The sequence below is a fragment of the Mesoplodon bidens genome, assembly GCF_964165515.1.
Source record: "Mesoplodon bidens genome assembly, chromosome: 7".
Lineage (NCBI taxonomy): Eukaryota > Metazoa > Chordata > Mammalia > Artiodactyla > Ziphiidae > Mesoplodon > Mesoplodon bidens.
The window spans coordinates 13,646,933-13,710,188 of NC_138164.1; the positions used below are offsets into that span (position 1 = coordinate 13,646,933).

General features: G+C 48.7%; 6 protein-coding genes, 1 long non-coding RNA gene and 1 pseudogene across 12 annotated transcripts; 3 read left to right on the top strand and 5 right to left on the bottom strand.

The window, feature by feature from the left end:
• Nucleotides 1-2,068: 2,068 nt before the first annotated feature.
• On the top strand, nt 2,069-8,528 carry SLC37A4 (solute carrier family 37 member 4). Of its 4 annotated transcripts, none has more exons than XM_081240931.1 (9): nt 2,069-2,130; nt 3,361-3,702; nt 4,558-4,790; nt 5,103-5,346; nt 5,840-5,998; nt 6,244-6,329; nt 6,843-6,956; nt 7,573-7,711; nt 7,822-8,528. In XM_081240931.1, exons 2-9 carry the CDS (start codon nt 3,555-3,557, stop codon nt 7,986-7,988), a joined length of 1,290 nt encoding a protein of 429 aa, XP_081097057.1. In that variant the 5' UTR covers nt 2,069-2,130; nt 3,361-3,554; the 3' UTR covers nt 7,989-8,528. The 4 variants fall into 4 exon arrangements, with proteins under 4 accessions (XP_081097057.1, XP_081097059.1, XP_081097056.1 ...); XM_081240930.1 differs by lacking the exon at nt 2,069-2,130 and adding an exon at nt 2,284-2,749; XM_081240932.1 differs by lacking the exon at nt 2,069-2,130 and adding an exon at nt 2,765-2,812.
• An 893-nt stretch (nt 8,529-9,421) lies between these two features.
• TRAPPC4 (trafficking protein particle complex subunit 4) lies at nt 9,422-12,575 on the bottom strand. The gene is made up of 5 exons (XM_081238500.1): nt 12,105-12,575; nt 11,767-11,941; nt 11,041-11,144; nt 10,287-10,413; nt 9,422-9,781 (listed from the first exon to the last, which is right to left on the bottom strand). The coding sequence occupies exons 1-5, from the start codon at nt 12,277-12,279 to the stop codon at nt 9,703-9,705; spliced, it is 660 nt and encodes a 219-aa protein (XP_081094626.1). The 5' UTR covers nt 12,280-12,575; the 3' UTR covers nt 9,422-9,702.
• Nucleotides 12,576-12,668: 93 nt separating this feature from the next.
• Nucleotides 12,669-14,489, top strand: RPS25 (ribosomal protein S25). Its single transcript, XM_081238506.1, has 5 exons — nt 12,669-12,773; nt 13,017-13,112; nt 13,675-13,858; nt 14,249-14,347; nt 14,440-14,489. The coding sequence occupies exons 1-4, from the start codon at nt 12,771-12,773 to the stop codon at nt 14,341-14,343; spliced, it is 378 nt and encodes a 125-aa protein (XP_081094632.1). The 5' UTR covers nt 12,669-12,770; the 3' UTR covers nt 14,344-14,347; nt 14,440-14,489.
• CENATAC (centrosomal AT-AC splicing factor) lies at nt 14,455-23,136 on the bottom strand. Of its 2 annotated transcripts, XM_081238498.1 has the most exons (11): nt 23,001-23,136; nt 22,695-22,858; nt 22,174-22,272; nt 18,493-18,559; nt 18,351-18,413; nt 17,940-18,004; nt 17,682-17,787; nt 16,612-16,642; nt 14,952-15,041; nt 14,747-14,879; nt 14,455-14,663 (listed from the first exon to the last, which is right to left on the bottom strand). In XM_081238498.1, the coding sequence occupies exons 1-11, from the start codon at nt 23,118-23,120 to the stop codon at nt 14,600-14,602; spliced, it is 1,002 nt and encodes a 333-aa protein (XP_081094624.1). In that variant the 5' UTR covers nt 23,121-23,136; the 3' UTR covers nt 14,455-14,599. The 2 variants fall into 2 exon arrangements, with proteins under 2 accessions (XP_081094624.1, XP_081094625.1); XM_081238499.1 differs by lacking the exon at nt 14,455-14,663 and having other exon boundaries at nt 14,758-14,879; nt 16,612-16,704.
• On the bottom strand, nt 19,373-22,153 carry LOC308620042 (enhancer of rudimentary homolog; annotated as a pseudogene). The gene is made up of 2 exons: nt 22,149-22,153; nt 19,373-19,875 (listed from the first exon to the last, which is right to left on the bottom strand). The product of its transcript is annotated as an enhancer of rudimentary homolog (transcript).
• Nucleotides 23,137-23,271: 135 nt separating the features above from the next.
• LOC308619576 lies at nt 23,272-31,716 on the top strand. Its single transcript, XR_014016209.1, has 4 exons — nt 23,272-23,352; nt 25,201-25,263; nt 26,118-26,178; nt 31,586-31,716. It is a non-coding gene; the product is annotated as an uncharacterized lncRNA (long non-coding RNA).
• Nucleotides 31,717-32,188: 472 nt separating this feature from the next.
• FOXR1 (forkhead box R1) lies at nt 32,189-42,366 on the bottom strand (the record flags this gene model as incomplete). The annotated part of the gene is made up of 9 exons (XM_081240650.1): nt 32,189-32,266; nt 32,734-32,972; nt 33,827-34,053; nt 34,295-34,542; nt 34,644-34,718; nt 35,603-35,687; nt 40,766-40,954; nt 41,035-41,166; nt 42,316-42,366. 9 exons carry the CDS (start codon nt 42,364-42,366, stop codon nt 32,238-32,240), a joined length of 1,275 nt encoding a protein of 424 aa, XP_081096776.1. The 3' UTR covers nt 32,189-32,237.
• A 5,411-nt stretch (nt 42,367-47,777) lies between these two features.
• Nucleotides 47,778-49,876, bottom strand: UPK2 (uroplakin 2; the record flags this gene model as incomplete). Its single annotated transcript, XM_081239863.1, has 5 exons — nt 47,778-47,914; nt 48,557-48,627; nt 48,887-49,025; nt 49,213-49,347; nt 49,801-49,876. 5 exons carry the CDS (start codon nt 49,874-49,876, stop codon nt 47,778-47,780), a joined length of 558 nt encoding a protein of 185 aa, XP_081095989.1.
• Nucleotides 49,877-63,256: the final 13,380 nt, after the last annotated feature.

The following is a 63,256-nucleotide window of genomic DNA, read 5'->3' on the forward strand; positions in this document are numbered from 1 at the left end:
GGCTTAAGTCCTCAGCAAGTCTACTGAATAAAACGCAATTCTTAACATTTGTGTTGTGCATTTTTTTTCAGTTGACATACCTAGTCTTTTGCCAACATTAATTCAGATTGCTATTGGTAGCAGAAATGTCCATGATGACTAGTTCTACTATAACAAAGTAAAATAAAAGAATTTTTTCTTTTGGCCACACCGTGCGGCTTGTGGGATTCCCCGACCAGGGATCGAACCCGGGCCACAGCAGTGAAAGCAGAGTCCTAACCACTGGACTGCCAGGGAATTTCCAATTAAGGAATAGTTATCATGAACACATCACAGTATCAGATAAACTTTTTATAACAGAAAAGTATGAAGGAACAAAAAAAGATTAAACAGTTACCACAAACAAAGAAAGTGTCTCCCCCATAACTCTATTTGAAGGGGCAGAAAGTGCGATTAGAGGTTTATTGACGCTAATATGAAAGGAAATTGAGTATTGTATTTATTTCTTATTTTATACAACTCTTACTCTTTATAACAATGTTTATAGTCACACCCATAGAAGTATGACCCATGGCATCTGAAAGCAAACACTCTACAATTATTTAAAAGGGCCTTTTAAAAAGTACAATACTGGGTTTCCCTGGTGGCGCAGTGGTTAAGAATCCGCCTGCCAAGGCAAGGAACAGGGGTTCGAGCTCTGGTCCGAGAAGATCCCACATGCCGTGGACCAACTAAGCCCGTGCGCCACAACTACTGAGTCTGCGCTCTAGAGCCCGAGAGCCACTACAGAAGCCCGCGTACCTAGAGCTTGTGCTCCGCAACAAGAGAAGCCACCGCAATAAGAAGCCCGCACACCACAGCGAAGAGTAGCCCCCGCTCACCGCAACCAGAGAAAGCCCGCACGCAGCAAGGAAGACCCAACACAGCCAAAAATAAAATAAATAAAATAAAAATAAATAAATTTACTAAAAAAAAATTCAACCGAGAAAATTCTAAAAAGCTTATTGGCTTTATTTAACAATTTATGAATCAGGACACGTCCAATCTAGCAGCTAGAAAGGCGCTCTGAGGAGCTGTACAAAATGAAAGCCTTTTATAGATAGCAGGGAACAGGAACAAGGAATTAAACTAGGCAAAAAGCAGTTTGGCTATTACCAGGTTACTTCGCTTTAGGGAATGGCAGGGAGGTCTATAGGTAGATGACATAACTAGATAACTAGTGCTGAGCAGGCGATTCCTTTTTTATTTTCTTTTTTTGGCGGCACCACATGGCATGTGGGATACTAGTTCCCCAACCAGGATCGAACCCAGGCCCCCTGCCTTGGGAGCACAGAGTCTTATCCACTGGACCGCCAGGGAAGTCCCAGGTGATTCCTGATTGACTTATTTAAGATTCCAATCCTGAGAGAGCCACAACTGTAATTAAGTCTCCCTTTGGTGATGTGGGGCTTAGCATAAGCAACTCCATTTTGGACCTGTTGGGTTTTTAACATCACTCTAAAAGAGCTTTACTCTCAAATTTGAAGCACTTATTTCAGCAATTCTCTGATGGACTCTGTGAAAGCAATTATCTAAATTTTCGAACTCGTATCTGAATCTTCTATTGAATCCTCACAACCACCCTATGAAGTTGGTAAGCAACTGGGGCTCATAGAGATTATTAATTACCCAGGGTCATGCTGTCTGAAGCAGTGCGTCCGGGATTCGAATTTAAGTTTTACTCGGGGCCCATACTTTAAACACTCCGGCTATTTTGTTTTAACTCTGTCCGCAATAGTCTGACCACAGATAAATGTACAAATCGTGCTTACTGAGGACTGCATTAATTTCTTACAGAAAATACTGTGTTCTTTACAAGATGTTTCCCAGACCGTGAACAACTCGGGAACAGTAATTGGTAGCTGGAGGAACTCACTAATTTGGTTTGTCGAATGCCATCAGTTAAGAAGGGAACGTACGACTCCAGCCCCTAAGGGGCGCTGTCTTCGCCCAACGACCAGCGTGACCCGCAGTCTTATACGAAAACGTTTGTGGGTGGCCTCGGCTCTCGGGACTGGAAGACGCAGGCGGAGTCCCCGCCCCACTCTGGGCGCAGGCGCATGCGCCCTCCGGGCCCCGCCCCATGCCACTCCAGCTCCCACCGACGTTCAGGTAGGGGGCAGTGTGCGGGGGAGGGGCGTCGCCTGGGGGCGGGGCTGGAGCGGGAGTCTCAAGTGTTGCGGCTCCTTTGTTGGAGGCCCAACTTCCAATCCAACCGGGAGCAGTTTCTGCGGCTGCCGGTTCAGGGGTGGAGGCAATTGCTGGGTCCGGGAGCAGCACGCTCCCTCTCCTTTCTGTCGCACGAGTCCTGGGGTCTCCGCACCTCTCCAATCCCTGCACTCGGGCCCCCGTCCATTCCCAGCCGGAGTCGGGTGTCCTGGGTAGCTTGAGGACACGGGGCTGGGCAGGTGCCGAGAGCCCGCCGCCTCGCTCCCTCCTCCCCCTTCTTGCCGCTTGGCCCCACCCCGCCTGACCGAGCCACTCGGCGCCGGAAGCGAGGGACCTCCGGGGCCTACGTGTGGCACCCTGCTCCGCTTGCGCCCACGCCTTCTGCTCCAATTGCTTTCCCAACCGAGCGGCAAAGCCGGGGGCGTGTTGCCGGGGCCCTGGGAAGCGGGGCGCATGGGCACTGTGCCTGGAGTCCGTCGCTGCGCCTTCCCGCCCACGGGGCGTCCGGTCACGGTCCCTGAAGCCCCAGCCTGCCAGACCGGAGCCCATACTGACGTCAAGGGTAAAGGCGACGAGAGGCATCTGAGTGGCACAACCAGGACCCCTGCCCCTAGTGGGGCTTTCGGTGTGCAACCGTGGGTCCTGAGCAGGGAACTTCCTTCCCCCGCCCCTTGCTTACAGTTCTGCAACTGTCAATAAACAGTTACACCCTACCGTGTGCTAAGCATCAGGAGTTACAGGGCTTGAGGTCAGCTCTGGAAGACTTGAAAGTGAGGTTGTTGGGGGTGGGTGTCTGAGTGTGTGTGTACGTGTGCGTGTGCGTGTGTGTAGAAACTAACCCAGCACCTAGTGCAGTGCCTCTCAACCAGTAAGCCCTAATAAACCTTCGCCGAATGAATGAGAAGGTAGGTGGATGAGGGAGCCGGGCTAGAGAGGGCAGCTCTACTCATCCCAACCCTGCCTCCCCTGAGCGCAAGCCGACAAAAATAATTAGGTTAAGCCTTAAATCACAGCTGGTTTCACGGGCAGGCGGAGAGGGAAGAGCCGGGAATGGCAGCAATCCTGGGGACACAGGGTGCTGGCCTGGCTCACGGACACTGCCTCCCTCTCGGACGCCCTCCAGGCCCCCACAGCTTGGGCGTCAGTAACCTCCTGTTTTCTTGTCTCCCTCAGGACACCGGGTTCCCTAGGAACCGCCCCAGGCTTAATGATTGTCCAGAAGGTGCCTATAAAGGGAGCCTGGGAGGCTGGGTGGAGGAGGGAGCAGAAAAAGCCCAACTCAGCAGATCTGAGCACTTGAGAGCCTCAATCAGGAGCCGTGGTCAGAGGCTCTGTGTCCCGGCCAGTAGGGCCTGCTCTTTCCCACCATGGCGGCCCGAGGCTATGGCTATTACCGCACTGTGATCTTCTCGGCCATGTTTGGAGGCTACAGCCTGTACTACTTCAACCGCAAGACCTTCTCTTTTGTCATGCCGTCGCTGGTGGAGGAGGTCCCTCTGGACAAGGATGACTTGGGTGAGCCCTGGCAGGGCAGGGGCGGGGTGGGCCCAGGAACACAGGACCAGCAGGACAAGTTGGGTGTTTGTGCAGTGTGGTGGGTACAGGCATGTAGTGTGTGTGGAGTGTCTGCACAGCAGATGCCAGGGGACAGTGCACGTGCCGGATGAGGAGGCTCTGAGATCCATGTCTGTGGGCACAGGTAAAGGACTGTGGGTATGGTCTAAGCATGTCTGAGGGCTGCTTATCTGGGGTGTGTGTGTGTGTGTGCACGCCTGCCTGTGACTAACGTGTCCCCAGAGGCACTGTGTTAGGGGGATTCTGAGCATGATTTCTGCATCTGTGTGGGTGCAGGCTAAGACCACAGGGTGAGTGCTGGCCACTGACATTGTGAGCACTAGGAACTGGGGAGTTGGTGCAATGACTCCATGTGGCCTAGCAGGCTACCCTTCAGGAGGAATAAGATCCCTGACTCCAATTCTAAGCCTTTTGTGCCATGTTCTGAGGTGGGGCAACAGAACTGCCAGAGACCCTGGGTTGGCATCCACGGTGAGGGAGAAATCAAGCATATGAGAATCCCATGGAGGAGGGCTGTCCTGCCCCATGACAGCTGCTGCTGGAACTCTCCAAGAGGCTGAAAAGTCATGGGTCAGCCTGGGGCTAGTGCTGATGAGAGGCGGGAGGAGTAGCCTGGCCCCATGAATGAATGTCAGGATTCCAACACAGGCCCCTCCTATTCCTCTTGGAAGGAACCAGTCTCACCCTGCCAGGCACCTCTACACACCTGACCCCATGCCTTCCTCCACCCTCCTGTGCCTCTGCCCTGGCCCCTAACCCCCCAGGTGTCCTGCTCCCTGCTCCCCTCCCCTGCAGGGCTCATCACCAGCAGCCAGTCGGCAGCCTACGCCATCAGCAAGTTTGTGAGCGGGGTGCTGTCTGACCAGATGAGTGCTCGCTGGCTCTTCTCTTCCGGGCTTCTCCTGGTTGGCCTGGTCAATGTAGTCTTTTCCTGGAGCTCCGCAGTACCTGTCTTTGCTGCTCTCTGGTTCCTCAATGGCCTGGCACAGGGGCTGGGCTGGCCCCCATGTGGCAAGGTCCTGCGGAAGGTGAGTGTCTGCTTCCAAGGAGCTGGTTCAGATTGGCAGAGGACACCTAAAGAGCATGTGGGCACTGGCACCTCCACCCCCAGCCAGAGCAGGTTCCTCAGGAGTTCCAGTCCAGCTCCTGTTGCTTGTCAAGATATTTTAGGAGGCTGAACGTGGTGGGATCAGGTGGCAGATGAGGGAGTTGGCCCTGCCAAGTAGAAGAGCCCTCTCCCTCATCCCTGTAATGTGAGCTTCTGGGTCTGCCCCACCTGACCCTCACCTTCAACATGGACTGTAGGCTGAGCATCTACTCTGTCCCCCTCTGCCCCACAGTGGTTTGAGCCATCTCAGTTTGGCACTTGGTGGGCCGTCCTATCAACCAGCATGAACCTGGCTGGAGGGCTGGGCCCCATCCTGGCAACCATCCTCGCCCAGAGCTATAGCTGGCGCAGCACGCTGGCCCTGTCTGGGGCACTGTGTGTGGTTGTCTCCTTCCTCTGTCTCCTGCTCATCCACAATGAACCTGCTGATGTTGGACTCCGCAACCTGGACCCCACCCCCTCCAAGGGCAAGAAGGGTGAGTACACACTAACGCCGACCCCTAGGGAGCCTTCATTCATCATTCACCTGGCAGACTTTCATGGAGGACTGGCTGTATGCCTGGCCCTGTACTAGCTAATGGATGTCGGGATGGTGATGGAGAGTGGGTGGGAGTAAATAAAACTCCATCCTGAGAGGCAGTTAAGTACCAGACAAGTGGCAGAGCCAACAAATGCTATGACTCATGTTATAGCCTAGTCCTTCCTTACAAGAGTGCCAGAGTTCCCTGTGTGGACAGCATCCTAAGCCTAAGTGGCTTGGGTGCCTTCCTCCATCCCCACTGGTCCTCAGGTTCGCTTTCATTCGTTGAGACTTGCAGTGGAGAGGAGAGGGCAGAACAGTGGGGGTGGGAGACCTTCCTGCTGATCCCTGGCTATGTGGACGGACTCTGCCCCTATGGCTAGCTAATGAGTGGTGGGGGCAGGGCAGCCTGAGCAGAGTCCTGAGGCCTGGCCTACTCCCACCCCCAGGCTCCCTGAAGGAGGAGAGTACCTTACAGCAGCTGCTGCTGACCCCCTACCTGTGGGTGCTCTCCACTGGCTACCTTGTGGTGTTTGGAGTAAAGACGTGCTGTACTGACTGGGGCCAGTTCTTCCTTATCCAGGAGAGAGGACAGTCAGCCCTCGTGGGTGAGACGAGTGTTGGGATGGGGCAGGCCTAGGGAGCAGGAGCCAATGCAGGGGATGGGAAAGTCAGACCCGCTTCCCTTTATCCTTTCTTCTTTCCCTGAGGCCGGGCAGTACTCAGGCAGCTGTGGCCAGTCACCCTTGGGGACCTTGTACCTCTCTGGGTTTAAGTCAGTCTGGGACAACCCCAAGCTGTAACACCCCTCCACCCTTCCTTTCCCTCTTCCCACCACAACTCCCCACTGCAGGTAGCTCCTACATGAGTGCCCTGGAGGTTGGGGGCCTTGTAGGCAGCATCGCAGCTGGCTACCTGTCAGACCGGGCCATGGCCAAGGTGAGTGGGCAGAAGGGACGGGAAGGAGGAGGGTCCCTTTAAATCTTCCCAGCATGACTGGGACAGGCACCAGAGAGGTAGGAGCCCTGGGGCACAGGCAGCTTGGCGTATGCTGGTTTAGGCTGGGTGAGGTGGGAATGATTCCAGGCTCCTCTTCTTTGCTGGGGATGTGGAGATGAGGCTCTCGGGGGAAAGGGTTTTAACCGATGTCAAGGAGAGCCAGAATTTCTCTCCACCTAGCTTCTCCACAGCCCCAGGGAAACGGGTTGGGGAAGGACTGGATGCAGCCTGCCCCGACGTGTCCCCAAGCCTGCCCCACGTGGAGGAAGAGATGTTGTGGAGTTTGGCCTCAGAACATAACAAGCAGGTCCCAGGGCTTCCCAGAGCTGCCTTGGGCCAAGAACTGCAATGGGATTGCCAAAGACCTGTCAGCAGAGGTCTGCTGTGTCAGCGTCCAGGGGTGAGGGTTCTCTGCTGCTCCTGGGGCCTGATGTTGCTCGACTGTGTCCACAGGCACGGTTGTCCATGTACGGGAACCCCCGCCATGGCTTGCTGCTGTTCATGATGGCTGGCATGACAGTGTCCATGTACCTCTTCCGGGTAACTGTGACCAGTGAATCCCCCAAGGTAAATAAGCAGGGACTGGCCCACGTCAGGGACAAGGATGAGAAAGCAAGGGCCACTGACTGTCTCCCTCTCCCTGGGCTTTCTCTGCTTCTGATGCCCTTTTCAGTTGTTTGTACCTCCATTCCCCTCCTCTGTGCTCTGATGCCCCTCCTTGACTCTGGGCCTGGTTTCTTCTCCTCTCTCTGCTCCTCTAGGATGTTGCTTTCTGGACTCTGGCTCTTCACCCTCTCGCTGAGCTCACAGGCTTTACAGAGCATGAGGTGCCCTATCTCTATCTCTGGTTTTCCTCTTGGTGTGTCTCACCTGTGTCCTACCGCCTCTGCCTTGCCCTTAGCCAGTCCAGCTTGCACAAATCCTAAGAGACAGCAACTCACCTGGAGGGACGGCTCCTGAACCTCCCTCCCCTACCTGCACAGGCCTGTGTTGGCTGAATGTGGCCCCCACTCCTCTAGCTCTGCAGTCAGCTGTGCTGGGAAGTGGTGTGTGTGGGAGTCACTTACTGTCTGCTTTTACTACAGTTATTTGTTCCTGGGGCCAAGCATTCCTCTATCCTCTGGCAGGGGTAGGTAGGTAGGCTTTCTCAGACTTTAAATGCTACCCTGCACTGCCCTTGCAGCTCTGGATCCTGGTGTTGGGAGCTGTGTTTGGTTTCTCCTCTTATGGTCCCATTGCCTTGTTCGGAGTTATAGCCAATGAGAGTGCCCCTCCCAACTTGTGTGGCACCTCCCATGCCATTGTGGGACTCATGGCCAATGGTAAGTGATACCCCCACTGATGCCTCGCACACAAGCCAGCTAGGGGCTGGAACAAGCCCCACTGGCTCTATCCTCACAATGACTCAGGCTCTTCCCCTCCCCCTTGACAGTGGGCGGCTTTCTGGCTGGGTTGCCCTTCAGCACCATTGCGAAGCATTACAGCTGGAGCACAGCCTTCTGGGTGGCTGAAGTGATCTGTGCAGCCAGCACAGGTGCCTTCTTCCTTCTACGAAACATCCGCACCAAAATGGGCCAAGTGCCCAAGAAGGCTGAGTGAAGACAGCGCAGGCTCTGGAGCATCCTGTCCCACTTGTGGCCTCTCCCCTCCATGGGCGTGGGGGAGGGGAGGGAGGGGACTATCTGACAAGCACCTTTGACTTTCCCTTTCTGCTCCTTTTCCCTCATCCAAGTGGCGCTGGAAGTTATCAGTGGCTAATGAGGTCCCAGCTTCCCATCTGATCTCTATTTAAAAGACCACCTTTGTTCTTGGACTCCATTAGCTCCTATTTCCTGGCTTTAAAGAGGAAACCCCTGCACTCAGGGAGTCTCCTGTATCCTTCTGCCACTCTTGGGCCCTGCCCTGTCCCCATCCCACCCCATCCTCACCTGAGGTGAGGCTCCTCCTGCAGCAGCAGGGCAGCAATGGCCCAGGACTTCTGCCCTGAGGCCTCTCAGCAGGGGGCAACTGCTCCTGCCAATACCTTGGACTCCAGGGGAAGAGGGTCACTCTCACCAATACCCAGGGCACAGTAGGGGGGTATGGATGGGAGAGTAGAAAGACTTGTTATAGAAAATTAAAACTAGATTTGATACTAAACCCTGTCAGTGAGTCATTCTTTCAAAAAGGGTAGTACAGGGACTTCTCTAGTGGCGCAGTGGTTAAGACTCCATGTTCCCAATGCAGGGGGCCCGGGTTCAATCCCTGGCCAAGGAACTAGATCCCACATGCATGCTGCAACTAGAAGTTTGCATGCCACAACTAAGGAGCCCGCCTGCTGCAACTAAGACCCAGCGCAACCAAATAGAGAAATAAATAAATAAAAAGGGGCGGTAATACAAGCCAGAGATAGCTTTTTTTGGGAAATACTCCCTTAATACCTGCTTTTTCCACCCCAGAAGAGAGAGACTTCGTTCCCCTGGAAGGGAAAGCTGAAGTGTAGATGGACTCCTTTAAGCTCATGTCTCTACCGCCTTCAACTTCATACTGCATAATTCCGTGAACACTTTGAAGATGAAACTACTGGGTGCCAGGCAGGTTAAGTAATTTGATGGAGGGAGATAACAGTGTAGTCAGAAAGCCTGGGTTCAAACTCAGTCTGCTGGTAACTAGCTTTGAGACTTTGAGGCAGAGAGTTTGTACATTGCTTGCTGAAGCCCATCTGTAATAGAAACAGAATGTACCCCCTAAGGTAAGGGAGAGGATTGAGATAAAGCAGTAAAACGTGGCTGTAAGCACTTGATAAATATTCCATCATCATTTTCACTATCGTCATCACCACCATACCCACCACCTAGGAAGTCAGTAGCAATTCTGGAACTAGGACCAAGGCTCCTGATTCAAAGTCCCATGTTCATTCATTCACTTAATGAACATATATTTGTTTTCTTTTCTACTAGAACATAGTATCTCATTTTCCCAGAATTCCTTTATCATTCCTGTCTCCCCTCCTGAGGGTTTTTCCCCAAACCATCAATTAGGATAGCAAACACTGAGATCAAAGGAATGTTTATTATAGCATTTATGGGCCTACCTCCTCCATAAATAATCTGTACAGAGTTGGGAAGTAGGACCGTGATAGATACAGGAGGAAAGAGAGCATGGTATTAAGGCTCGGGCATCAGTACATGTCATCAGGCTCAGCAACCTCCCATTTTCAAGTGCACTAACAAATGCCGCTGCGTTCGCCATCGGAGTGGAAACAGCAGGACCCCCGTTGCAGGATCTCTCAAGAATATGCGGGGATTGGGGAGGGGTCCACTGCAGGTTCAGCCTAAGACCCAGGTCCAAAAGTTCCAGCCTTCTCTGCCACCTCCAGGGCTAACTTCAGGTTCTGGTCAAACAGCTCACACCTAGGCCAGACCCAGGAAGCAAACATAAGGACAAAGTGTGAGGCCTGGCTCTCTCCCCACCTTGGGTGCAGAGGCAGAGGCAGTGGAAACTCTGCTGGAAGAAAGACATAAACCCCAAAGGAAGTCTTTGGTTTCTCCAAAAAATAAATAAGTAAAAGGCTAGTTACTTTTGTTTCCTTTAAAAATAACTCTAGGGCTTCCCTGGTGGCGCAGTGGTTGAGAGTCCGCCTGCCGATGCAGGGGACACGGGTTCGTGCCCCGGTCCGGGAAGATCCCACGTGCCGCGGAGCGACTGGGCCCGTGAGCCATGGCCGCTGAGTCTGCGCATCCGGGGCCTGTGCTCCGCAACGGGAGAGGCTACGGCAGTGAGGGGCCCGCGTACCGCAAAATAAATAAATAAATAAATAAATAACTCTATTACACTTCAAAATGACACTGGGGAAAAGCACACAGGGAGGGGGAACAAGGAGGCTTTGACCAGAATCTGGGAAGTGGGACCACATACCTGATGGGCATTTCCAGGGAGTAAAATGGATTCTTCAGGGCAAAGTCTGAGTAAATCTCATAAATCTTGCGGAGAAGAGAATCTACCCCAGCCTGCCTAGGGTCCGCCAGCAGCACAAACTTTATCCCTGGAGAGGGACCCGTACTGATTACCAAGGGCAGGGGATGCAGCAAATAGTGCCGCCCTGTGTTTGCACAGCACTTTCATATGCCCACTCAAAGGTTATCCTTATTGCCACATAAAGCACGAAAAGCAAGAGTTTGAATCTACAGGTGAGAGCAGAGAAGTGAAATGACTTTGTTGCATCACCCAGCTGACTGGAGTGACCAGGCTTTGGGTTCTAGCTCTGTCGCCCCTCAGCAGAAAGTGCCGGGGCAAGGAACAAAGTCAGGCAGTTTCCAATGATCTGCCTTCAGGGAGTGATGCAATGACACTCACGATCCAAAGGTCATTTCCATTTCACATTCAAATTTCATTTTGGAACAGCACACCTTCCAAAACGTGTGCAACATGAGATAACGCTAAGGTGAGTTTATCTGTGGACAGGATAAACAAGGCTGAGCACGCTCAGCGGCATGGACAAAACGGGCGTCAGATTAAATATTGGCTTTAGATTCACAAAACAAGTAACTGTCTGTGCAGTTGTCCCAGAAAAGGCTCACCAACACTCCCTTGCTTACCAAACCCAACTTGGGTCAATCCCTTCTCCCAACCTGCCCCATCACATCCCCCTGACCTGTCTAGAGGTGCGTACCTGTCAATGTCTGGAAGCAGTGCAGTTTGAATGTGTCTGTCTCCAGCATCTCAATGCCTGAGCTGCCCTGTTCAGGAGACAGCTGGGAGCCGATTGCGAACAGCCTATGTGCAAAGGAGGCAAAGTTGGGAATGCACCTCATTGCTGTAAGGGAGAAGTGCTTCTCGAACTTTTCCGCTGAAATGACCCTTATCTTCTGAAGAGTTCAAGTTACAGCTTGAGATAGTCAGAAGCAGCTATATGAACTGCCTGGCGGCAGTATCAAAATTTCTTAAAAATTCATTCGAATTCTGCATGTATTTTACATTCATACTTTGCTACAAAACATTGTACATTGAAAACTTTGGGTGACATTAACATTCTGGGACTATGTGCCACGTTTACCCACCCCGTGACTACGCATATCCAGCACATCTCATACCATAATTGACAGCAAGAAAAGATCTTAAAGATCATTTAGCTCAACTGCCTTACTTTAAAGATGAAGAAACTTAAGACTCAGAAAAGAGAAGGTGACTTAAGCAAACAAAATCACACCACTGCCAGCATTACCTACAGCCTAGCCATACTGGATCAATTCTTTTCATGACACAAGAACTGACGATTTAGAAGGAGAAAGGTAAGCACCGCCGCTCAGGAAGTCTCTGAGCGCAGAACCACATTAATCCAGCCAGTCTATGAGCCAAGCGCAGACCGACAAAATCTAGGAAGGGTTGTGAGACTTACGAGTGGAACATGGAGGCCAGCATGAGCTTCTCATTGGAGGTGAGGCGAGGCCGGCCGAATCGAATGGACACCGGGTAGTTAGAAGGGTTGCCCAGGTACTCCAGCACCTCTTTCCCATCGGCCGTGTACTTGCCGCTCACATCCACACCATTGATGGCCAGCACTGCGTGGCCCACTGCAGAGCCGAGGCTAAGCGTCAACGAAGCCTCAGCTTGGGGATCCCGCCAAGGGGACAATGGACCCGGCCCCAACTCCTCACCCCCTCCGCCCCCCGCCCAGAGACACCTGCCCACAACGGCGGCACCGGGACCCGCCCTCCGGGCCCGAGCCTAACCCACCCCGGATGCCGTCGCGCTGGCCGAAGGCAACCAGCACACGCTCGTCATGCAGTTTGAGCAGCAGATCAAGCGGGTAACTGAAAGTTTTCTCAGCCTCGGCCCGTGGCGCGTAGCTGTCCAACTGGTAAATGAGGCCTCCAGCTTTGTTCACCACAAACACACTGAAAATCGCCATTGCTGCCGCTGCGACTGCGGGCTCCGCCCCGGAACCGCAGCACAGGACCTGCCCCCGGCGCCCCGGCCGCGCGTCCCCTCTCGACCACGGAGCGCGGCCCGCTGCGGCGCTTGCGCACTTGGAGCACGCCTGGCTGGCAGTAACGCTAGGAAGTTAGCTGTCGGGATCTAGAAAATTGTTTTCCGTCCCTTTTCCCAGGTTTTTAGTGTCAGGAAACAGCAACGTGTGACTGCCTCACAACTAGCCGCAAAGCGCAAAAAGTAGGGGCAGCCTCGAGTGCCTCCAGCTGCAGGGTGAACTCGCACTGTCCGCAGCCAGTCCCAGGCCCGAGTCAGGCCTGCGCCTCCGGACTTCCTCCGCGCGGTCCCGCCCCTTGCCCCGGAAGCACTGGCTGCAGGCGGAGGTTTCTGGGTTTCTTCGCTAGACGCACTTCCTTTTTGTCCGACATCTTAGCGAGGCGAGGTGGTATCAGTTGCTCTCCTGGCTTCGCCATGGTGAGCTCTGTTCGGGGTGAGCCGGCGTGGTTCTGGGAGCCGGCGATGCCGGCGCGCATTTGGGGCGGCATCGGAGGAGGGCTCCCAGAACTGCCGGGCCGCGTGTCGAGGCGGGCGGGCTATTGCTTCCCCCATGTGCTCCGGCAGTGGAGTCTGGGCGGGGGTCGGGGGGGTGGGGCGCAGGGGTACGGGGAGCGTGGGGCTGCCTTGAGACCTGGCCGCATTCCCGCTTTTCTTCTGTAGCCGCCCAAGGATGACAAGAAGAAGAAAGATGCCGGAAAGTCGGCCAAGAAAGACAAAGACCCAGTGAACAAATCTGGGGGCAAGGCCAAAAAGAAGGTAGGAGTGAATCGCTTGAACGTTGAGGGAGGCTGCGGGCACCCGTCCCTTATCGATATATTAAGTGACATCTAGCAGATGGCCTGTAAGGTTGTGGGGTCTAGAGTCAGGTTATTACAGCTTATGCTTTTATCACCATTTTGTCTTTTCATCATTTGGAGAATGGGGTGATATATGATGTTTGGAAGTTAAACAGATGTGTACAGAGCATTTATTTTTGATACGCAGCACATAGTGTTATTTTAATTGGTTCCGTGGGGCTCAGTCGGTATCCGAAAGTTTCAGTAATAGGTTTTTCCCCCGCAACCAGATGTGTCTTTGATGCTTTTAACGACAACCAGGGTCTCTCTTTACTTTGAATTCTGGCTTTCTAATTATTTGAATCTTAATTTGCAGAGTTTCTACAAATTCTGCATTTCATAGATCTCTGCAGGCCAAGGAATAGAGCCACTCTCTCAGTGTAGCCGTACAACCAAGTAACAATTCTTTGAGGCAGGTTGTTGCAGAGGAGGGAAAAACTGGAGCACTGATTTTTTTATTTTTCTTTTTTTTTGGTGAGCAGAAGTGGTCCAAAGGCAAAGTTCGGGACAAGCTCAATAACCTAGTCTTGTTTGACAAAGCAACATATGACAAACTCTGTAAAGAAGTTCCCAACTATAAGCTTATAACTCCAGCTGTTGTCTCTGAGAGACTGAAGATTCGTGGCTCCCTGGCCAGGGCAGCCCTGCAGGAGCTGCTTAGTAAAGGTGAGAGGGGTGTGTTGTACTGATTTGTATGATTTTTCACCTTAAATTGGCCTGACCGTGCTAGCCATCTTAAATGCAATAGGTGGTTGTTAGTAATGTAATTCTAACATGTTACCTAGGTTATTGGTTAGTGCCCAATAATGGCAACAGTGATTTTCAAGTTATAGTAAAGTGCTGTGAAGGTGGCCATCCCAAGAGCAGGTGGTGAGTCCCTTGTTTTAAAAGGGTTAAGTCAAATTAGATTATAACCAAGAAATGTAGGCATGCCTTCTAAACTCATGCTTAAATTCAGCATTTCTCTTTTGGGATGGGATATAAAACAAATACTTCTAGTGTCTTATTAAGTATTTCATAGTACTATTGTGTGAAAATTTTATGCTTTCTTTCTAGGACTTATTAAACTGGTTTCAAAGCACAGAGCTCAAGTAATTTACACCAGAAATACCAAGGGTGGAGATGCTCCAGCTGCAGGTGAAGATGCATGAACAGGTGAGCAAGAACCCAGGGGTTCATGGTGTAGGAAGTATGCATCCCTTCACAAGCCTCTATAGTTCTGATTCTTGAATTTTTTTTTTTTACAGGTCCCACCAGCTGTATATTTTGAAAAATAAAACTTTATTAAATCAAATAAGTGGGCATGTCTTGTTTCCTAAGGAAGGCAGTTACAAAGGGTAATAGTAGGTATCGGCTTGTTGATTTGGCTTTGAGCATTATGGTGGTTGAAAATGTATTAGGAAACCATTAACTTTTCTTTTTATGTGACTGCTGTTTGTTTCTTGCTGCGGCTTCAGTTTTGAATTGATGCCTGAAAGGAAATGAAGGGTTAGCAGGACGAAGGGTGAGATCTCCAAGGGGGAGTGGGTTGGGGTCCTGACACTGGGCCCATACCTGGATTGCCAGCGGCGTCCATTATTCCAGACCCGGCCAAAAGAGGGCAGCCAGCCTGCACTGGTACTGGAGTTATGATCAAAATTGGCCCCAACTCTGTCTGGTGGGAGTTTCTTCAATTTCTGTTTTTCCTCTACAATAAGCAGTTTTATTTGAGTAGGAAGACTTAAAGAACCCATCCCCATTTCTGAATTAGTTAACTTACTTTCTTTGAGAAACTCTTCATAGGAGGGTCCTATTTGTTGGTTCCCAAAGCTACAGTCCTCATCTTGGACCATCCAGGGAGGTGTGGCACCTGGAAAAGGAAAACCCTTTAAGCAGAAATGAAAGCACTTAAAAAAAGTTGTTTTTAACCTTCAGGCTATTGTGGAACATAGCTAGCTATAAGTTCCTACTTAATTGAAAACTATAAATGTTCGTAAACAAAATCCAGGAATTCTGGACCATGGGAAGTTGAGGGGCCTAGGCTAATTTAAAAGGTGCTGATACTTAATCGCTGTACTGAGGCATGACTGACAAAAAACAAACTACACACATTTAAAGTGTACAATTTGAAATGTTTGGGGTGAAATCACCACCATGTATCCTTGTGACCCTTCAAAATATTTTCTAGCACACCTCCCTTATACCCCTTTTCCCAGGCAACCACTGACGTGCTTTCTGTTGCTATAGGTTAGTTTGCATTTTCTGTAATTTTGTATAAATGGAATATATTATGTACCCTTGTGTACCTTTTAGCATAGTTACTTCGAGGTTTTTGTTTTACACGTGTTTTCAATCGTTCCTTCGTTATTATTTTTTGAAGTGTTCATTTGCTGAGGCACATTGGGATTTGTTTTTTCAGCTTTTATTAAAGAAACTGCCAAAGTGTTTTCCAAAGTAGTTATGCCATTTTGCATTCCCACCAGCAGTGTATGAGAGTTCTTGCATATATAAATGGTCAGTCTTTAGCCTTTTTTAATTTTCTGGTCATGCCACGTGGCATGTGGTACTGTTCCCTGACCAGGGATTGAACCCCCATTCCCTGCATTGAGAGTGCGGAGTCTTAACCACTGGACCGCCAGGGAAGTCCTAGTTTTAGCCATTTTGATGAGCATCTTTTTATATGCCTTTATTGAGTGTTGAGAAGTTTTCATATATTGAGAATACACATCCTTCATCAGATGCTGCTTTACTTTGGAAAAACGTAATTTATTATGCTAAAGTTTGTAATCTTCCGTTTTTCAAGCAAAGTATTTTTTCCCTTAGTTGAAATACAAGGAGACGAGTGGCTGTAGCGTGGCTAACGCCATGGTGGGCACTGGGTATAGAGACTTCTCTGGCCCTCAATTGCAACGAGTTTTATTTTTAAAATTTATTTTATCGACGTATAGTTGATTTACAATGTTGTGTTAATTTCTGCTATACAGCAAAGTGACTCAGTTATGTATGTATTCTTTATCATATTCTTCCCCATAATAGTTTATCACAGGATATTAAGTATAGGTCCCTCTGCTATACAGTAGGACCTTGTTTAGTTTATACTCTTTATTTTCACTATTAAGTGTATTATTTCAAAAAACACTTTAACGCACACTCATATAGTGGTTGAACAAAAACCCTTATAAGAATTACCATGTCTGATACCTTCTAACTTTAAAGCACCTTAGATCTGAAAGTTAAAAAAAAAAAATGCATCTGTTTGCTGAGTTACTCAGATGCATTTGACATAGGTGTCTTTGATACCCTTCTACCAGTGAAAGGCCTAGAACTCGGGTGTGTCTCAAAGATCCCAAGTTCACTGACAATACTGTATCTTAATCAACTTTATTCTTTAAAAAAAAAAAAAAAGCTTACAGTTTGAGAAACATTGCTGTGGGTCTTACCTGAGTGGATGTTACCAATTCCTGGTGTATCCTGTAGTTGGAAATGGGGGGAAAAATCATAAGAAAGCCAAGAGATGATAGGATACTCATAGCCTAGAGGAAGAAATTTTACAGGAGGTGGAGGGAACCACTGCCATGATGCTAGTTCTGCACTGGGTTGATGTTAAATCTTACAGAGCACAGCAAATCACTGAAAGACAGTCTTGCCCTCACCAGACTCAAGGTCTTAGTAGCAGATATGTCCAAAAATAAGTGCCTACTAGATGGTAGGTAAACGAAACCCTTTTTTACAGAGCATACATACTACTGGGAAAGAGAAGTATGAATTACACAAATTACATTCACAGCTTTTTACATGGGGCTACATTTGTAACAGTTTTCCATGAAAAAGTGACATTCAAACTAAGCTAAAGGAAGGTGAGGGTTAAGTAGATGATGAGGGAAGAAAAGCATACCATTTAAGACTGGCAATTACATGTTCAAAAGCAAGGAGCACAGCACAGCTGGAGGATAGAATGTAAGATAGCAGGTGATGCGATTATTTTTTGTTGTGTATGGGACAAGATTGCAGTAGTAGGAATTGTTCCAAGGTGGAATAGAGACCAGCTTGTATTCAGGAGATAAAATAGATAAGACATACTCATTGAGGAATGTGAAAAATGAAAGAAAGGAGGGGATAAGAATCTTTATCTACAGTTAATGGAAACACAGGAGTGGTAGGGGTTAGCTTCAGGTACCTGCGGGGTATCTATAAAAGTCCCGTATTGAGCTGGAAATGTGGATTCTGCACAGGATGAGATTTAGGAGTTGGTACTTCTATGTGGCAATTGGGGCAGTGTGTGGATAAGATCACCATGGAGGGTGAGGAAAAAGTCTAAAAACGTGATACTATGGGACAGGGCAGCAAGAGGGAAAAGCCTGCTGAGACATGAATGGCCAGAATACACAGAAAAGCCAGGAGAGATGGGTGTCCTGGGAACTGAGGGGGCATTGGCCCTTTCCCAACTTTCGTATCCACTGTGCCTGATAGCCAATGAATGTCCCTTTCCCAACTTTCGTATCCATTGTACCTGATGGCCAATGAATGTCAGAGGTTGTCCTGTCTCCATCCAGTCAAGCTCTGGGGCTGGTGGCAGGTCCACATATGAGGGCTGCTGTGAGGTGGAGGCTACTTGGCTGAAAAAGACAAACGGGAGCCAGGCTGGCAGACAAGGTCCTTGAGCCATGAGGATAGCAAAGATGAGATTTGTTCCCTTTTCCCAGCCAAAGTTACAGAATGTTCTAAGAGATGTCAGAACTCCCAATAAGAGGTTTCCTAACAATCTTACCTGTTTGTCCCTTTCCAGCTTCCAGGTGCCGAAGAGCCCTCTTCTGGGTCTGGCACTGTCTGAGGCTGAGTTTGATTCAGGAAAAATAAATGTGTCTAGGATGCTTAAGAATTTGCCTAGGCCATGCTCCCACCCTCCAGAAGTAAACAAATTGACATATTGAGGGTACTGCCCATATCTTGCAAACTTCCCTCCCTCCCTCCCTCCCTCCTCCCTCCCAGCCTGGCCCACATCATCTCCACTGACAAAGGCCTGCCCCCTGGTGGGCAGGTAAGGGAATTCAAGCCGAGCAGATAAAGCATGGAGTCCATGAATTCTCATAAGAAGAGCTGGTAGGTGAAATGTTGGACCTGGGAGAAGCGGGAATCAGTGGATTTGGATACTGCTCTGGCTCCTCCGAGGGAAACCAACCTCTAAGACAGACCGAACCACCTCCTGCCGGCTGTGCTCCACCTCACGGATCTGAGCTGCCATCTGTGGGAGAGAGGCTGCTTAGATAGGTACAAAATGGTGGGGGGGGCTGGGTCCTTCAGAGGCCTTTCCTTTAACTCACCTCTTTAATCACTTCATCCTCTTTTTCCTCATAGGAATCCAGACTTTTCACCATGGACTTCTTGAATCTAAAAAGAAGAAGGGCAAGTCCCGGCCAGTTGTGAAAAGATCCTCAGTAGATCATTTTTCCCTGAATTTTGAGTAGTGTCAAACTCCCAGAAACAAAATAGTACAATGAACACCCATGTACCTCTCCCCCAGATTCACTGTTAACATTTTGCCATACTGGCTCCAGTTCGCTTAAACACATCTCCTTTCTGCCAAGAACATGAGACTTAATTCTAAATTTTTCAGCATACATCTCCTGGGAACAGGAACAGCCTATGAAACCATTACCATACTTAAGAAAACCAGTTTCCCTTTCTTGATGTCCAAATTGTCCCATATTTAGGACAATATATTTGCAGTTTTTATCCTGCAATACGAAGGTATCCAAATAACATCAATGCTGCTATCAACAATAAGACTACGAAGCAAAGCTCAAGATTTCTTTGCAGTTCATTAGTCCTCAGAAAACCTTCTAAGGGTGTACAGTCAGATTTTTGTATTCAAATGTTACTTGAATTCTTATTTCGTCATTGTTATCAGTTGATATATAATTAATATAACTGTCTTTGCCTAATTTTATTATTTTTTGAAAATACAACTAAAGGACATTTGTTTTTCACTAAGACTTTGTCTTGAGGACATAACTAAACCGCGTCACCACCCCCCACCCCGATCTGAAGAAGGGTTTAGTACAGTGAATGTTACAAAGCAGATACGAACAGTTTGAAGGACTGGAACCAACAGTAACTGACAAAAACCAACTTCCATCTAAATCATCATAAAAATGTTTTAAGTTAAAAAAAGCGGGGGGGAGAAGGGGGCAAAAGGGGTTTCAGATTGAACAAGATCCTCACATTTCATCTAATACATTCAACCCTGGCTAGTGTATACGAAAATGGAAACCGGATTACTATAATACAAAACTTCTACTACAGCACTCTGTACACACCTGTGTTCCAAGCCCACCCCCATCCCCCTAATGCTTCCAAACTCAACTATTTCCCGGCCTGTTGACGAAGGAGCACATAGATCTTCTGTTTAATCCAGTCTTTGTTACAAGGCTGGTATGTCTGGGTATCAGCTTGGTAAACAAGGCAGCTGAGGTCTTCCAGGTCATCAATAAAATCAAATAACTGATATCATACGTGATGGGCTGTTGGGATTCACTCTCTTCAGATGTTCTTCATACACTATACAAACACTTTCCATGCATTCATTCAGATTCATAGCATAAGTTCTGCCTTCTGGCCTCTTGGTAGGTTGTACCAGCAAAATGGTGTGAGATATGGCGCCAAACTCTTGCTGCAGCCGCTGCCGACTACTCTGCCGACTCCACCTCCGCACACGAGCTTATAGCCTTTTTGCCTAATTTTAATATGTAAAACATTTATGTAGGGGAATGGCTCTATCACGGTGCCCTGGCAGCCTTGCACGTATCCTTACAGGCAAAGCCTTGAACTGCAGCTTATCAGAGTTTTGGCTGAAGGTCTGCGTGATCCTCCTGGAACACAAGAGGACAGGAGGCCTGAAAGGAACTGCTAGGAGGCCATCTCCCACTCGTCTCCCTATCTCTCATGGGAAACCATTATGAAACAGTTTCTCATCAACTCCCAGTTCTGATGGGGTATGGGACTTTGTGCTCTCAGATTTGAGCTGTAGACATAAAACACGTAGCTGCAGTCTAGACTTGGCTCCCCAGCAAAAGTATCGCACAGCTCACACTGCAGTCACCCAGCCCTATTTGTATCAGTATGGTCCTTTCTGGTGTGTTGGACAACCTGGGAAGCTGGCACTTTGTGCTTACTCTTTTCACTGCCTATGTAACAAACTGCCTGAACCTAAAAGTAGCTCACTGTGGGACTTTCCTGGTGGTCCAGTGGTTAAGAATCCCCTTTCCGATGCAGGGGACTTGGGTTTGATCCCTGGTCGGGGAACTAAGATCCCACATGCTACAGGGCAACTGAGTCCACACGCTGCAACTACTGAGCCCACACGTGCCACAACTAGAGAGCCCACGTGCTCTGGAGCCTGCGCGCACCAGAACTAGAGAGAAGCCTGCATGCTGCAATGAAGATCCTGCAGGCCGGAACTAAGACCCGATGCAGCCAAATAAAAAGACTAATATTTAAAAATAATGATTAGGGCTTCCCTGGTGGCACAGTGGTTAAGAATCCACCTGCTGATGCAGGGGACACGGGTTCGAGCCCTGGTCTGGGAAGATCCCACATGCCGCGGAGCAACTAAGCCTGTGCGCCACAACTACTGAGCCTGTGCTCTAGAGCCTGCGAGCCACAGCTACTGAAGCCTGCACACCTAGAGCCTGTGTTCTGCAACAAGAGAAGCCACTACAATGAGAAGCCCGCGCGCGCACCGCAATGAACAGTAGCCCCCACTTGCTGCAACTAGAGAAAGCCCACGCGCAGCAACAAAGACCAGACACAGCCAAAAATAAATAAATTTATTTATTAAAAAAAAGATTAAAAAGGGCTTCCCTGGTGGCGCAGAGGTTGAGAGTCTGCCTGCCGATGCAGGGGACGCGGGTTCATGCCCCAGTCCGGAAAGATCCCACATGCCGCGGAGCGCCTAGGCCCGTGAGCCATGGCCGCTGAGCCTGCGCGTCCGGAGCCTGTGCTCCGCAACGGGAGAGACCACAACAGTGAGAGGCCCGCGTACCGCAAAAAAAAAAAAAAAAAAAAGATTAAAAAAATAATAAAAGTGGCTCATTGTATCTTTACTGGTCAAATCAGTCAGGCTTGGCCTTGTCTTGTCTTGTGTGAGCTTGAAATTTATAAAGCTCAAAAGTCAAACTATATTTAAATAAAAAGTTCAAAGAGTCCATCCTCATAATTGTCAATTATAACCTTTGCTGCTCAACTATCCTTTATTCACCCACCAAAAACCATATGGAGCTGAGCCAGGGTGTGAGGAGTGAGTGGCCTCAGTTTCTTATCTCCTCCCAGTCTGAACCACAGATTTTAAAGCAAGGTGGTGGGATCTAGGCATTTCTTATTTCCTCATTATTCTCCACATTGGGTAGAAAGAAGTAACAAACACCATGTGTTTTCTTAACTTTGGCCTTGGGATCCCCTTGGGTTCCACACTCCACAATCGCAATATGGTCCCAATAAAAGTGATGATGTGAGGCTGCCTGAGTCCTCTTCCTGAGGCAGTCAGGGCTCATTCCCTCTCTGTGCTGTCCAGCTTCCTGCACTCCGGTTTCTTGAGGTCCTCCGAGGCCAGTTAAAACAGAGTCTAAAACTATTAAAAGTGGGCACTGGGTGAGCACCAGTTTCTTGCACACTATAAAAAGCATCTTCTGCTCCTAAAGAACCTTAGTAGTTTCTGTGTCATACATTTAAGTAGTTGATTATGGTCAGCTTTAATTACACACTATTCTCTATTTGCTAAATACATTGTAAATCCCCCCCCCCGCAACTAGATTATAAACCTTTCAAGGACTCTGTCATATTTGTTTTGTGTCCAATATGGTGCCTAGGATAATGAGTGCTACAAAGACAATGGTTACTAATGAAGTCCTTACTAAACTTCCCAAGCAGTAGAGGAAGCTCCAGTACCTGACACAGGCCCAGAGAATCCACACTCTGCTACTTCATCATGTGAAGTAGTGACTTACCGTGCATAATCCTGGGGGGAGATCAAAAACTTCTCTTTCATCTGGAACTCAGCCTTGTTCTCCCACCAGAATCTGTTGGTTGCTTTCTTGTGCTCTGGACTGAGAATGGAAAGGACAAGTACTCTCAATGATAGATTGCAGAATATTACACAGATATCTAGGCATTAGATAAATAATGCAAACTGACATCTGGGTTTCTGTCTCTGGGCAAGGCTGAGAGAAAAACACTGATAGTAGTCTCTTCAAGATCTCCAGTCTCCCCCTTCCAATAAAAATGTGAGAATCTGAGAGGAAGTGATGGGAGGGAAACTTGATTGAGCCAGCTGCCCAGCTGACTTTCCCAGCTAGACCACCAACACCACTGGGACCATGGCAGCCGTAAGCCCGCTACCCTCAAGGCTGGCAATGCCTACAAGATGACTCAATCAAATCACAAAAGCGTTCTTCCTTTCACCCACCCTAAACCCTCCCTCCCACAAATGTACACGACTGTTGTATGCGGCTCCGGGCCCGGCGCTCACCTGGCCAGATGCTCCAGCAGCCCCCCATGCAGCACGGTCAGGTTTCCGTGGCTCAGGTGTTTCCTCACCTCACAGCCGCAGCACAGGCACCAGCAGCACCGCTCGTGCTCGGGCACGTAACGCTCCACCTGAGCGGCGCGGACGGCCTTGCGGGCGGCCTCCACCTGCCGCGGAAAGGGTACCAAGGGGAAGAGGCTAAGTACGACCCCGGCGGGACCCCCAGATCCCACCCCCTCGGGCCCTCACAGCCCCGCCCGCATTCCCGCCCCGTCCTATCCAGGGTTTCCTCCAGCCTCCCGTCCGCACCTGAGGCAGAAGCCGCTCCAAAGCCACCTTCAGCTGCCGCTGGTGCTTGCGACTGTAGACGTGTCCGCGGCCGCAGAAGAAGGTCTGGCGGCAAACAGGGCACCGTTCCGCCGGCGCCATCTACCCAGGACTGGGGATCTGCGACGCGCAGCCGCTCCTTCGCCGTCCGGTGACCTCTGACCCCTCAGGGGCGGGGCGAACCCAGCGGCCCCAGCGGCCCCCGCGGCCCCCAGCGGCCGGCAGGCGCCACTGCAAGTCCTACTACGGTTGCGCGGGTTTTTCTCCGGGAACCCTCATTGCGCACAAACCCAGCTTGTCGCCAGTACCGCCAAATGCAGTCTGGCTGGAAAAGGTGAGGGGAAGGAGCGCACGCAACAGTTAGGGGGGACCGCGCACGTATCTGGTCACTGACAAGGACCCGTAGAGACAATTTAACAAATCGTAACTAGTATTTATAGGGGGTTCAGTGGGGGTCCAGAGCTTTACCTTAACTACCTCAGGTAATCTTCAGAATAACCCTGTGTGGTGTCCTGTTATTACTGGCATTTTACAAGCGGGAAACTGAGGCGTGAAGGAGGAGGTAAGTTTGTGGAAGGTTACACAGGTATAAAGCGGCAGAGGCATTGCCAGCAGGCTGTAGGGAACACAAGCTGAAGGCCTAATCTAAGACCTGATAACGCTCATACCCCACAGGGGTGATCTGAACGTTGCTCCTGTAAAGCTGTAAACGGAAAAGCTATAAAGGGTGCAGAGTCATTGCTGAGGGTTAGCAGACGTGTTTAATCTGTAAACGTGCTAAACTAGTGGAACTTTATTCTCTACAAGCCACTTCTCCCAGAGTCAACAGCCTTCCTGTCTGTCCTGCTCTCTTAGCACCTAAGGTGAATTGCTCCCTCCCAGGGCTGAAATCCCCAGACTGTGATCTCCACCCTAGAACTCCCTCCAAAAAGCCTGGGGCCTGGCCCACACCTTAACTTATTGGATGTGCAAACAGAGCTGGCACAGAGTCCCCGGCTTCCCTTACATTTGTTACCTGTATTGGTGCATTAACCTGGATGGGTTACAATGTCTGTGGGCATATCCAGTCAGCTCTACATAATTCAGACCCAGAAAGTAGCCAGACTCCCCTTCAGATCTTGACTTCCTGATGGAGCTTCCCTTTAGACTCAGGCCTTTGCCAGATGTGATCCATTTTGATGACCTTGCAGTTCTCAGTTCCTTGACCTCTCATCACTCCCCTGGCAGGGGTAATCCTGGACCTTGTCCACCAAAAATTGCTCCTTCTCTGAATTCAAACTCTGAAGTTCTTCTCTGACCATCGTCTTCCATCCTCCCATGTGGACTTACCTTCCATCTGGTCTTTAACCGCAGGGAGACCTCCATTCCTGAATATGAGTACTCTTATCCATTCACTTGGAAAATTATTCATCATCTGCCAGCTACTAAATGCTTTGCTCTAGGCCAGGTTTAAAAATTTAAAAACCTTTTGGGGCTTCCCTGGTGGCGCAGTGGTTGAGAGTCCGCCTGCCGATGCAGGGGACACGGGTTCGTGCCCTGGTCCGGGAAGATCCCACATGCCGCGGAGCGGCTGGGCCCATGAGCCATGGCCGCTGAGCCTGCAGGTCCAGAGCCTGTGCTCCGCAACGGGAGAGGCCACAACAGTGAGGGGCCCGCGTACCGCAAAAAAAAAAAAAAAAAAAAATTTAAAAACCTTTAAAGTGTGTCCTCCAAGTCAGCAGCATCAGCATCTGGGAGCTTGTTAGAAATGCAAATTCTTGGGCCCCACCCCAGACCTACTGAATAGGAAACTCCGGAGTGGGTCCCAGCACTCTGTGGTTGAATGAGCCCTTCAGGTGATTCTGATGCTCAGTCAAGTTTGAGAATCGCTGGTCTAGGTCTTAGGTCCTCTTGACTTCGCTTTACCCACTGGATCCCGGGAATACTTCCGCCACACTCTCATGGCAACATATTACTTCACTTGACCTACCAAGACCTCTCATTCCGTCACACCCTAGCCATCCCATCTGTTTCCGTCATTTGTCCCAAAGCTGCTATTACCATCTGCTTAAACTCCTAACTTTTCAGCCCTCTGCAATTTGGCTTTTGAAACTGTTTCCCTAAAGTCTTCCATTACTGAGTATTCATTCAGCTGCCATCTGAACTAGACTGTGTGAATGGAACTCAATTTCTTCCTCTTCAGGTCATCCCCTGTTTTCATCCTCCCAGTGAATGATACCGCTAAACTAAAGCCTGGAGTTTTGGGGTAAGTTATCTTTTTATTTATTTATTTATTTATTTATTTATTTATGGCTATGTTGGGTCTTCGTTTCTGTGTGCAGGCTTTCTCTAGTTGCGGCGAGCAGGGGCTACTCTTTGTTGCGGTGTGCGGGCTTCTCATTGCGGTGGCTTCTCTTGTTGCGGAGCATGGGCTCTAGGTGCACGGGCTTCACTAATTGTGGCTCATGGGCTCTAGAGTGCAGGCTCAGTAGTTGTGGCGCATGGGCTTTGTTGCTCCGCGGCCTGTGGGATCTCCCGGACCAGGGAAGGACTCGAATCGGTGTCCCCTGCATTGTCAGGCAGATTCTTAACCACTGCGCCACCAGGGAAGTCCCTGCGGTAAGTTATCTTTGATTCTCCCTTTCACTTAGTCCCCACATCCACCCTGTGCAAGCTGTCTTACTGGATTTCTGAGATGTCTAAAATCTGTTCTCCACCTTTTATACTCATAGACCATACCTTATTTCAATTCCCTACCTTTCTTGCTTAGATTCATGTAAAATCTTTCTGACTGGTTTCCAAGTGTCTGGTGTATTTCAGCTCCATTTATCCTCCACACGCTGGTCTTAAGGTAGTCTCTAAAATGACTTTCCTGGTTAATGTCTCTAAGTTGCCTTCAGGAAATATCTAAATTTCGCAACATGAATTTTACACTAAGTTTCCTAACCTCCTTTTCAGTCTTGTGTCCCACACTCCACCCTTCCCTCCGCCACCCTCCTCCAGGCAATATTCCTGCAGTTCTGTTGCTCCTATGCACTTTAGCATCTCCAGCCCTTGGTCCCCTCTGCCTAGAATTTACTTCTTTCCAGCTCTGCCTGATAAATTCTTTCTATTATATAGGGCTCTGAAATATGAACTAGAATGGAATTTCCACAAGGCTGGTGACTTTGTCTGGAACATGGTAAGCTCTCAATCTATTCATAAGCTCTTAGATCAGTTCATAATTGAATGAATGAAATGTCACCCCTTTTGTGAAGCCTGCCAGAGTGGATCCTGCAGAATTAAATTTTCAACTCCAAGGTCCTTTGCTCATCCTCTTGTTGTTTTGTTTCGTAGTCAGTTGAAAACCCAGTAGTTAAAAAGCTCTTCAAGTGCGGGGACTGTGTCTTGATCATACCTGACTCAGTAGAACTAGCAGAAAGGGACCTTCTATGAATATTTGTCAAATTAAGTTAAATCATCAAAACTCCAGGCACCCTGGTGTTAACATGCCCATGGGGTGGGGGTCTGTGCTGGGAAGGAGCCTCAGAAGCTTGCAGCTAACAGCCTTCTAATTATGTTGCAGGAAGGGGGACCCCTTCCAGGGCCCAAGAGTGGGCTCTTGTCTAACACTCGAAAATGAATTGTCTGAGGAGATACATGTGCTGACGAAGCAAAAGACTTTATTGGGAAGGGGCACCCGGGTGGAGAGCAGCAGGGTAAGGGAACCCAGGAGAACTGCTCTGCCATGTGGCTCGCAGTCTCAGGTTTCATGGTAATGGGGTTAGTTTTCAGGGTTGTCTCTGGCCAATCATCTTTCTTAGCCTATATTTGGTCGGACTCAGGGTCCTTCCTGGTGGCGCATGCATCTCTCAGCCAAGATGGATTCCAGTGCAAAGGATTCTGAGAGGTTGGTAGGACAATATTATGGGCTGGCGTCTCCTCCCTCCTTTTGGCCCCTCCCAGATTCTCCTGGTTAGTTTTCGTGGCAGCACCATGTTCCTTACTGGGAACTCCTGTTGTGAGACAACTCATGCGAGTGGTTATCATTGTGCCTGGCCAAGGTGGGTGGTATCAGTCAGTGGTTCCCTAACAATTAGAGTATCAAACTACAAAACAGGCTAGTGGATAGCCTTATTTATTTAAAAATTCTAAAAAGTGATTTCTTATTAAAAAAGAAAAAAAAAACCTGTGCCGAAGCTATAAATAAAAAGGGGGACTTCCTTGGCGGTCCAGTGGCTAAGACTCTGTACTCCCAATGCCTGGGGCCCAGGTTCGATCTCTGGTCAGGGAACTATATCCCACATGCTGCAACTAAGAGTCCGCATGCCGCATCTAAAGATCCTGCGTGCTGCAACTAAGACCCAGCACAGCCAAATAAATTTTTTTTTTTTTTTTTTTTTTTTTGCGGTACGCGGGCTTCTCACTGCTGTGGCCTCTCCCGCTGCGGAGCACAGGCTCCAGATGCGCAGGCTCAGCGGCCATGGCTCACGGGCCCAGCTGCTCCACAGCATGTGGGATCTTCCCAGACCGGGGCACGAACCCGTGTCCCCTGCATCGGCAGGTGGACTCTCAACCACTGCGCCACCAGGGAAGCCCAATAAATATTTTAAAAATAAATAAAAATGGATTGGCCTCCATATCTTTTTGCCACCCGCCAATCCCCAAAGATAACTATTACTGTCTGATACCTGTTTTCTTTAAGACATCTTCTGTGCGTAGACAACATACTTGTATATATATAAACATAGTTTCTGTCACCTTTGGAATCATATCGAACATACTGTTCTGCTACTGTTTGTTTTTTTAAGCCCTAAAAATGTATTATGAATATCTTTCTACACCAGTACTTTGAGTATGATTTAAATGCTGTCTATATCCCCCTGACTCTCAAATGTATTTACGTCTTCAGCTCAGGCTTATCTTCTGAACTCCAGACTTACAACAGTGATCAACTTGATGTAACCACCCTGATGTCTCACACATTCTAAACACAAAACTGGTCAAACCTGCTGCTCCTACACAGGCTTCCCCTCCTCATTCATCCAGTTATTCAAACCAAAAACCTCAGAGTCATTATTTTCTCCTCCTGCATCTAGTCAGGACCGTTGCCGTGTTGATTCTGCCTCCAAGCTATAGCATCAAATCAGGCTGCTTCTTTCCACTTCTACTGCCACCTGGATTCTGCAGTCACCTCCCTACAGGCCTTCCTGCTTCCATGTTTCCCCCTTCCAAGCCACTTTCAATGAGTGACTAAGCATCATTTTAAAAATAAAAGGGAGTTGGACTTCCCTGGTGGCACAGTGCTTAAGAATCCGCTTGCCAATGCAGGGGACATCACTTCCGGAGAAGAGCTAGCTGTTGTTTTCCAGACCTGGAAAAAAGACCCCGTGCTAACGTCTCCTGTGAGAAGTCTTCCCCAGTTCCTCTCACGCTAATTGCCCTCTTCTCTGTGCTTCCAGAGAACAAGGAATCTGCCTGTTAGGGAAGTTACTAGTGACAAGTCCCAGCAAACAGAGCATTCTTACTACCTAATGGGCCTCCTGCTAGGCTCTGGGGTTTGGACATGAACGGGACTTATTCCATTGTATTGTCCTCACTGGTTGCCAAGGTCACTGAGGGTGAGCGCCTCTGGGACAGGGACTATATCTTATACGTTGCTTGGTTTGGTGGTTTTCTACTTCATCAGCCTTAACACCCTAGGAATGGAGCAAATACTCTGTAAGGCCGTCTTTACCACCCTGAAATGAACCTTACTGATAAAATAACCTACCTACACATACAATTAAAAAAAAATCAAACTGTAATGCTCTAACGGTAATACAACAGAAACATAAAGGGAGAGAAATGTATAAAAATGTATTCTAATGGATAAACTATATATATATTCTTTTTTATAAATTTATTTATTTATTTTTGGCTGTGTCAGGTCTTCGTTGCTGCACGTGGCTCTGGTTGCATCGAGCGGGGGCTACTCTTCGTTGCGGTGCGTGGGCTTCTCATTGAGGTGGCTTCTCTTGTTGCGGAGCACAGGCTTTAGGCATGCAGGCTTCAGCAGTTGTGGCACGCAGGCTTCAGTAGTTGTGGCTCGTGGGCTATAGTGTGCAGGCTCAGTAGTTGTGGCACACGGGCTTAGTTGCTCCGTGGCATGTGGGATCTTCCCAGACCAGGGCTCAAACCCATGTCCCCTGCATTGGCAGGTGGATTCTTAACCACTGCGCCACCAGGGAAGTCCAATAAACTATATTTGAAAATATGAGACGGTTAAAAATTTGTAGATACTTATTGTGAATAGCTTAAAGAGATGTCATTCAAATGATTATTGAAAATACCTTTTTAAAAATGGATATAGAGCTATTCTGATTTTTTAATTTATTAATTAATTCATTTGCACCAGGTCTTAGTTGTGGCTCGCCGGCTCCTTAGTTGCAGCAGGCATGTGGGATCTAGTTCCCTAACCAGGGATCGAACCCAGGCCCCCTGCATTGGGAGTGCAGAGTCTTAACCACTGTGCCACCAGGACAGTCCTGAAAATACTTTTTTCTGTATATTGGCTACCTTGAAATAGCTAAATATTTGTTTATACATGTAGAATCCCGATGATTACAACAAATACAAACAGACCAATACAGGCATGTGGTATTGGTGAGTTAAATACCAGAGCAGCTTTGCTGTCAGTGAAGTGATTTTCCGAAATGGCAAACAACTCTGAGAAAACTTCCAAACTAAAAAACGTAGAGTCTTCCTTCACTTTACATAAGAGTTGCACTCCTGGAAAATTCAGTATATAATAAAACAACACAACAAATACTTTCTGCTTAGGTGTAAAGCCGGGTTAGGTTCTTGGCTCAGCTCAGTCTCAATGGCCTTCGGTATGAGGCTCAGCTCTTTAAAGTGAGACACTGCCTCCTGCACTGACACTTGACACTCCTGGGCCTGCCAATCCCCCACATCCTTGCGGCAACCATAGGGCCAGTGAGAGCCCCTGGCCTAGAGCCGCTTTTGGTGCATATTCCAGAATGAATGCAAAGCTGGAGTGGGTAGAGCAGATGTGGTTGTGGTGATGGACAGGTGACCAGGGCAAGGCTGCATGTCTGTTACCAAAAACGTGCCAACCAAGCAGATGAACCGGGGCCTTTCTTCAAAGGTAAAGATTTTGGTCAGATAGGGCATGGGCCATGCTTTTCAGGAATACCATGTTTCAGAGACTAGGGAGGAGGCAGTCTGATTTTATAGTGCTATAGACTGCAAGGGATTAAGGGCTGAATAAGTGGACAGAAATGAAGGCAACTCCTTAAATAGCTATCACACTCAACTACCTGAGAAGAATAACAGTACCTACTCCTTAAGGCCTCTATATGGATTAAACCTGCAAATGCACTTAGAATGATGTCTGGTCCAACTGTAAGCACTCAATGTTAATATGCCAGACACAGGACTACACACCTTCCATTGTCCTATTTAGTTCCCAAATCAAACCTGTGTGTACTTTTTTTTTTTTTTTTTTTTTTTTTGCGGTACGCGGGCCTCTCACTGTTGCGGCCTCTCCCGTTGCGGAGCACAGGCTCCAGATGCGCAGGCTCAGCGGCCATGGCTCACGGGCCCAGCCGCTCCGCGGCATGTGGGATCTTCCCAGACCGGGGCACGAACCCACGTCCCCTGCATCGGCAGGCAGACTCTCAACCACTGCGCCACCAGGGAAGCCCAGTGTGTACTTTTATTATCCCCAATTTGCATGCAAAAGAAACTGAAGTTTAGAAATGTTAAGAAAACTGTGCTAAAGAAGATACAGTGAGAGATGACAGGTGATCTGCTGAGCGGGAGCAGAGCGGGGAGTCAGAGAAGGAGCGAGGTCCTGGCTCCCACTGAGAGCTGCCACGTGCTGAAAGTAAATCCAGGCCATTACTAGCCCACCAGCATCCTGGAGGAAGGAGGCGGGTCCTAACTGGACATCACAAGAAGCAAAGAAACAGCTACCATTTATTTAGAATCGGGAGCCAGGTTTGGTATGAAGCACCCTACTCCATCCCCCCCATCTCCATGCTGGTACAGTACTAAGAAAGGGCCATCAGGGACTTCCCTGGTGGTCCAGTGGTTAAGACTCCACGCTTCCACTGCAGGGGGTGCGGGTTCAATCCCTGGTAGGGGAGCTAAGATCCCACATGCCATGCTGTGTGTCCAAAAATTTAAAAAATTAAAAAAAAGAAAGAGCCATCATCAACTCATTTTCCTGATCAAGACACTCAAGCTTAAAGAGAAAGTGGCTGCCTGAGGCAGGTTCTTCTAGAACGAGGACGCAGGAGCAGCAAGCAGCTACATCAGAGCTGAGAGCCAGTGCCCTTCTTGAGACTCACGCACCAGCCACTGCTACCTCTGGGGAGTAGTGATGCCCAGTCCCCTGGGACAGTGTCTGAGGCTGGAGCCATGTTTCTGTACAGGCCTGTTGTGGGGTGAGGGAAGAGCAGGAGAGGGAATGAGAAGGGTCATCTCAGCCCTGTGGGAAAGCCAGCAGGAACTTCAAGCACTGTGGGAATGTCCGTGGCATCCCGACACAGCTCTAAATCTCGTTCCTTCCTTACTTGTCCCCCTGGCTTCTCCCTATCCCTCAGGTCTGAGGCTGGCAGCTGGCCTTGCCCTGGACACGGTCTACTGCAACCAAGGAAGCCACAGCAGCCCAGCTGTGATCTGCAGCCTCTAAGGACAAGTGCTCTGGTTTCTACTGAAACCGGAAGTATGGAAGGGCCATGCCTCTCAGCTCTGAGTTCCCACCCCTCACCCCCAATGCTTAAATGGGGGAAATGAGACTTAAGTCTGGCTACTCCTTTTGTCAAGAAATTCTTGCCTTTCACCTTTCTCACTGCTCCTTCGTGGCCTCCTATAAGGGTCTTTCCTTCAACTGTTCCACAGGTGATGAGTTTCCCTAGGCCTCTCCTCACTGTCCCCAGCTGATTACATGCACTCCTGTGAGTGGCTGGTGGTTTGGGGGGGCCTTTTGCGGGCCTGGCTGCTTTTTGCTAGCGTCTCCCAAGAAAAATGGGACCCTAAAGAGGGTTGAGTGTTTTCTTCCTTTGAAGAAAGAAGAGTATGGGCTCCCTTTGCTGTGCACCAGGCAACTTGCCCACCCATCAGCTCTGAGGGCATCCCAGTTCCAACCTCAGAGCTCGCCTCCGCCCCCACCCCTGCCCCATCCTCAGACCACGCACACACCAGGGTGCTGCAGATAACTTTAATAAGGCATGGGCTGACAGATGGTTTGTGGAACTAAAGGTCGAAGAGGGAAGGCATCACATCTGTAAGGAAAGAAGTCAAAGGGATCTATGTGTCGTTTGCAGATGCTGTTCCCTAAGCCTGGAAAGCTCTCTCACGGCAAATGATCTACTTTTCCTCTCTCAAGGCCCAAATGCCACCTGGTCTCCAGGAGAAGAAAAAGCCCCCTTTGCGGAGAACCTCTTATACCATGCTTCTCACACTGTGTGGTTACCATTTCCCCAGGCTGCGGGGCTGTGAGTAGGGCCAGCTGCACCTTAGCTGTTTCTCCATCAACTCCCAGCACCTCAGGTGCCGTGCTTGTGCGTGGGGGGACCCCTGAGGCAGGCGCCACCCCAGGGTCTCGGAACACTGCTGTCCTCTCCCCTTCCTACAGTAGGTGCCACCCCCTCCTGCCCGTGTGACCCTGGCTCCTTCCCTGCACACTCGGCCTTGGGTCAGGATCTTCAGGGCCCCTCCCCTCAGCCCCACGTGTGACGAGGCCTCACACCTGGCTGGCTCATGCACTGTTGGATAGTTTCCAGCTTAGTGGAGGCCAAGGCGCGGGCCTCCTCTGCAAAGCGGCGGTGTCCCTCGTCGGTCAACTTCCAGAGGCAGGATCGGGGCCGTGTGCTGGCACCACCCTGCATGCTGACCGGCACTTTCTCAAAGCTGTCTCGGAAACAGAGATTGTGACGCACGGTATTCTTCCAGCCTTCGGGAGCCGTCCGGAAAAAGGGGAAATGTTGTCTGCAGATAGGGAGGAATGGTAAGGAGAGGTGTGGTCTCTCTGGGAGATGCCTTACCCTGGAGAATGTTCTCCCCCGGGGCCAGGAGCCTCAGCCCTTCTCTCACGTCGTCGGAGAAGGGCAAGCTGGCCCACGACGCACTCTGCCGCCTAAGCATGTGTCAGACCTCCACCTGCTGCAGTGCTTGTGCAGAGCCTCACCTTATAGACCCAGTTCACTGCCCCCACTCCCTGGCTCGCTTTCCTCCCTCCCTCCGAAGGCTCAGGAGTTTGACTTGCAACAGGAACAGAGCAGAAATCAGGCCAACAAGGTCCTGTCAGAGGAATCCTGGTCAAGGAGGACGCCTCTTGAGGATTAATACTTTGCGACTCTTCTGATAATAGAGGGAAAAGGTCCGAGAAACTCGTCATACTCATGGGTACCCGACTCTCAAAGCTCAATGTAAATCCCTTCTCAGCCCGGCTTCCCCGGGTCCTTGGGGAACAGGCTGTGCCAGGCAGTTCAGTCCAAAGGGAAAGCATGTGAGAAACTGTTGGGGAAACCAGATTTTATACTGGGTGTTCTTGAGAGGGAAGATGGGAGAATTTATGACCCGGGTGATTTTATATGTTAAGGAACTAAGGTATAAAGAGGTTGGAGTTTCTTAGATGTGAAAGGGGGTGGGGTGGCTATCTTCCTGTCTATGTGAGGTGTGGACACACAGCCGGGGGCAACCCAGAACCAGTGCCTGGGAAAGGAGAAGTATCCTCTCAGACCCAGATGGGGGAACTGAAGCAGCAGCTCAGGGCCTGGAAGGTATCTGAGCAGGGCCCTGCCCCCTCCCTTCGCCCTCCTCACAGGGCCCCCGGGACATACCGAGTGAAACTGTAGATCTGTTGCACGTTGAGGCCACAGGGGGAACTGTTTCTTAATGCCAGTGCAATTAGGTGGAAGTAATTGAGAGGGGGCCGGGACCACAGCGCCCCCTCCTGGCTGTTGGCTTGCCGAAGCCTCCGACTCTGGAGGGGGGCCCTTTTGTGTGGGGACCGGAGAGCCACAGAGGAGCTGTCATCCTGGTCCTCAGCCTCCTCCTCTTCTGTGAGCTAGAGGAGCACAGAGTAGGAACTGGTCCTGACTCCACGGCCTCTACTCCAGGGGTGCAGTGGCAGGAAGGGGTGGTGGTCTAGGGCCACCATCTGGGCTTCTCCCCAACCCAGGGGCACAGCTAATTTCTGAACCCATTAACCCTTCGTTAACCCTAAGAAAACAGAACTCTCTGCTGCATCATCCCTGTGCCCACTCTGCCTACATCCCAAGTCCAACCCACAGCCCAGAAATCCCTACCTCCCAGTTGCTGGGGGAAGAGGCAAACCGCTTCCGAGGGGGATACTGGTCTCCAGAAAGTGATGGCGACTCCACCACTGTGGCCTGTGGGCATTTGGCAAAGTCATCTTCTTTTGGGGGTGGCTGAGGGGAAGGGACTATGCTTGTCAGATTCTTCCCCTTACTGGGTTCTGGGACCTCCAGCTTTCCAGGAGGGAACACGATGTTGGGGTCTACCCACATCCACAGGTTGGGCTCGAAATCTGGACCTGTGCAGAGAAAAAAGAGATTGCGGGCCATAGGTCATGGGCTTTGGATGTCCCGCCCAAGCCACAGGGCCGTGTCAGAGAACTCACTCCCATCCACTCACCATCTTTGTCAGGGTTGGGTTTTTTTTCCAGAGGTAGTTTTGGTGGCTCAACTATTCGGAGTTTATATCTGGCAACTAGCAAAAAGAAAAGAAGAGAGTCAAAACATCCTAGGATTTTCATTTTGGCCCCTTGAAGCTTCCCTGGGAGATGGCTATGGGCCCTGCCTGGGAAGTTATGATGCCATATTCTACTGGTTTCCCCTTACCTCTCTGACCTTTTCATTCTCCTCTGCATTCTTCTCTTCTCACCCCACAGTACGGCCCCTAAACCATCTCATTACTGCCTGTTACTTTAGTCAGTCACCATCTATAAATTCAAGGCTTACAAATCTTTATCTCTAGCCCAGACTTCTCTGCTAGCCCGTAACTAGAACTGCCCATGGGATAACCCACAGGCATTTTGAACATTTCTAAAACTCAACTCCATTTTCCTGCTCTTGCTCCTGCATTCCTTGTTTCAGCATATGGCACCATCTAACCAGCTGTCCAGGCTACATACTTGGAAATCATTCCTTTTTTTTTTTCTCCATTTTTTAATTGAAGTATAGTTGATTTACAATGTGTTCATTTCAGGTGTACAGCAAAGTGATTCAGTTTTATACACACACACACACACAAGCATATATATACACAGATTCTTTTTCAGATTCTTTTCCATTGTAGGTTATTACAAGATATTGAACATAGTTCCCTGTGCTCTACAGTAGGCCCTTGTTGGTTATCTATTTTATGTACAGTAGTGTGTATCTGTTAATCCCAAACTCCTAATTTATCCCCCCACGCCCCCCCCCACTTCCCCTTTGTTCACCATAAGTTTGTTTTCTGTGTCCGTGAGTGGAAATCATTCTTGACTCCTCTTTCCCGTACAGCCACACCCAATCAATCACCAAGTTCTACCATCCTAGTTAGTCCAAGCCTGTAACCTAAAAGGTCTGTTTATCTTCTTTTCTTTAACTTACCGTATTGCAGTTTGAGTGATCTTCCCAAAATGTTAATCCAATCATGCCACCCTTCAGTGTAAAACCTTTGGCCTTTAGGCCAAATCTAAATTCCTGAGATAGTCTACAAGGCCCTGGCTCCTCATCAGTGTTGAGTCATTCCTCCCAGGCTCTCCACCCATCTCCAACAGACCACATCTAGATCCTCTGCCTTCCCTTAAGCTGTTCCCTTTGCTGGAAACACTCATCCCTCTACCTGCTTGCCTAGTTAATTGCTACTCACCCATCAGGTCTTTGTTTAAACATCTTTCTAAAGAAGGCCTTCTCTGACTACCTGTCCAAACACTCCCGTAGCACACATTTTATTGTAACTACCTGCTTAGTGTCTATCTCCAGGTCTGTCTCCTTCACTGCCTGGCATATGGGAGGAGCTCAACTTAACTGGATGAATGAATACATGGTGGGCTCAGAGTAAATCAGGTACATATTAGAGCTAGCTGCTCGACATAAAGCTGGCTTTTGTCCCCCTCATTGTTCCTATGAGTGTCATCATATTACAGATGAATCTAGGTTTTTGTCTGGAAAATGATGATATACTTATTAGAGAACTCAGTAATTAGAAAGGATGCCCATTACATCATTAATGTTCAACACAGTATTCTAAAAAGGAAAAAGTAGTAAGAGATATAAGAAAGAAAAAGGCAAAACTATAATTATGTACAGAAAAAAACATAGACTAAAAGAAAACCATACAAAATCGATATATAAATTATTAGAACCAATAAGAGTCCAGCAAGTTTGCTGGATATAAGACCAACATACTAATCACCACTGTTCCTCTATACCAGCATTAAGAAACTGGAAAATAAAAAATCTTTTTTTCAAAAAGGTGCTGTTCACAATAGCAACCAAAGTTATAATGTATCTAGGGGTTAACTCATCAAAGAATGGACCTTTATGTGAAAAAGATGTACCTACTACTTAAGGACCTAAAAGACTTCAATAAACAAAGACATATAATACATACTATAAAGATGCCAATTATCCTCAAATTAACCTATACATTTAATGCAGATATTATAACACATAAAGATTGAAAGGTTCTGCACAGTAAAACTCACGAGGGGAAAAAAAATCAATAGATAATAAACCAGAAAAAAAATCATTTCCAGAACTCTCAATTCTCTGATAGACAGCTCCTACAAATCAAAAAATAAAAGGCTAAGACAAATCTATACATGGGTAAGATACAAATCAGTATTCAGAAGGAGGGGCTACCTGAAGATGCTCAGCCTTACTAGTAATAGGAACACAATAAAAGAATGATATAATACTTTACATCAAACTGACAAGAATTATAAAAAGAGGTAATACCAAGTGTTGGCAAAGATGCAGTGAAATAGGATCCTTTATTACATCTGAATAGCAACTGGTGCTGGTGAAGAATAATCAGGCAGCACTACAATTTACTGTCTAATCCTGGGTGTGTCTATTCAAGTTAATAGAAGAATTTATATACTAATTTTCATTGCTACCATCATCTACCAAATTCTCGGCCACTCCCCCTCATTTAGAGGAATTTAGTTCCTGGCTCACTGTCACTAGTGCTACTCCTGCCTTAAATCTTGGCTGTTTCAATAGATACATAGATGATTATCCTAATAACCTGGCCTCTAGTTTCTTGAACTCTTCTCCTCCCAAAATTCTGCCTTCCATCCTAATGTAGACAGTCCTCACTGTCATAACCTAAGCCAATAACTGCAACCTCTCCATAACCTCATTTTTGCACCAGGTAAAAATGCACCACCTCCTCTTTCCAGCCATCTCTTTTGATACCAACTGATAACCCCAATCCATTGATCTATGGCTTTGGAGCACTTGTTTGGTAGAGCTGGATTTAATCAGGGTTGTGGTTTGGCCAAGCAAGTGTTCCAAAGCCATAGAGAGCCAAAGGAGTCATCGGTGTATGCAAGAGAGTGAGCCTGTTTGGGGGATTCCAGGTCAGTTACAGAGAGGACATCTTCTCTAACTCTGCTCTTTGAGAGCCGGGAAAGGGTGATGGGATCAACAGATGGGTGATCTCAGTGGGATCAAAGGATAGTGCCTCTGTCCATCTCCCTCCCCTGCTCTGACACACGTGGCCCCACACCTCCTCAAGGACAGTGTTTGAAATTTATTTTGGCCTCGGGAGGCTTGTGGGATCTTAGTTTCCTAACCAGGGAGCAGTGAAAACACCAAGTCCTAATCATTGGACGGCCAGGGAATTCCTGTCTCCTCTCTTTTCTGTTATAAATTTCTGTCTCTGGACCATTATCATCATTCAAATATGCTGTTAATTCTCTCATCTTATTAAAAACAAGAACTTCTTTTGTCCCCACTTTCTGTGCCAGGCCACTACTCCATATTTTTGCTTTCCTTTGAGGAAGAACTAGAAAGAATTGCCTATACTTTGTCTCCACTTCCTCCCCCTTCCACACTTAAACCCTTGCCAATCAGTCTTTCTTCTCCACCACTCCACCAAAACCACTATGATCAAGGCTGCAGTCCACCAAAACCATATAATCAAGGCTCTGCTTTGCTAAATCCAATAGTCAGCCCACCTCTGACCTGACCTCTCACAGCAGTGTTCCTGTCCTGTGACCACTCCTTCTTTGAAACACTTTCTTCACTTGGTTTCCAGGAAACCACAATACCAGTTTTGATTCTTAATGGTCATTTCCTCAGTTTTTTTGTTTTTTTTTTTGGTTTATCTCCTCTCCAATCTCTTTAGAATGGAATGCCCCCCAGGGCTCATCCTTGGTTCTTCTCTATTCTCACCCCTTAAATGCCAGGCATGTACCAAAGACTCTCAAAATTTATATCTGCATACCTCTGTCCAGAATTGCAGACTTCTGTATCCACCAGCTTACTCAACATTTCTACTTGGATATCTAAAAAATATCTCAAACTCAGCATGTTCAGAACAGAACTCCTGATTTTCCTCCCTAAATATCCTATCAGGAGCTTACCCCATCTCACTACAAGACAACTCCATCCTTGCACTTGATCAGCCAAAAACTCTGGAGGAGTCATCCTCTCATCTCTCTTTTTTACACCACACATCCAATCCATCAAGCGAATCCACCTGGTTCTACCTTCTCACCACATCCTCTGCCACCACCCTGGTGGTGCAGTCTGCCATCAGCTCTTGTCTGGATTACTACAGTAGCCTCCTAACTAGTCTCCTGGCTTCCCAGTCGCTCTACATTTACAACGTACCCTCAACCCAGCAGCCACAGTGATCTTTTCAGACTATAGATCATTCAGGATCAGCTACATAATTTGCAGGGCCCAGTGCAAAAGGAAAATGTGGGCCTCCTTGTTCAAAAATTATTAAAAATCTTAAGACAGTGATAGCAGGACGGTAAACCAAGTATAGGCACACTATGCAGTGGCACAGGTCACTCACTAAGCTGGCGATCATGTTACTCCTCTGTTCGAAACCTTTCAACCATGCTGCATCTTACTTGGAGTCAACCCTAACACCCTCAAAGGGGAAGACGGCTCTTCCTGATCTCCGCTCCACGACCCACACCCTCTGAACTCTCCTCTTTATTTACTTTGATCCAGCTTCACTGGCCTCTTTACCGGTTCCTCCAGGCATATTCCTGAGGGTTTCTACACTGGCTATTTATTCTGCCTGGGAAGCTTTCCCTCTAAGTATCCTCTGGCTCACTATCTCACCTCCTTCAACTCTGCTCTGCTCATATACTATGTTCCCAATGAAGACCAACCCTATTTAAAACTGTAGCTGCCACCACCTCCCAGCCCCCATTCCTGAGCCCTCTTACCATGTCCTTTTCCCCCCATCTCAGTTATCACCTTATAACATACTATGTATCTATCTATCTATCTATCTATTTATTTATTTTTATGTGGATTGCCTGTGTGGCCCCAGGAGAATGTCAGCTCCATGAAGACTTGTCTGTTTTGTTCATGATGTATCACATGAGTGTCCAGAACAGTGCCTGGCAAATTGGAGGTGCTCAATAAATATTTCTTGAATCAGTGAAGATACAAGAATGTTCGTCAGCATTACTTATGGTGGCAAAGAGTTCCAATGGAGTTTTGTCTCCATCAGTAAGGAGAATTAAAATGCAAAAAGTAATGTATGCAGATGATAGAATACCACACAGCAATCAGAAATGATGAACCAGGGCTTCCCTGGTGGCGCAGTGGTTGGGAGTCCGCCTGCCGATGCAGGGGACACGGGTTCGTGCCCCAGTCCGGGAAGATCCCACATGCCGCGGAGCGGCTGGGCCCATCAGCCATGGCCGCTGAGCCTGCGCGTCCAGAGCCTGTGCTCCGCAGCGGGAGAGGCCACAACAGTGAGAGGCCTGTGTACCGCAAAAAAAAAAAAAAAAAGAAATGATGAACCAGATTTGCATTTAGCAACCGAAATAACTCTCAAAAACAATTTGAATGAGGGGAAAAAAAGCAATGAGTTTATGTAAATTAAGGTCACCTATAAAAGCAAAATAATGCTAAACAGTTTTCAAAGATACACCTACCTATCTAAAGACATTAAATGGATTAGGGTAGATACTTGAGAGTGTGGGAGGTGACAAAAGTGGGTGGGGATTGAATGAGTTAATCCAAGTACTTTGCCCAAACAGATGGCAATCATGTACCATGAATGTAGGAGGTGATTACCTCAAATCTCAACACTTGAGGACCAAACAAAAAAAGTTTTTAAAAGACAGCGGTCAACTATCCATTCAGCAAATATTGAGCACCTCTAGATGTCAGACAATGTATTAAGAGGTGGGGATACAGCCATGAACAAAACCGATTTTAAAAAGATTTTAAGGGAAAGATGAACGAACACGTAGTGTGCCCTGATGGCGTAGGCGCCACGGAGAAAAGGCCGAGAAGAGGCCTAGAAAGTTCTGGGATTTAGCCGGGGCGGATGGGGTAGGATTGAAAGGCCGTGTTCAGGCAGGACCGCTTCCCTCCCTGGGCTTTCCGTCGAGGCGGGGACTCCATTGCCCCTCGGAAAAAGTGGGGGCGGGGTGGGAGCTCCGGGGCTCAGCAAAGGGGGCGCGGGGCCCCAAACGCAACATAGTCACGGGGCTCGCGGGGGCGAGTGGCGAGCAAGTCAAAGGCTGGGGAGCTTCCGGCCCTGCGCGCCCACGAGCCTCCGACCCTCCGCGGCGCGCCCATCCCCCACGATCCCCCTCTCAGACACTCACGGTTTTGTTCCGCTAAGGGCAGGTGCGTAGTGGTGAAGGCCAGAAAGCACTCGTTCCCCATGTCCCAGTCCAGCAATCCCGGGACCTGGCCATGGAGGCTGGCCCAGAAGTCTAGGTGCTGGAGCTTCAGGTCCACGATTAGCTAGAGGAGGGAGAGCCGGCACAGGATGGGAAAGTCTGGAGAGAATGAGGGTGAGGCCTAGGAGGCACTTCCTCAAATACCCGCGCTCTGATTGACTTAGGTCGGAGCCCGCTCAGGTGTGCCCAGTCCTGCTGACACCCTTGCTCTCGAGCCTCCACGGAGTGCTCCTTGCCACGTCTTTCTGCAAGCTCCACCCGCTTTAATTTGGGAACCTTGGGGGTCCAGAAGGGAGGTACCCCAGGCCCTCTTTCCCCTCTACATTTGCACCAAGCTCTTCTTTTATTTAGTAAATCAGTCTACCATTGAAGAATGACCCCGTGGTGGTATTAATAGCTACTTTCTGGAAGTTTGGAAGATTTCATGGTTTATCCAAGATTACATCTGTAAATATATGGTGGAGATAGGATTAAATGGTGATTTTTTTATTATTTTATTTTTTTGAATGGTGATATTTAAATTTTGTTTTTCATAATTTCAAATTTACAGAAGTCCCAAGAATACTATAAAAAATTCCAGTATACCTAAATCCTGTAACTCACCAATTATACCAATTATTAACATTTCATCACATTTTTGCTTTTGTCTCCATGTATGTAAGACATACATTATTTTTTCTGAACTGTTTGAGAGTAATTTGCAGACGTCATGTCCCTTTACCCACAAATACTTAAGTGTGTATTTCCTAAAAACATGGATATTGGTTTACATAACCAGAAAATCAGAAACAAGAAAATCATCAAAATTTAACAGTGATTCAATACTATGTTCACATTCTATTCCGATTTCACCAATTGTCCCAATAGTGTCCTTTATTTAATTTGTTTTCTGGACTAGAATCCAATTCAGGATCATGCAGGGCATTTAATATTTATGTCTCTTTAGTCTCTAATCTGGAGCAGTTTCTCAGACTTTTATTTATTTATTTATTTATTTATTTTAAATTTTATTTATTTTTTTTATACAGCAGGTTCTTATTAGTTATCTATTTTATACATATTAGTGTATACATGTCAATTCCAATCTCCCAATTCATCCCACCACCCTCCCACCAGACTTTTAAATCTTTCATAACACTGACATTTTTGAAGAGTACAGGCCATTTATTTTGTAGAATGTCCCTAATTTCCTCATAATTAGACTTAGATTATGCGTTTTTGGCAACAATACCAGAGAAGTGACGTTTCCTTCTTAGTACATCACATCAAAAGGCCCATGATGCCAGTTTGTCTCATTATTTGTTGTATCCATCATGTTTCTCAACTGTGAAGTTACCTTTTTTTTCTTTTGTAATTAGTAAGCAATTTGTGGGGAGATACTTTAAAGTGATCTAAAATCCTGTTTCTTATCAAGTTTGGACCCACAGATTCTAGCGTCCATTTACTATTCTTGCCTAAATCAATCATTACTATCATGGGCGTGAAATGATGATTTTTTTTTTTTGACTGTGGGATCTTAGTTCCCCAACCAGGGATTGAACCCAGGGCCACCATAACGAAAGCACTGAGTCCTAACCACTGGACCGCCAGGGAATTCCCTGATTTTTCTAAATCAGTCATTCCATCTCCATTTATTTAGTTGGCATTCTGTTGTAAAGAGCTTTTCCTTATCTCATTTTGTTTATTTGTTATCAGTATGGACTCAAAGGATTGATTCTTTTTTTTTTTCCAAAGGATTGATTCTTATTTTACAGAGTGGATCATAATTCAGAACTGTAATTATTTGTTTTAATTCTTAAATTGTTCAGATTTGGCCAGAGGGTGAGGCAACCCCCTCTGGTTCCTTTGTGCATACTGGGTTTTCCCATCAGAGCTCATCCACCCTATACTGTGTTGCCTGTTGCTTGTCTACTAGACCAGATTTTTTTTAAATAAATAAATTTATTTATTTATCTCTGGCTTCATTGGGTCTTCATTTCTGCACGTGGGCTTTCTGTAGTTGTGGCGAGCGGGGGCTACTCTTCGTTGTGGTGCGTGGGCTTCTCATTGCAGTGGCTTCTCTTGTTGCGGAGCACAGGCTCTAGGTGTGCAGGCTTCAGTAGTTGTGGCACACGGGCTTAGTTGCTCTGTGGCATGTGGGATCTTCCTGGACCAAGGCTCGAACCTGTGTCCCCTGCACTGGCAGGCGGATTCTTACCCAGCGAGCCACCAGGAAAGTCCCAACCAGAAATTTTGAGAGTAGTACCTGGTGCATAGGAGACCCTCAATAAATATTGTTTTAACTATGGTGAAAACAACAGCTTTCTTTTAAAAAATTTACTGGGACTCTACCTTTAATATCAATAATAACAATAACTTTTATGACAATTTACCTAATTATAAAAATAATACATGTTTGATGCATAAAACTTGGAAGTATAGAAAGAAAAAACAATAAAATAAAAATCATTCTTGTTATCAACCAGAGGTAATAATTAATTACATTCTGATGTATATTATTCCAATCTTTTTCCTTATGAGTGTTTCATTTTTGTTTTATAAAAAATGTTATTGTAATGCATCCACCCTTTTGTAGCCCTTTTTATTTATTTTTTATTTTTATTTTTTTTCCTTTTATTTATTTATTTTTTAGGCTATACTGTGTGGCATGCGGGATCTTAGTTCCCCAACCAGGTATCGAACCTATGCCCCCTGCATTGGGAGCACAGAGTCTTAACCACTGGAGTGCCAGGGAAGTAAGTCCCCTATAGCCCTTTTTTGGTTGTTGTTGAATTTTATTTTATTTATTTATTTTTTGTACAGCAGGTTCTTATTAGTTATCTATTTTATACATATTAGTGTATATATGTCAATCTCAATCTCCCAGTTCATCACCCCCCCACCCCCACCCCCATAGCCCTTTTAAAATTAGAGTATCATTTAAGAATGTTTATATCATGTAAATCATATCTCTGATAAGGGGTTAACATCCAGAATATATAAAGAACTCCCACAACTCATCAAAAAACCCAAACAACCCAATTTAAAAATGGGCAAAGGACTTGAATAGACATTTCTCCAGAGAAGAAATACAGATATCCAATAAGCACATGAGAAGCTGTGCTTTTATATCATTAACATTAGAGAAATGCAAATAAAACCCACAATGAGATACTACCACATCCACTGGGACGGCTATTATAAAAATAAACAAAACACAGAAGATAGCAGCTGTTGACTAGGATGTGGAGAAATTGGAATCCTTGTGAATAACTGGTGGGAATGTAAAATGGTGCAGGCCCTCAAACCAAAAACTGTAGGGACTTCCCTGGTGGCGCAGTGGTTAAGAATCTGTCTGCCAATGCGCGGGACACAGGTTCAATCCCTGGTCCAGGAAGATCCCACATGCTGCGGAGCAACTAAGCCCGTGAGCCACAACTACTGAGCCCACTCACCACGACTCCTGAAGTCCGTGTACACTAGGGCCCACGTGCCGCAACTACTGAGCCCGCATGCTGCAACTACTAAAACCTGCATGCCTAGAGTCCGTGCTCCGCAACAAGAGAATCCACTGCAATGAGAAGGCTGTGCACCGCAACGAAGAGTAGCCCTCCACTCAGCGCAACTAGAGAAAGCCCGTGCATAGCAGTGAAGACCCAATGCAGCCAAAAAAAAAAAAAAAATTGAAAAAAAATGTAGAATTACCATATGATCTAACCATCTCATTTCTCAGTATATAACCAAAAGAAGTGAAATCAGAGATTTGAACATACATCTTTATACCCATGTTCGACAGCCTTATTCACAATATCTAAAAGTGGAAACAACCCAAATGTCCGTCAGTGGATGAAGGTAGTATATACATACAGTGGAATATTATTTAACCGTAAAAAAGAATAAAATTCTGATGCATGCTACAACATGGATGAACCTTGAAAATATTATGCTAAGTGAAATAAGCCAGACACAAAAGGACAAATTTTGTACACTTCCACCTGTATATCTAGAATAGCCAGATTTATAGAGACATAAAGAACGGTGGTTGCCAAGAGTGGAGGAGGAAGGAATGGGGACGTATTATTTAATGGGTACAGAATTTCCGTTTGGGCTAATGAGGTTCTGGAGATAGATAGTGGTGGTGGCTGCACATTGTAAGTGTACTTAATGCCACTGACCTGTACACTTAAAAATGGTTAAAATAGTACATTTTATGTTACATTCATTTTACCACAATTTCTAAAATGTTTGTGTCAGTAATATCCAAACTTTGCTGCACATTGGAATCCCCTGGGGATCTTTAAAAAGTACTAATGCCTGGGCTTCCCTGGTGGCGCAGTGGTTGAGAGTCCGCCTGCCGGTGCAGGGGACACGGGTTCATGCCCCGGTCCGGGAAGATCCCACATGCCGCGGAGCGGCTGGGCCCGTGAGCCATGGCCGCTGAGCCTGCGCGTCCAGAGCCTGTGCGTCCAGAGCCTGTGCTCCACAACGGGAGAGGCCACAGCCGTGAGAGGCCTGCGTACCGCAAAAAAAAAAAAAAAAAAAAAAAGTACTAATGCCTGGATCCTACCCCCAGTCATTCTGATTCTGGTGTGGGGTATGGCCTCAGTGTTGGGATTTTTAAAACCTCCCTGGATGATTCTAATGTGCGGCACAGTTTTGCTCCTTGTCTGATGCTCTTCCCACAATACAAGAGGGGTGGGCACCAAACCTCCCTCACCTGGTGCAGTTAGGGTGGGAAGCAGGGCCTGAACCATTCTTCCTGACCCTCCCTCTTGACTCCAGGCCTCAGCTCAGTCAAGCCCACTGAAACTAAGGAGGGTCCCAGTGTTCACCTCCTCTCATCTATCATAGCACTTATTACAGTTTTATTTATTTACTTGTTCGCATTTTGGGGAATCTGTATCTTCCACTAAATTCCATGTAAGTTCCACGAGGGAGGAACAGTGTCTTTTCACAGTTTATTCCTAGCACCTCCGGTAGCACCTGGCACATAATAAATGCTAAGTTAGTGTTCGTGGAATTAATAGATATTGTTGTTCTTCTCTTCCATTGCCTCCCTCTCCCCGGCTCCTGGATTACTCTAGAAAGGGATCATTAGACCATTGTTCCAGCATCTTCTAACTCTGTGTCATTTTTTATTGTTTTTGCAGAATTTTTGGCACTTTCCTAGCCCCCGCCTTCTCTTCAGGGGCTTGTTAATTCATTCGTTCGTTCACTTATTCAACAATATTTATTGAGTATCCACTGTGTTCCAGGCACCGCAAAGGTACTATAGGCCCTTGGGAGCAAAGCGACAACTCCCAGGGAACATAAAGTCTGGTGGGAAGACAATTGAATAATCACATAAACATAATAATAAACATAGTAATGCTATGAAAGATGGGATCGGAGAACCCAGCCTAATGGGGGGTGGAGGTCAGAGAAGCCTTCCTTGGGGAAGCTGGCTTAACTATGCAAATAGAATGGAGTGGGCATGGGGGCAGTCTTCAGAGCAGCCTGTGCTTAAGGAATAGTCTGTGCAAAGGCGCTGAGGCAAGAGGAAACACAGGACATTAGAAGGCACATGGTGAGAGCCAGAGGGGCAGTTAGGGGAGAGACCCAGGGCTGTCTTTGAAGGTCACCTTAAAGATTTTGGTCTTTACCCTAAGAGCAAGGCAAAGGTCCTTAGAAGGAATATATATTGGAGAGGACACAAGTGAATGAGGATGAGCACTCCTGGTCTATTCCCTCTGTTACCCCGCGGTACCACTCTTGCCCCCTCCGGCAGGGTTCTTCCATTTCTGCTCTCTCCTCCTAGAGACTCTTTTGCCTATTTTCCACTCCCCTTGCCCCCAGCACCCTGTCCTTGGGTCTCACCCTGGTGGCCCTCTGTCTTTTCCTGGTCAGAGCCTCTCTTTCCCCCAGCGCTTCCCCTTGCCCTGCTGATCCCCACAAAGGCCCTCAGGGCCCCACGTGATGCACCAGCCTGGGCCTCACCCCCACCCCAGGCCCCTGCTTGGGTGGCCTGCTCTGGAAGGTGCAAAACCCACAGCCCAGGTGTGAGTCTGAGAACCCTGACTCTTGGATTCTTTTTTATTTTTAATTAATTAATTTATTTATGGCTGTGTTGGGTCTTCGTTGCTGCGCACGGCCTTTCTCTAGTTGTGTGGAGCGGGGGCTACTCTTCATTGTGGTGCGCGGGCTTCTCACTGCAGTGGCTTCTCTCATTGCAGAGCACGGGCTCTAGGCGCGCGGGCATCAGTAGTTGTGGCGCACGGGATTAGTGGCTCCGCGGCATGTGGGATCCTCCCGGACCAGGGCTCGAACCCGTGTCCCCGGTATTGGCAGGAAGATTCTTAACCACTGTGCCACCAGGGAATTCCCTGACTTTTGGATTCTTATCTCATCCAGCCCTTCCTACCTCCTGGGAAAAGCAACTTTGGGGTTCCAGGGCAGAGAGAGGACTGGGAGCAGCTGCAGCCTGGACATAGATTCTATAGGTTCACCCCAAAGTGGAGCGCGTTGAAGAGAAACACACACAGCAACATGGCATCAGGTTTTATTGTAGGGACTAAATTCACTGAGGGAAGGAAAAATTCCTGTCTGTCAGGGGTAGGGATTGGTTAAAGAGGTGAAATGGGAAAAAAACCAATTCTGACACGAGTGGGATGAGGGGAATAATTGGGAGTGTTGGGCCAAGGTGAGGCCTTAGGGGACAGGGAGGGGGAGCGAGGGAGGAAAGGGCTGCGGTGGAGAGAGGGCAGGGAGGGGAGGTGATGGCTCCAGAGGAGCCAGAACCTGGCGACTGTGGCCTGGGAGCAGGCAGTCTTTTCAGCAGAGGAGACAGGAGCAAAAGCAGAGCCCTGAGCTGGGGAAATGGACGGTGCCTTGGACTTCCTGGCAGAGCCTGCTGCCTGGTGCTGTCCTCCTCACTTTTGGGCGCCCAGTGCCAGGGCGATGATGAAGCCCAGAACCAGCAGGAACATGGCTACAGAGAGCAGCACGGTGATGACCACCATGCCCCCCGTCCGGGCCATTCCCAGCCCGATAGATTCTGCCTTCCTTCCTGTCAGAAGAGAGGAGGGAGGCCGTTGTGGTCAGGAGCGGCCCCCATCCTTCCCAAGGCTCCCAGCCTAGCCCCTCATCCATTCATCCAACCAGCCATCCCTTCACCCATTTATTCACCCAACCAACCAACGACTCGTTGGAGGGATGCAGACATCCATCAAAAACACATTTATGGGGGCTTCCCTGGTGGCGCAGTGGTTGGGAGTCCGCCTGCCGATGCAGGGGACACGGGTTCGTGCCCCGGTCTGGGAAGATCCCACATGCCGCAGAGCGGCTAGGCCCGTGAGCCATGGCTGCTGAGCCTGCGCATCCGGAGCCTGTGCTCTGCAAGGGGAGAGGCCACAACAGTGAGAGGCCCGCCTACCGCAAAAAAAAAAAAAAAAAAAAAAAAAAAAAAAAAAAAACACATTTATGAAGCATCTCCTATGTCAGGCACTGAGGATACAGAAATTAATCAGACACAGTCGCTACCCACAACGTTTAGCAGTGCGGGCAGATGAGTCAACAGCCACTTAAAATGCCAAGGGCTCAGTGTGAAGGTAGAGGTAAGCAAAGGAGCTAAGGGAGCACAGGGAGGGGCAGCTGCGGGATGGGGTGGGAGGGGCCTGGAAAGCCTTTGGGGCCCTGAGATGTTACTTACGAGGAAGTGTGGACATTGGGACCTCTCTACTGGACTCAGTGGATGCCCCCTTCGTCACTAGGTAGGAAACGCTTTTGTGGTGAGATTTGGGAGAGAGAGGAGAGAATCCTCAGTGAGTATCTGGGACTTAGGGTAAGAGGGAGCCCAGGCCTCCCCCTTCACAGCTGTGCCTCCTGTTGTGCCCAGGAGAGGTGCATTCTTGACCCCTTTAGCTGTGCCCTCACTCTCCCCCATGCTGACCACCTCCCACAACCAACACCAAAGTCAGGACCCAGCTTCTCCTCCTGTAGGCCCTCCCACAGATGCCCCAGGCCAGGGTCCGGTACTTACTAGTATTTGGTTCCTGGTACTAGGTTTGTCATCTGGTATGCACTGAGCCGGGTGACCGTGAAGCCAGACCCACTGTCCACCACGCTCACCAGCTCCCTGCGTCCACGGCATGGAGGCACCACGAAGCTAGATTTCACCACTGGGCAGGAAATCGGGGGTGTAAGGCAGGGTCAAGTTTCTGGAGACCCCAAGGAGAAGGGCAGTATTTAGAGTATGGATGGCCCAAGAAGGGGGTCAATAGGAAGGGATGAGTGGGAGCAGGGATGCCGGGTGTCCTGGGAAGGGACCTCCGGGGACTAGGGTATGCCTGGGAGGGGGTAGCAGACCTTTGCTGTCATTGGCTCTCCGGGCCATCAGTGTGGCATTGCCCCCTGTGAGGTGACAGGGGGGCAGGGCAACTAGCAGGCTTTCCGTCAGCGCTGGGGACAGCAGACCAGAGAGGCTTGAGATGTTGAAGTCGGCTGGGGGACCAGGAGGGAATACAGGGGAGGATCAATCCCCCTCTCATCAATAGATCTGCCCCCCACCCCTGGGGGGCCTCTCTAAGGATGAAGAGTCCTATTCTGCAGTCCGTTCGCAGAACACGAATCTTTGCCTGTGCGACCACCAGGTGGCAGGCTTGAGCTGCAGAAGCTAGGTACTCCACCAAGCCGCTAGACCCTGGGTGCCAGGAGGGGCAGAGCCCAACCCCACCCATATCCATAGCCTTGGACTCTTCCCCACACCTCCCTGCCTCCTGGATCTGGGACCAGGAGTGTGCCCTGGGCCCCAGTGACTGATGCCTGGTCACTGCCATCACCAGTCCCCCAACCTCAACTGGCCAGACCAGCCCCTCTTTGAGAACCCTGGAAGGCACAGTCCCTCCTCTCCAGACCCCTGAGCCCCTCCCCACCCTGGCCAGAGATGGCAGAAACCTGCAGCCCCGGGGGCCAGGACAGCCAGCAGAATCAGGATCAAGGACAAGGTCCGGACAGGCAGCGGAGATGCCATAGCTGGGAGCTGGGGTGGGTGCTGGCAGGCTGTGGCTTCCCAAGGAAAGTGAGGCCCTGCCCTGGGGGTGTCTGATTTTGTCCTGGGGGTGGGAGGGGCTAGAGGGGAATCCTGTCCAACCTGCCCCTTGGGCCCTACAGCCTCAGGGGAGGGCCCCAGACAGGTTTTTCAGGATGGGGAGCTAGCCCTCAGGCCAAGAAGGGGGAGGCCCTGGCTGGATCTTGGTGGCTTAGTCACCTGCAGAGGGGCAGGGTAACTAAGGTGGGGGGAGGAAAACCCCCTTCTTCTGGGGCACCCATGTGTAAGGGCATGAGTGTTCCTGCCTGCACGTGCATCTGGAGCCCAGCCTGTAGAGGACCGTTCCCCTCAGGTGGTGCGGGGCTCCTCCTAGGAGGGCGACAAGTTCTGAGTTTGCCCTGGTGTGCAGGGAGAGGAGAATAACCCTGAGGGGCTCCTGAAAGGGCCTTGACTGGGCAGGAATGGGAGAGAAGCTGAGAGAAACAGGTAGTAGGGGGTGGGGGCAGCAGAGCCAGGGGTTCCAGTTCTTGGCATCCACTGAGGCCCAGGCCCTGAGCTCTGGGAGAGGCAGAGGGGTGTGGGTGCCCGGGAGCGCACAGGGCTTCCCATTCTTCTATAGAGTGGGACCAAGGATGCCGCGGAGGACTTCCAGTGTTCGGAGAGGTGGGCACTGACCCACCCAGTGGGGGTGGGGGTGGGTACAGTCAGCCTTGGTCAGCAACCTTTGTGAACTGTTTGAGAATAAAGAAGAGAGAGAGGGGCTTCCCTGGTGGCACAGTGGTTTAGAATCCGCCTGCCAATGCAGGGGACACGGGTTCGAGCCCTGATCCGGGAAGATCCCACATGCCGCGGAGCAACTAGGCCCGTGCGCCACAACTACTGAGCACGCGAGCCACAACTACTGAAGCCCGCGTGCCTAGAGCCCATGCTCTGCAACAAGAGAAGCCACTGCACTGAGAAGCCCGCACACCACAACAAAGAGTAGACCCTTTTCACCGCCACTAGAGAAAGCCCCCGCACAGCAACGAAGACCCAATGCAGCCAAAAATAAATAAAATAAATAAATTAAAAATAAAGAAAGAAAGAAAAAAGAAAAGAGAGAGACCTGGTAGGAGAAAATGAAAAAGAGACACAACTTCTCTGATGGCACCATCCGTGTTAGAGACCATCAGTGTTAGAGAGACGTGAAGGAGGAATTGTGAGTGGAGAGAAGACAAGAGGAGAAGGCACCTACCCTGAGCCCTGGGCAGGGTCTTTGCTTGCTCCACACTTACCCTCACAGCCATTCTGGGTGATAGATGTCATTGGCTACCTTTTGTGGATGTGGAAACTGAGACTCAGCACTAGAACCACTTGTGGAACATGGAATACTTTGTCAGGAGAGGTCGTAGACCTCCTCAGAGAGTGTTATGTGTCTTTCTGCTCCAGGAGTCAGTCTAGCTTCCCCAGTCCTGGAAGAGGCCCGGGGTCCTGGTAAGGAAGTAAGGGGCTGGTAGGGTTGTGTCCTTACCCCCACGGTGGGAAGGTAGGCTCAAGGCCTGGGGTGTGAGCAGGCGGTGATAATAAAGATAGGACTCATGGGCCCAAGCAGAGTAGGAGGGCCTCAGACCAGCGCTTCTCCAAATTTGATGTGCATATGAATCACCGGGGATCTTGTTAAGATGCAGTTTCTGAGTCAGTGGGTCTGAGGTGTGGAGCCTGAAATTCTGTATTTCTAACGAGCTTCCAGGTAACGTTGATTGATGCTAGCCTGGGAGACCCACACTTTGAGTCGCCAGATGCTCTGTATTGCCTCCCCCCCACCACACACACGCTCTGAATCCCGTGATGGAGATCAGGAGCAGGTGTTTTTCCCCAGTCTCCCAGGACAGGCTGCCTTTGGGTGAAGAACTGAATCCCGTTTTTCCTGCACCTCGGCTTTTGTCCCCCTTGAGATCAGATCTTATCATCGTTCTACAAACTGAAAGAGGATCTTTTGCACATTGAGAACTTTGGAGAGCGGGAACAGACTAAATGGTGGAATTCCAGGCATGAGGGATCTTCTTAGTACTCTTCAAATCCCATCACCAACTGGGAGGATGTTTACACTTGGGCTTGGGAGATATCCCTTCCCATTTCAGTCACAAACCAGGAGGAGAAAGGAGAAGAGGTTGAGTTTATTGCAGAGTGCGTCGTGTTGGGTCCACTCCTAAGCCCTCATCCCCATCTGAAATTATGAGGGGGACGGAGTTGGGTAGGGGAGGGCAGAGCTCTGACCAGATTTTAAAAGGATAAGAGGGGCCTGTGCCTTTAAACCCTCCTTTCTCCCTCCAATCCCCCCCCTTCCCCACCCCTGGCCCTCCCCAGGTTTCTGGAGGAGCTGAGAGTTGCGTCTTCTCCCTGCCCTGCCGAGCCGCTCACTGGCTGCTCTGGAGGCTGTGCTTTGCGGTCTCCATGGAAACCATTAGTTGCTAAGCAACTGGAGCATCATCTGTGCTGAGCTCTCGCATCTAATTATCCCATCATAGCAGCCGAGAAGGGTTTGGGGAGCTGAGAGAAGGGGGAGGACAAGCGCAGGAGCAAGAGGATAACTCTTTTAGCAGGGCAGATTCATTGACAACGCTGAAGTCATTTAAAGCCACAGCACTCTCTTCCTCTGGAGGATTTCCTCATGGCTTGGAGAAAGGGAACCAGGGCTACAAATGCCTGGAGTCTCTCTCTTGGACCCACTCTTTCTAGGCTGTCTCCGCCTTGGATTCTTGATTCTCAACTTACTCAAGTTCCCTCCCCTGCCTCCTTCCTTCCAAATCCCCTAGTCAAGACAACAAACATTTATTAAATACCAGTTATGTCCCTGGAACTGTGCTAGCTAGGCACCAGGGATATGAAGGTAAGATAAAATTTTGCCCTCAAGGAGCTCCTGATCTCTCTATTCTGCCACAAAGATTAGCTCCTAAAACAGAACTACTCTTTCTAAACTGTGGTTCTTCCTTTCTTTCTTCCTTCCTTCCTTCCGTCTTTCTTTTTAAATTGAACTATGGTAGTTTTGCAAGCAAAAGAGCTCAGATCAGAACTCAGGTCTGTCTGATATACTTAGTGGTTCTCCTTCCCTAATGCCACTCTTCTGCTTCCCAGTCAATTAGAAGAACATGTCCCCTTGGTTCCATGGGCATGTCAACTTCTGATGGGGACTACTGTCCTCCTGTTGAGGAGTGATACCATGTGACTTTAGATGAGTTACTTTGAACCTCAATTTTCTCACCTGTAAAATGGGGAGACTCTTTCTTTCCCATCTATCTAGTAAGATATGACAGGTGTAAATATGCTCTAAAATAAAGGTGCAGAAGGAATGTAGAGATGATTGTCAGAATCTGTAGGAGCAGACTGGGGGAAACCCTGGCGACTTGGACCTGGGGATAAGATGCAATGCTCACCAAATGTTGTTCTGGTGGGAAATGTCAGAGCCTCTATCCTTGAGATACTAGGCTGGAAAAAGCTGTGAGAGTAAGAAAATATCAGTTGTTCAGTGATGGAAGACAGCTGGATGCTTCTTTATTTTTTTCTAATGTTGCCTATGATACAACCACTTTCCTCAGATCTTCCAGTTTTCTGACCTTGGCCAAGTTACCTACCTAACTACTCTGAGCTGCAGTTTCCTCTTCCGTAGAAAGGGTATAAAGTCTGTCTCACCAGGATACTATGACTATCGCTCAAGCTAATTTATTTAAGAGTGCCTAGCACAGTATCTAGTTCAATTAATATTAATTTAAGTAATTTATCTTATCCTCTCCTTTTTATTAACCCTTGGTGCAGATGAAGACTAGAGGCTCAGAGGCAATAAATAATGTTCCCAAGGTCACAGAGTGAGCAAGAAATGAGGTGGGTTAGAATTCAGAATGTGTTTTCCAACCATATCATTGAAGCAAAGGGAGGTGGTTGGGCAGGAAAGGTAGTCTGAGAGGGGAGAGTGACTGAGAGGTGGACAAGCTGTTCCTTGGATACCACAAATGCCACAGGGGTACTAGGCACGCAGGAACTGCCTGCTCACACACTTATTCATTCAGTAAACATTTGTTGAACAACTCCTCTGTGGTGGGTACTATGCTAGGTGATGAGATACAGAGATGACAAGACACAATTCCTGTTCTCAAGTTGCTGAATTTTGGAGAGTTGCAGAGTTAGCCTTCCTAAGTGGGATATTTCAAATATCCCTAAGTGGGCTATTCCAAAAAGAGGGAACAGTGCATGAAAAGGCTCAGAGAAGTGAATTATCCTGACACCTCCTGGGAACTGTGAACCATACGTCTTGGCTAGAAAGAAATATTAAAGGATGGACATGGTGAGAGCTCTAGCTACCCGGTTGGGTCACCAGTGGCTTTGTATGCTGTGTTAAGGAGCTTGGTTTTTATGCTGAAGAAAACAGAAAGCATTTGAGGTGTTTTACTTGCTTAAAGATCATTCTAGAAACAGTGTGGAGAATGAATTGGCAGTGGGTAAAAGACTTGTACGTTGTGTCAGCGTTGGTCTATGTGGCCAATAGAATATGACAGAAGTGATGGTAGGTCACTTCTGAGAGTAGGTCCTAAAAGGCATTGCATCTTCCTCCTTCTCTCATGGATTGCTCACCCTGGAGGACATGGGAGCACCTCCATGGGGAGGTCCACGTGGCAAGGGATTGAGGCCTCCTGCCAAGACCCAGAGAGGAACTGAGGCCTCCAACCAACACCCAGTGAATGAGCGAGCTTGGAGACAGAGCCTCCAGCTCCACTCAGTACTTCAGATGACGGTGGCCGAGGTTGGCATCTTCACTGCAACTTCATGAGACACCCAGCTAAGCCCTTCCCAGATTCCTGATTCTCAGAATAAATGTTTGCTTTTATAAACCACTAAATTTGGGGATAAGCTGTTATGGAGTAATAGATAACTAATACCAATATCTTGGGCAAGTCAGATGAAAATGACATTTTCATAATTGAGTATATGAGTCTGGAGCACAGCGGGGAGGTCTGGGATGAAGAGAGGGAAGGCAGGCGATGGTTAAAATCATAAATGTAGAAAAGAGTCCTTGAAGAGAGTAGTGGAAGGGAAGGACAAGACAACCAAGGACAGGATGCTAGGAAACACAGTGTCTAGAGGACAGATGGAGGGCGAGGAGCTGATGAAGGAGGAATGAGCATTAGGAGGAGAACCAGTAGAAAGTGGATGGAAGGTTTTGCAAAGGAGGTGTCAAACGGTATGAAGGTCAGGATTGAAGGCAAGGACTGATACATGTCCCTGAGCCTAGCATCTTGAGGGGTGTGTGTGTCCTTCAGAGCAGGTTCCTGCAGGTGAGGGGGGCGGAAGCCAGACTGTGAGAGTCCAGGGCTAAGTGGGAGGAGGGAGAGTTAGAACTGTGTAGACTGCTCTTTGAAGAAGCTTGGCTGGGAAGGGAAGGAGACATAACTGGAGGGAATTGGGGGTACAGAAAAGTCTCATCCGTTTTGTCTTTAAAGTTAAAGATACAGGAGAGAAGGAGGTGTAATATATGGGGAGGCTCCTGAAGGAGGGAGAAGATGGGACTCAGATCAGAGGTGGAGACATTAGCCTTTGGCCACAAGAATGACACTTTCCAGAGAGAGAAGAATGGGAGCAATGGTGCAGAGAAATCTTGTACTTTGGGGAGGTTTGTGTTGGGAAAGGTTGGGGGATGAGAGAAGTAAGTTAAGGGAGCTCCCTCCTGAATGTCTCTGCTTTCCTGGGAAGTGGGAAACTCAGCGGGGAGAAGGGTTTGGGGCCTAGCTGTTGTGGGAGAGGAAGGCACAGCTACACACAGCCCTGAGGAAGGCTGTGTTTGGGGGTGACAGCCCAGCTCAGCGTGAGGACTAGTGGTCTTCAGGGGCACGGACTGTATTAGTTAGGGTTCTCCAGAGAAACAGAACCAACAGGATGTGTATATATAGACAGATTTATTTTCAGGAATTGGCTCATGCAATTGTGGAGGCTTGGCAAATCCAAAATCTGATGGGGGAGGCCGGCAGGCTGGAGACTCAGGAAAGGAGTTGCAGTTTCTGAGTCCAAAGGCAGTCTGTTGGCAGAATTCCTTCCTTCTCATGGGGAGAGGGTGGAGGTCATCTTTGTTCCATTAGGGCCTTCAACTGATTGGATGAGACCCACCCATATTATGGGGTAATCTGCTTTACTCAAAATCTGCTGATTTAAATGTTAATCTCATCCCAAAAACACCTTCACAGAAACATCCAGAATAAAGTTTGACCAAATATCTGGACAACATGGCCCAGTCAGGTTGACACATAAAATTAACCATCCTACTGACCTTGACATTTTGGGAACTTTTCAAATTACTCAACAGCTAGAGCATAGAAATGATAAAACTGTCACATTGTACTGACTCGGTGTTAGGGTTTCCAAAGTAGGGAAAGTTGAGGGTATTGACAAGATTGAAGGGATGGAGAATAAGATCTAGGCTAGTTTTGAGAAGGAGTGATAGATGTGACAAGAAAGAGGACTGAGCGAGGGGGTGTTCAATGAGGTCAAGGTAGAGCAAAGGTGTGGGAGCGGTAGAGGAGCAGGAGTGGGGGCTATCTAGGTGGCTGCTAAGGAGACAAAGCCAAGACCCTCACTGCAGCTGGATGGGATCAAAACGTTGCTGGGAATTCCCCGGCGGTCCAGTGGTTAGGACTTGGCACTTTCACTGCGGAGGGCCTGGGTTCATTCCCTGGTCGGGGAACTAAGATCCCACAAGCCTCGCAGTGTAGCCAAAACAACAACAAAAAAAGTTGTGAGGCCGGCAGGGGCTGAAGACCCCGGTGTCTCCAGGGTCCAGGCAGATCACAAAAGTAGTAAAACAAGGCAAGTGAGACTGGGCCAACTAGAAGGAGTATAGCAGTACGAGTTCCATCTACTGGGCCACCCCATGCAGCTCTGGAAGAGTTGCCTTGTGGAAGGTGGGGACCTAGTATGGCCACGCCTCCTCGCTTTTTCAAGAGAAGCCAAAAATCTGAATTTTTTGGTAAAATGATCTTATTTTCAAATTTTAAACTAAATACATATTAGGAAAATGCACTTTGTGAGCCAAACAATATACATCTTCGAGGCCAGCTTTGCCCTCGGATCCCCAGGTTGTGTCATCTGGGACACAGGGTGTTGGAAGGATATTTGAGGCTGAGGGCATAGAGGCTGGAGGGTGTGGAAGCAGCAAGGGGTTCAGCACAGCCAGTGGGCAGGACCCTGGGCAGGAGGGTTTGCAGTGGAAGGGGTGGGGTACAGAAGTGAAGGAGCAATCACCCTGTGATTTCCACAGACAGGAGGAGTCTCCGACAGGGTTTGAGTAGGGAAGTCGCATAATTCAATCTAGTTGTAGAAAAATTACTGAAAGAGTAGGTGGAGGCTTGATTGCAGGGTAATTAAGCCTCTCCTTAGGCTGAAGGAGAGCTAATCCATACAAGAAATAATGATGGCCTGAATTAATTTATTCAATAAATGTTTATTAAATGCCTTTGCATCAGTCACTGTGCTAAGTGCTGGACATTGAGGTGAACGAGACATTGTTCTCCCTGAAATTATGGTCCAGTGGGAGATACTGAAGAGGCCACTACTCATTGCATCCGGATTTTAGTAGAAGATGTAATAATAACAGCTGTTATTTACTGAGTGCTTATGACATGCCAGATGCTGTGCTAAATCCTTTATGTATATTTTCTTGCTTGATCCTCATAACAACCTCTGTGATGTGAGGACTGTTATTGTCCTCATTTTATTAATGAGGCAACTAAGATCAGACTCGCCAAAGAGGCTCCTCACAGAAGTGGCAACCTACATGGGCTTGGGTAGTCCCGAAGGGCTTCCTGGAGGAAGTGGTGAATAAGTGAAGACCTGAAGTTTGAGTAGGAGTTAGCAGCATGAAGGCGGGGGGTGGGGGTGGGGTGGGGGTGGAGAGTGGAAATTGTTCTAGGCTGTAAGCAACCAAGATTAGAGAATGGGCCCATCGGAAGGTTAGAGTGGATTTTGAGGGAGTCACTGGAGAAGTAGCTGGGACCAGATGAAAAGTACTGTAAGCCCCTTTAAGCATTTTGATTTTTATCCTAAGGCTAAAAGGAAGCCCTTGAAGGGTTTTAAACTGGAGAGTGTCATGATCAAATTTGTATCTTATAAAGATGGTTTTTGCTGCAATGCAGAGATTGTGCTGGGTGAACAGCTGGGAGATATTTTGGATGTCTCTGACATGCTGTTGAGATAAGATTCCAGGCAAAAGATGATAGAAGAGGAGATTTGGGGGTGATGGTTTGGCTGGGAGGGCTGTGGAGGGGGTGGGGAGCAGAGTTAAGGGTGCCTCTCAGGTCCTGGCTGGGGCAGCTGGGTGGATGATAGCACCTTCGCTAGCTGGGCACGAGTGGGGGTGGGAGGAGCAGATTTATGGGAAGGGGATGGAGATCACTGAACTTGCTGAGTTGAGGTGCCTGGAGGACACCCAGGTGGAGGTGTATGGAAGGTGGTCGGATGCCTGATCTGGAGCTCAGGAAGGTTGTCAGCTAGGTGTGACAGCTGCAGCCTTGGAGAGAAGTACAAGCCAAGTAAGAAGACAAGGTCAAGGACACAGCCTGGGGAACAGCAACACTATGGGCAGAGGAAAAGAGGAGCCTGCAAAGGAGAATGAGAATCTTCCCTAAAAGAAAAATAAAGTGCCAGGAGGGAGTGGTGTCCCAGGTACCCAAGGAAGAATACTTCCAGTTTGTTCCCTAGCAAACTGGTGCTCAGGGCATAAAGAACCATGAAGCGTACTCCTTGGATGTGGCAAGTAGGAGTCATGGAGATTGCTTCAGGCTAGGGGAACAGGTGGCTGAGCGAGACTGAGCTGGCGAGAGGGTGTTGAAGGCCTGCACGTCGGGGTGGAGTTGGGCCTGGGATTCGGTGAAGGGGTGGGAGACTGGACAGCCTGGGGAGGGCAGGTGTGAAGGCGGAGGACAAGGAAGGCGCTCTTCTTCTCACCCCCGGCAGTTCCTTAGACCCTCTTGGGTCCGGAACCTATGACGGGAACAGGGAAGGAGGGTCAGGAGGGGTGTCCTGGATATTGGTGGCATGTGGAGGAGGTGGTGTGAACGGAAGCGGTAGAAGCGAGCTGATCTGGATCGGCCTTCCCTTCAGGCCTGAGGAGGAAGGAGCTCTATCCTCCGATCCCTCTCTACAGGGGTGTGGGGCAGGGACCTGGGATCTCCAGCTTGGTGACAGGGGATGTTTTGCCCCTCTTGGGGCCAGCCATCTCTTACACACACATGGACTTCCTGGTTAGGGAGTGGCTCAAGCCAGTCCCCAGAGAGAACGGGGAGCTGTTTCAAAGTAACCAGGTAGCCACTAGGACAGCAAGGTATGATGAAAGGGCACCAGCATCCTCTTGAATCTCATTGCACCCTCGTGGTGGGGAGGGGTGGTCTTGGCATAACTGCCCAGGCTATAACCCCAACCTCTGCCTTCTCCCACCTCCCCAGGTCCTGTTTAATGATGCATCAGATATGGTGCGCTTTGCAAAACTGTTATATGTATAGAAGCCTGAGGGAGGGGGAGGGAAGCCGCGCCCTCCTCTTCCCCGACTCCAGCCACTTTACTTGCAGAGAAGAGACCTGCAGTCAAATACCAACCCCCGGTCCCCCTGGCTCACTAGCTCAGAGACTTGCAAACTGAGAGCTGCCGATTCCCCAGCTCCCCACGTGGCCGCGCTGTTTCTCGCAACATCTCCGGAAGTGGCCTGGCCTCTGAGCTTCCCACACTCTCACGGTCCTCTCCACCTCAGCCCTCCCTCCCAACTCCCCCAGCCCTGAGCTCAGAGCACCCCTTCGCCTCCCACTTAGCCCAGAGTCTGGCCGCTGTGGCATATTTGCCTCAAGTCTCCCCAACTCTCTGTATCTCTCAGAATAGAATGAGAGCCTCAAACTCGTCCATCCCCTGAAGCCCCCAGCCTGCCCCGTCCTGTTCCAAGGGCACAGGAAAAAGCTGGGGAATGGGACACAGGCTCTGCAAGGTAGGCAGAGGGCTAGGAGGAGAGGAAACAGCTTTGGAGCAGATGGGCCTGGCTGCACCCCACTCTGGCTGTTGCTCACCAGCTTGGGGCCTTGATCTCAGTTTCCTGCCTGTCAGTGGAGGCGATAAACCTACCTCTGAGGGCCGTGCTGAGGACGAAATGAAACAAGTCCTGAGGTGCCCAACACAGTGTTTGGCACATAGTAAGTGTTGAAAACAAGTTCCCTCCCCCGTCTTCACTTCGGGGCTCTGATGAAGAAACTAGGGTCGATGGAGAGAGCTCTCCCAGAGTCAAGGAGGCACACTGGGGTGGGGGTACAGCTCTGCTTCACCCAGGGGGAGGGGAGGGGAGGGAGTGCCAGAGCCCTGGGCCCTCCAGTGCTTCTGTCCTCACTGCACTCCTTGGACGGGCCTTGGGACACCCCTGGGAAAGGCATTCCTTGTGGGTGAAGGAGGTCTGGTGGGGAGGACCTGGGGTGGGGGCACTGCCTCTGGGTCTTGAGCAACACCCCTCCCCGCTCCCCCAATTCATAATCCGATTTATATTCCTACTCCCTCCTCTGGACCCGTCGCCATGGCAACAGTTTTCTCAGTTGCACTTCATCAGTTTCTCGGCAAATCTTTTTTTCTTCCCTGCCCTTCCGTCTCTCTTTTTCTCCTCTATCAGTCTGCCTTTCTCCATACCCATGGTGCTCACCTTTCCTACTCAACTTCTCTGTTTCTCTCGTGTGCTCCCTTTGTCCCTGCCTGCTTCTGTTCAAAGCTCTCTTTCTACACCTTCCCCCCTCATCGCTCCTTTCTCAAGTCCAAGATCGTAGCAACAAGCTAGAGTCTATTGGCTGGACAAGAGCTTGAGTTCCTTCTCACGTCAGGGCAGAAAAGTGGAGAGTCGTGGAGGGACACAGTTTGGGTCCCAGTGGGCCCTGCACAGAGGTCAGTGATACGAGAGTAGATTTAAGGTCTGGTATCTATTCGACTCCGACCAGGACGCAGGGAATGGGGGGCGGAGAGGGAAGGCAGGATTGGGCAGTTTCTTCTCTAGTCCCAAGTCAGAATCAGCGTGGCTAGGCTTCCCTGGTGGCGCAGTGGTTAAGAATCCGCCTGCCAGTGCAGGGGACACGGGTTCAAGCCCTGGTCCGGGAAGATCCCACATGCTGCGGAGCAACTAAGCCCCTGCGCCACAACTACTGAGCCTGCGCTCTAGATCCCGTGAGCCACAACGACTGAGCCCGTGTGCCACAGCTACTGAAGCCCACACGCCTAAAGCCCATGCTCCACAACAAGAGAAGCCACCACAGTGAGAAGCCTGCGCACCTCAACGAAGAGTAGCCCCGGCTCACTGCAACTAGAGAAAGCCCGCGCGCAGCAACGAAGACCTAACACAGCCAAAATAAATAAATAAAATAAATAAATTTTTTAAAAAAAGAAGAAGGATCAGCATGGCTCTGGGGGGTCCTGCATGGCACTGTCCTTGGTTCGCTTCCCAACGCACCCTCAGAGAACTTGCTGCGTGCCTACAGCTCCCGCTGGCAAACACATAAATATGGCTCTGACTTCTCTCTCTCCAAATTCCAGTCAAGTCTCTCTACCTCCTCACTGGTCATAACCATGGGGATGCCTACCATCCTGCCTAATTCAACAACTCTAAACATGAGCCCGTCTTCCGCAAAGCATCACCCCTCTTTACAGTACTTCCCTGTCACTACCCAGGGTACAAACCTCAGTGCTACCTGCGACTCCTCTCTCTCTGTCATTCTCCATATGTAGCTAGAGTCCAAGGGGTATCAATTCTTCTTTTGAAGAGGAGAATCTGCTTTTATCCCTTTGCCCTTTCATCTATACCACCTGAGACTGAGTGCCCAGCAAGTCATTCGAGGCTCACACTATAGTCCCATCCTCACCTGGGCCTCCTAGAAAGGTAGTCTCCTCTAAGAAACCAAACCCACCTGAAACATGATTTTCTTCTCACCCTCTTTTTCTACTTGACTTATTGAGCACCCATTATATATTAGGCTCTTCATATATGTCATCTCATTTAATTTTCACAGTAATCTATGAAGTAGGTATTACCCCATTTTACAGGAGAAGGAATTGATGCTCAGAGTGGTTAAAGTGAGTTGTCCAAGTTCTACAGCTAGTAAGCAATAGAGCTAGGACTCAAGTCCAGATCTGTGGAGTTCCACAGTTAGTGCTTTGTGTTATTTTGTTGCTATACTAGTCTGCTTCCATGTGACTCTTCTACTCAAAAACATTCTGGTTCTGAGCCTTCTGACTTTCTTATTCTTCCATTAGGCTTTTGAGGTTCATTATGATCTGACCCATTCCACCTACAACACCATGTATCTTGCTACTTCTCAATATGCCATGGATTGGTATCAACCAGGAACATTCGTGTGCTTTAGGGTTCGCCTTCATCTCTGTCCTGTTAAATATTTCTATTAATAGTGTATATGAAAATATAGTATCACATTTCACAGATATAAGCCTGGAGGGTTAGTAAACACTTTGAAAGACAGGGTAAGGATCCAAAAATCAGCTCCATGTATATAGAATGGTAGGAAAACCTAACAAGATGAAATAGTCAGAGATCTGTGTAAGATCTCAGCAACACACACAGACTAGACATGTCTTAGAAGCAGTTCAGGTAAAATAGAATTGCGGTATTAGTAAGTTCAGTCTGAGTCATCAGCATAACATGGTTGCCAAAAGTGCATCCAATTTTAAGCCACATTACTAGAGATATAGTTTTTGGAATAAAGGAGAGGATTGATAGTCCTGCTTTACTCTAAGTTGGCCAGTTGTCTTCGTGGGCATAACTTTAGTGAACGGGGAATGTTTAGTCTAGAGAAGAGGAGAAGAGTCTGGAGTCATTAAAGCTCAAATATGTGGGGCTTCCCTGGTGGCACAGTGGTTGAGAGTCCGCCTGCAGATGCAGGGGACACGGGTTCATGCCCCGGTCCGGGAAGATCCCACATGCCGCGGAGCGGCTGGGCCTGTGAGCCATGGCTGCTGAGCCTGTGCGTCCGGAGCCTGTGCTCCACAACGGGAGAGGCCACAACAGTGAGAGGCCCGCGTACCGCCCCCCCCCCAAAAAAAAAGCTCAAATATGTGAAGGGTCAGGAGGTAGTTCATGGACTAATGAGTAGAGACCACAAGGAGATACAATTCAGCTCAGAGGAAGGAAAAACAGATGTTTGTAAATGGAATGAGTTGCCCTGGGAGGCAGGAAGCTCCCCATTACTGGAGGTGTTCGTAAAGATGTTGAAACACTGCTTGCCAGGGATGTTATCAGAGAGTTGAGCATCAAAAAGAATTGGAACTAGGTAGTTGGTCTTTGAGACCCCTTCCCGCCAAGATCTATGACTTCTCCTG

Excerpts from the sequence above, each read along its gene's own strand:
- SLC37A4 (XM_081240931.1), top strand. The coding sequence starts at position 3,555 with ATGGCGGCCCGAGGCTATGGCTATTACCGCACTGTGATCTTCTCGGCC. Across the intron at positions 4,791-5,102 it reads GTGGCAAGGTCCTGCGGAAG|TGGTTTGAGCCATCTCAGTT; the intron begins GTGAGTGTCTGC and ends TCTGCCCCACAG. Across the intron at positions 5,347-5,839 it reads CCCCTCCAAGGGCAAGAAGG|GCTCCCTGAAGGAGGAGAGT; the intron begins GTGAGTACACAC and ends TCCCACCCCCAG.
- TRAPPC4 (XM_081238500.1), bottom strand. The coding sequence starts at position 12,279 with ATGGCGATTTTCAGTGTGTTTGTGGTGAACAAAGCTGGAGGCCTCATT. Across the intron at positions 11,942-12,104 it reads CCAGCGCGACGGCATCCGGG|TGGGCCACGCAGTGCTGGCC; the intron begins GTGGGTTAGGCT and ends TCGGCTCTGCAG. Across the intron at positions 10,414-11,040 it reads CTGCTTCCAGACATTGACAG|GGATAAAGTTTGTGCTGCTG; the intron begins GTACGCACCTCT and ends GTCCCTCTCCAG.
- RPS25 (XM_081238506.1), top strand. Across the intron at positions 13,113-13,674 it reads GGGGCAAGGCCAAAAAGAAG|AAGTGGTCCAAAGGCAAAGT; the intron begins GTAGGAGTGAAT and ends TTTGGTGAGCAG. Across the intron at positions 13,859-14,248 it reads GCAGGAGCTGCTTAGTAAAG|GACTTATTAAACTGGTTTCA; the intron begins GTGAGAGGGGTG and ends CTTTCTTTCTAG.
- CENATAC (XM_081238498.1), bottom strand. The coding sequence starts at position 23,120 with ATGGCGCCGGCGGAACGGTGCCCTGTTTGCCGCCAGACCTTCTTCTGC. Across the intron at positions 22,273-22,694 it reads CTGCTGGAGCATCTGGCCAG|TCCAGAGCACAAGAAAGCAA; the intron begins GTGAGCGCCGGG and ends TTCCATTCTCAG. Across the intron at positions 14,664-14,746 it reads GGACGCCGCTGGCAATCCAG|GCATCAATTCAAAACTGAAG; the intron begins GTATGGGCCCAG and ends ATTTCCTTTCAG.